The following is a 72,089-nucleotide window of genomic DNA, read 5'->3' as shown; positions in this document are numbered from 1 at the left end:
TTGGTGACTCACTTACAGACACATCAAATATACTCCCTCTCTCTCTCTTTCTCTCCCTCTTTCTCTCCCTCTCTCTCTCTTTCTCTCTCTCTCTCTCTCTCTCTCTCTCTCTCTCTCTCTCTCTCTCTCTCTCTCCCTCTCTCCCTCTCTCTCTCTTTCTCTACCTCTCTCTCTCTCTCTCTCTCCCTTTCTCTCTCTCTCTCTCTCTCTCTCTTTCTCTCTCTCTCTCTCCCCCACTGGCCCTCTCTGTCGCTCTCCGTCTCTGTCTCTCTCATTATAGACAGCCAACATGATTGATTGTAATCAGATCTGAGCTTAGCTGACTGTCTTGTTGCTGTTGTCACTCAGGCAATAAGAACGTGGTGACCAGAGAGCAGCTGGACCGGATGAAGAACGGCTGTATAGTCTGCAACATGGGACATTCCAATACTGAGATTGATGTGGTGAGTGTGTGTGTGTGTGTGTGTGTGTGTGTGTGTGTGTGTGTGTGTGTGTGTGTGTGTGTGTGTGTGTGTGTGTGTGTGTGTGTGTGTGTGTGTGTGTGTGTGTGTGTGTGTGTGTGTGTGTGTGTGTGTGTGTGTGTGTGTGTGTTTCTGCCGTGTCACTAATCCCGCCCCGGTCTCTCTCGCCTCTAGGCCAGCCTGCGGAGCCCGGAGCTTACCTGGGAGAGGGTGCGTTCTCAGGTGGATCATGTGATTTGGCCCGACGGCAAGAGGGTTGTCCTGCTGGCTGAGGTACGCTTAGTGTTTCTGTCCTCTACAACCCCTGTGTCCCTGGCCTGGAACTGAGCATCACTCCCATTCGCCGTTGTTTCACCCTCGTGCATCGTTTCCCAAACTCACCAAGGGGTGCACGTTTACGTTTTTGCCTTGGCACTACACAGCTGATTCAAATAATCAAAGCTTGATGATGTGTTGGTTATTTGAATAAGCTGTGTAGTGACAGGGCACAAAAAAACTAAACATGCTCCCCTTGTGCAATGCAGGACCGCGTTTGGGGAACACTGCTTTAGTGACATGGAGCACTGAGTGAAACAACAGTGAGACAGAATGACCTTTAGCTTGGATCTCAGGGTACTCTATTCCCCCCCCAAACCTTTGTCTGTGATTCAAAGAGCTATAAAAACATTCTAGAGTTACAAAATAGGCAGAGGGATAGGTTTCGCACCATGAGATGTATCCTGAATGACCTTCCTGTCACCTTTGTCTGCTTCCAAACCTGACTCTTATTGAAAACACAACAAAATAGTGACTTGGTTTCCCACTAACATGTAACTAAAGGCTTTGTCTTCTCATCGTTGACCAATGTTGTGTAGTGTGTACTGTGAGGGGATAGTGTGTACTCTACTGTGAGGGGATAGTGTGTACTCTACTGTGAGGGGATAGTGTGTACTGTGAGGGGATAGTGTGTACTGTGAGGGGATAATGTGCACTGTGAGGGGATAGTGTGTACTCTACTGTGAGGGGATAGTGTGTACTGTGAGGGCATAGTGTGTACTGTGAGGGGATAGTGTGTACTGTGAGGGGATAGTGTGTACTGTGAGGGGATAGTGTGTACTGTGAGGGCATAGTGTGTACTGTGAGGGGATAGTGTGTACTGTGAGGTGATAGTGTGTACTGTGAGGGCATAGTGTGTACTGTGAGGGGATAGTGTGTACTGTGAGGGGATAGTGTGTACTGTGAGGGGATAGTGTGTACTGTGAGGTGATAGTGTGTACTGTGAGGGCATAGTGTGTACTCTACTGTGAGGGGATAGTGTGTACTGTGAGGGGATAGTGTGTACTCTACTGTGAGGGGATAGTGTGTACTGTGAGGGGATAGTGTGTACTGAGAGGGGATAGTGTGTACTGTGAGGGGATAGTGTGTACTGTGAGGGGATAGTGTGTACTGAGAGGGGATAGTGTGTACTGTGAGGGCATAGTGTGTACTGAGAGGGGATAGTGTGTACTGTGAGGGGATAGTGTGTACTGTGAGGGGATAGTGTGTACTCTACTGTGAGGGGATAGTGTGTACTCTACTGTGAGGGGATAGTGTGTACTGAGAGGGGATAGTGTGTACTGAGAGGGGATAGTGTGTACTGTGAGGGGATAGTGTGTACTGTGAGGGGATAGTGTGTACTCTACTGTGAGGGGATAGTGTGTACTCTACTGTGAGGGGATAGTGTGTACTGTGAGGGGATAGTGTGTACTGTGAGGGCATAGTGTGTACTGTGAGGGCATAGTGTGTACTGTGAGGGCATAGTGTGTACTGAGAGGGGATAGTGTGTACTGTGAGGGGATAGTGTGTACTGTGAGGGGATAGTGTGTACTCTCCTGTGAGGGGATAGTGTGTACTCTATTGCGAGGGGATAGTGTGTACTGTAAGGACATAGTGTGTACTGTGAGGGCATAGTGTGTACTGTGAGGGTAGAGTGTGTACTGTGAGGGGATATTTATCTATTATAATCTCTGTTTTGATTTGAAAAGTGTTTTCCTGCGAATGGCTATACAACTGACCAGTGTATTGATGTAGCTCGTGTGTGTGTGTGTGTGTGTGTGTGTGTGTGTGTGTGTGTGTGTGTGTGTGTGTGTGTGTGTGTGTGTGTGTGTGTGTGTGTGTGTGTGTGTGTGTGTGTGTGTGTGTGTGTGTGTGTGTGTGTGTGTGTTGTTTCCTATAGGGTCGTCTTTTGAATTTGAGCTGTTCTACTGTGCCTACGTTTGTCCTGTCTATCACAGCCACTACTCAGGTGAGACATATTGACATTGTTTATTTACGTAGAGACCGATCCAATCAGAACATTGACACATGGAAATACAACAGTTAGATGCGTTGTATCATCACAATGTAACTTTCACCGGTTTTCAGTGCTTTTCCACAGATGTACACATACTAGTTTATTTAGAGTCATTCATTGACATTGTGACAGTGTTCTGTACACGGAGATGAACTAAGCACCCTAAATTAAATACTGGGCTGGCGTTACAGACGTTGTACTAGTCCTAGTTTTAGTTGTGACGGTTTGCTGAAGACGAGACTAGAGGAACTCTGTTCTCCTGTGGTTCTGTTGCTGCCTGAGCTTTGTGAGAACGGGATGTTGTCAGTGTTGAGACTCTGTGGTGGTCTGTGTCTCTCTGCAGGCCCTGGCTCTGATTGAGCTGTTCAACGCTCCTGAGGGACGCTACAAACAGGATGTCTATCTGCTGCCTAAGAAGATGGGTAAGACCATGGCATCCTATTCCTTATATAGTGCACTACTTTTGACCATGGCCCATAACATTTGATCTACCGCTTCACAAGCCACCCATGTATTTCAGATGAGTATGTGGCCAGTTTGCATCTGTCCAATTTTGACGCCCACCTGACAGAGTTGTCTGATGAGCAGGCGAAGTACATGGGTCTGAACAAGAACGGCCCCTTCAAACCCAACTACTACAGGTACCGAGAAATGTTGGCGCACACACACCTTACATATATGTGCATGTGTGTTTGTGTAGTCTGAGAGAAGGAATCAGATATGGCCATGGTTTGCAACACTTCTGCTACTTCATAGTGTAATGGCTAGGTTGGGTAAGCCACGACCTTCCAAATGTTTTATTTATCCCTCCCTTTTTCCCACCTAGTCAGCTCGGGGATTCGAACCAGCGACCTTTCAGTTACTTGTCCAACGCTCTTAACTGCTAGGGTACCTGCCGCCTGTTGTAACGTTGGCTGTTGGAAAAATAGCTCTGGGATAGGGTTGGAGTGACTGTCAAAGGCAAAGTAAACCATTAGGCTATGACTACAAACAAAGGAATAGGAACCAATATAAAGGAGCAAGTATTTGGTGAAAAGGAAAGGACAACTCCTATAATCATTGACACATTCAGGGAAATAAGGAATTCAATAGAGAAAGGGTAAAGAACCACAGACTGGCTGACGTACAGAACCCTGTGAAACACAACCGGTTAAGCCACGCAAGAACCAGGTCAGCTTTTTCAACAACGAAACAAAACATTCTCTCAAACATTTCAGATAATGGTTTCCTCTGTATTGCCGCTGACAGGTGAGGCTATTTAATTGGGTGTGGGTAGAATTCCCGCCTTCCTTTCCAGTGTGGTGATTGGCTGTTGGGGAAAGCAGTCAAGTAGAAGGGATCTGGGTTTTTCTTTGTTTCTTTCTTTTGTTGATTGAGTAGTTTTAGGGGGTAGTAGTTTTAGGGGGTAATAGTTTTAGGGGGTAGTAGTTTTAGGGGGTAGTAGTTTTAGGGGGTAGTAGTTTTAGGGGGTAGTAGTTTTAGGGGGTAATAGTTTTAGGGGGTAGTAGTTTTAGGGGGTAGTAGTTTTAGGGGGTAATAGTTTTAGGGGGTAGTAGTTTTAGGGGGTAGTAGTTTTAGGGGGTAGTAGTTTTAGGGGGTAGTAGTTTTAGGGGGTAGTAGTTTTAGGGGGTAATAGTTTTAGGGGGTAGTAGTTTTAGGGGGTAGTAGTTTTAGGGGGTAGTAGTTTTAGGGGGTAGTAGTTTTAGGGGGTAGTAGTTTTAGGGGGTAATAGTTTTAGGGGGTAGTAGTTTTAGGGGGTAGTAGTTTTAGGGGGTAGTAGTTTTAGGGGGTAGTAGTTTTAGGGGGTAGTAGTTTTAGGGGGTAATAGTTTTAGGGGGTAGTAGTTTTAGGGGGTAGTAGTTTTAGGGGGTAGTAGTTTTAGGGGGTAGTAGTTTTAGGGGGTAATAGTTTTAGGGGGTAGTAGTTTTAGGGGGTAGTAGTTTTAGGGGGTAGTAGTTTTAGGGGGTAATAATTTTAGGGGGTAATAATTTTAGGGGTAGTAGTTTAGGGGGTAGTAGTTTAGGGGGTAGTAGTTTAGGGGGTAGTAGTTTTAGGGGGTAGTAATTTAGGGGGTAGTAGTTTTAAGTGTAGTAGTTTTGAGGTAGTAGTTTTAGGGGGTAGTATAGTAGTTTATGGGGTAGTAGTTTAGGGGTTCTGTGAAAGGGACATGAAACATCTTGTGGGATAGCACAAATCATATTATATTTATGGTTCTGTATGGCACGGATATTGGCTTCCTTTTGTGTGTGATTTTTTTTAGTAATAAATCCCACTGTAGTTATATGATTGTTTTTAATGAAATCATATCTATTGTCTATGCTCCAAGGTATTGACAGGAATGGACAATGCAGTGACCTGCAACCCAACATCTGGGGGGAGAAAAAAAACAAGATTATTTCTGTATTTTATTTTCTAAATTGTTACAAAAGGGAAGAAAGAAGAATTGTTTTGCTTTTATGCTGAATCTAAACTGTATTATTAACACTGTCAATAATAATAATAATAATAATAACATATCTAACTTGTCTGTTAGGTATATGAATCAATTCATGCATTTCAATCATATGAAACGAGCCGAAACCAATAGAGTTTGTTCCAAATGGCAATCTATTCCTTATATAGTGCACTACTTTTGACCAGATCCCTATGGACCCCTATTCCTTATATAGTGCACTACTTTAGACCAGAGCCCTATAGGCCGTGGTCAAATGTAGTGCACCAACTAGAGTAAAGGGTTCCATTTGGGACGCAGACCAAGAGAAGTAACCATAAACAAAAAAAAATGTCAGTCATATATTTTAAAATAGTCTGTTTGCATGCTTTTATCTTAAAAAATGATTCATTAATTGTTGCTAATGCTAATTGTTGCTAAATCACAATGTTTATCAGTGGCGGCTGGTGGGAGGAGCTATAGGAGGAGGGGCTCATTGTAATGGCTGGAACGGAATACATGTAACGGTATAAAACACATCAAACAATATGGTAACCACGTTAGACTCCGTTCCATTAATTCCATTCCAGTCATTACAATGATGCCGTCCTCCTATAGCTCCTCCCACCAGCCACCACTGATGTTTATTCATGGTTAATTGTCAATGTACTGTAGTTTTATCTGCTCCTGAAAGTCATATGATGGTGCCACATTATTGGCCGTACTGTTAGAGAGGAGAATGAGAGGGATATGTTTCCACACACACACACACACACACACACACACACACACACACACACACACACACACACACACACACACACACGCGCGCGCACACGCACACGCACACACACACACACACACACACACACACACACACACACACACACACACACACACATTGTCAGCGCACTGACATCTTAAATAAAGTACATTCCATGAGCCAGAATTGGTGTTGTGAGCTCTTTTTATGTCTAATACGGTATTTGACAAGTGTTTCATAACTGAAACAAAGCCATGATGAAACTCGCTGACTCGTATCTGCATTACATACCTGCCATTAATGTCAGAGTGTGAATATGCCTATCAGGTTACCTGCAACATTCAGTTCAACTAATTTGTTAGGAGTTCATATATTTGAAAAATTCCAAGATTTGAGATTATTTTCGAGTTCTAGAAGAGGTATTAGTCTTTTGGCCTACAGTGACCTACTATATATTTATATATATATATATATATATAATCAGGTTTTTTCTGCTTCTGTTCATTGTTAAATAAGTTATATGTCAACATATGATAAGGTACACTTCATATGTTCGCCTTGGACTATTTCTGCTTCCATGTCCTTCTTTTTTGATCACGTAGAGGATCTATATTTCTCTTGTGACTGTTGTATCTATTAGTTATCAGCAATAAACTCTAAATACTAAATAAAAACACAATTTGTTTGAAGACTGATTTGCTGTGTGTGAGTGTGTGAGTGAGTGAGAGAGTGAGCGAGCGAGCGAGTGAGTGAGTGAGTGTGTGTGTGTGTGACGTGAGTGTGTGACGTGAGTGTGTGACGTGAGTGTGTGACGTGAGTGAGTGAGTGAGTGAGTGAGTGAGTGAGTGAGTGAGTGAGTGAGTGAGTGAGTGAATGAGTGAGTGTGAGATCATGAGAGGCCTGAGAAGTCCACCTGACAATAGTTGACATTGTTGTTTTTTACATACAGTGAGCTCCAAAAGTATTGGAACAGTGACCATTTTTTTGTTGTTGTTTTGACTCTGTACATTGTGATTTAGGTTTGAAATGATACAATGACTATGAGGTTAAAGTGCAGACTGTCAGCTTTAATTTGAGGGTATTTCCATCCATATCGGGTGGATACAAAAGTATTGGGACAAATTCACTTACATATGTATTAAAGTAGTCAAAAGTGTAGTATTTTGTCCCTCTACAAACTTGTTGGATGCATTTGCTGTTTATTTTGGTTGTGTTTATAATTTTGTGCCCAATATAAATTAATTGTAAATAATGTATTGTGTCGTATTGGAGTCACTTTTATTGTAAATAAGAATAGAATACTAAACTACTTTAATATACTTATAAGTGAATTTGTCCCAATTCTTTTGTTCCTCTAAAATGGAGGGGACAATGTACAGATAGTGATGTCATTTCTAAATGGTTCAGCCAATATGGATGAACATACCCTCAAATTAAAGCTGACCGTCTGTACTTGAACCTCATCCCCATTGTATCATTTCAAACCCAAAGTGCTGTTCACTGTCCCAAAACTTTTGAAGGGCACTGTACCTTTTTCATGATGCCAGTCAGGCCCTGAGGACCATGTCTAAAACTCATTTCCAAGTCTTGTTTATAATGCTCTTTTGCACACTTTCCTGAACCTGCCTAGTTGTACCGCTTTTTTTCTATTCAAACAGTCCAGCATGTTGACTATCCGCCCAGTGTTCAGGGCTACTGGTTCGGTGTCGGGTTGATGGGGCCTAGAATATTCACCGGCTTTCCTAGAGCGCCCCCTGGGGCCTAGAATATTCACCGGCTTTCGCAGAGCGCCCCCCCTGGGGCCTAGAATATTCACTGGCTTTCCCAGAGCGCCCCCTGGGGCCTAGAATGTTCACCGGCTTTCCCAGAGCGCCCCCTGGGGCCTAGAATATTCACCGGCTTTCCAAGAGCGCCCCCCCTGGGGCCTAGAATATTCACCGGCTTTCCCAGAGCGCCCCCTGGGGCCTAGAATATTCACCGGCTTTCCCAGAGCGCCCACTGAGGCCTAGAATATTCACCGGCTTTCCCAGAGCGCCCACTGAGGCCTAGAATATTCACCGGCTTTCCCAGAGCGCCCACTGAGGCCTAGAATATTCACCGGCTTTCCCAGAGCGCCCCCACTGAGACCTAGAATATTCACCGGCTTTCCCAGAGCGCCCCCTGGGGCCTAGAATATTCACCGGCTTTCCCAGAGCGCCCCCTGGGGCCTAGAATATTCACCGGCTTTCCCAGAGCGCCCCCTGGGGCCTAGAATATTCACCGGCTTTCCCAGAGCGCCCCCTGGGGCCTAGAATATTCACCGGCTTTCCCAGAGCGCCCCCTGGGGCCTAGAATATTCACCGACTTTCCCAGAGCGCCCACTGAGGCCTAGAATATTCACCGGCTTTCCCAGAGCGCCCACTGAGGCCTAGAATATTCACCGGCTTTCCCAGAGCGCCCACTGGGGCCTAGAATATTCACCGGCTTTCCCAGAGCGCCCCCTGGGGCCTAGAATATTCACCTGCTTTCCCAGAGCGCCCCCTGGGGCCTAGAATATTCACCGGCTTTCCCAGAGCGTCCCCTGGGGCCTAGAATATTCACCGGCTTTCCAAGAGTGCCCCCCCTGGGGCCTAGAATATTCACCGGCTTTCCCAGAGCGCCCCCTGGGGCCTAGAATATTCACCGGCTTTCCCAGAGCGCCCACTGAGGCCTAGAATATTCACCGGCTTTCCCAGAGCGACCCATGAGGCCTAGAATATTCACCGGCTTTCCCAGAGCGCCCCCTGGGGCCTAGAATATTCACCGGCTTTCCCAGAGCGCCCACTGAGGCCTAGAATATTCACCGGCTTTCCCAGAGCGCCCACTGAGGCCTAGAATATTCACCGGCTTTCCCAGAGCGCCCATTGAGGCCTAGAATATTCACCGGCTTTCCCAGAGCGCCCCCTGGGGCCTAGAATATTCACCGGCTTTCCCAGAGCGCCCACTGAGGCCTAGAATATTCACCGGCTTTCCCAGAGCGCCCACTAGGGCCTAGAAAATTCACCGTCTTTCCCAGAGCGCCCACTGAGGCCTAGAATATTCACCGGCTTTCCCAGAGCGCCCACTAGCTGCAGTTACTAATATTACTGGCTGTGTCACAAACTGTCACAGAAGATCATTCTAGAAAGGTGCTTTTAGTATATAAAGCCATGGATCTCTCTCAGTTGAGGCATACCTTATGGAGTAACCACACGACTCAGAAGCAAGGCCCAAACAGGGGAAAATACTCAGGACTCATCCGAGTTCCTTCAATATCTCAAGAGAAGAACAAGCTGTCAATCACTGTAAGTAGGGTTATTCTATAACGCTACAGTGTTGATACTGAGGCAGTTTTTAAGATAATACCTAAACAGTTAACTTACATAATACATATTGTTCCTAATCTTACACATGCGGGAACTCAAACAAAAATAAAAAATAAACCAAGATGTCTTCAGCAAAGGGAGTATCCATTGGCATTGACCTGGGCACCACATACTCCTGTGTGGGGGTGTTCCAGCACGGCAAGGTGGAGATCATCGCCAACGACCAGGGAAACATGACCCCCCCCCCGGCGATGTGGCCGTCACCAACACACAGAGACTCATCGGTGACGCAGCAAAGAACCAGGTAGGTCCCACTTCTGTCTGTCTGTTTCTGTTTTAATAAATGCTCCCAAGTAATAGTCTCTGGGATCAAATGTTGATCCAATCGTGTGGATGCATGTATTGTTTTGTTTACCCAAACTAACATTTAATTGTGATTCATTTCAAGCAGGTGGCCATGAACCCCACCATCACTGTGTTTGATGCAAAAACGTCTGATCGGCAGGAAGTTTAACGACCAGATCGTTCAGTCAGACATGAAACTGTGGCCTTTTACATGTATTGTTTATTTATTTACCATTTTTAAGAATAAATTATAAATTAAAGCTGACAGCTCTAATTTATTACAATAAAGCACTAATCCTTCAACAAATAGAAACATCACAAACAAATAACTAAAACACATACAGGGTTAGATACATAGATACATACATACAGGGTTAGATACATACAGGGTTAGATACATACAGGGTTACATACATACATACATACATACAGGGTTACATACATACATACATACAGGGTTAGATACATACAGGGTTACATACATACATACATACAGGGTTAGATACATACAGGGTTACATACATACAGGGTTACATACATACATACATACATACATACATACATACATACATACATACATACATACATACATACATACATACATACAGGGTTAGAGACATACAGGGTTACATACATACATACATACATACATACATACATACATACATACATACATACATACATACATACATACATACATACATACAGGGTTACATACATACAGGGTTACATACATACAGGGTTACATACATACATACAGGGTTACATACATACAGGGTTGCATACATACATACAGGGTTACATACATACATACAGGGTTAGATACATACATACATACATACATACATACATACATACATACATACATACATACATACAGGGTTAGATACATACATACATACATACATACAGGGTTAGATAGATACAGGGTTACATACATAGATACATACATACATACAGGGTTAGATACATAGATACATACATACAGGGTTACATACATACATACATACATACAGGGTTACATACGTACAGGGTTAGATACATACATACATACATACATACATACATACATACATACATACATACATACATACATACATACATACAGGGTTACATACATACAGGGTTAGATACATACATACATACGTACAGGGTTAGATACATACATACATACATACATACATACATACATACATACATACATACATACATACATACATACATACATACATACAGGGTTACATACATACGTACAGGGTTAGATACATACATACATACATACATACATACATACATACATACATACATACATACAGGGTTAGATACATACATACATACATACATACATACATACATACATACATACATACATACATACATACATACATACATACAGGGTTACATACATACATACATACAGGGTTAGATACATACATACATACATACATACATACATACATACATACATACATACATACATACATACATACATACAGGGTTAGATACATACATACATACATACATACATACATACATACATACATACATACATACATACAGGGTTACATACATACAGGGTTAGATACATACATACATACGTACAGGGTTAGATACATACATACATACATACATACATACATACATACATACATACATACATACATACATACATACATACATACATACATACATACAGGGTTAGATACATACATACATACATACATACATACATACATACATACATACATACATACATACATACAGGGTTACATACATACATACATACAGGGTTAGATACTTACAGGGTTACATACATACAGGGTTACATACATACATACATACATACATACATACATACATACATACATACATACATACATACATACATACATACATACATACATACAGGGTTAGATACATACATACATACATACATACAGGGTTACATACATACAGGGTTACATACATACATACATACATACATACATACATACATACATACATACATACATACATACATACATACATACATACATACATACATACATACAGGGTTACATACATACAGGGTTAGATACATACATACATACATACATACATACATACATACATACATACATACATACATACATACATACATACAGGGTTAGATACATACATACATACATACATACATACATACATACATACATACATACATACATACATACATACATACATACATACATACATACAGGGTTACATACATACATACATACAGGGTTAGATACTTACAGGGTTACATATATAAAGGGTTACATACATTTAAAATACATTTGAAAAGTTTGAGTATATCAATAGATGACCTTGTTGTTCTCGCCCTTCTAGGTGATCAACGATGGTGAGAAGCCCAGAGTCCAGGTGGAGTACAAGGGAGAGACCAAGGTTTTCTACCCCGAAGAGATCTCAATGACCCTGGTCAAGATGAAGGAGATTGCTCAGGCCTACCTGGGGCCAGAAGGTGCCCAATGCAGTCATCACAGTCCCAGCCTACTTCAACGACTCCCAGAGGCAGGCTACTAAAGACGCCGGGGTGATCTCTGGTATAACAAGTACCATACTCACATTTATAATCAAAGTTTACAAACAATGTACTGTACAACATTACATAACAGTGGTTCTCTTATCATTTCAATTGCTCACAAGATCATTTCATTTCTGGTATTATATTGACATTGATATTCAAACCAAACTGAATTGTACACGTTTGGATAGATGACTCACTCTATGCCCACAGAACGACTATTGACTCAATTCAAGAAAAATGGATGCGTCCTAAAATGGTAGTGGACTATGTAGGGAGTAGGACGTCATTACTCTTCAAAATGATGGGAACCAATATGACCACTAGATGGCGATCTTAGGTCACCATAGAAACACCTTTTCAAAGTGACAACAAACGCCGTTCCTTTTGAACCTGTTCACCTGTTGGACCCAGACTGTCTTATGAAATATGAATATGCTAATTTTTTCCTAGAATAGCTCTGAACCGAAGTTAACCACTAAGCAGGCTGTCTGAGCTGAATTGAACTGAACTGAATTTGTATTTGCGGTACGTCAATAAAAACATCTTCCTTTTAAGATTCACATTTGAAGAGGATGACACATGAACACATTGACATTATAAGACATGTCTTTCCAAAGTGGTCCTAACGTTATGACACAACAGGTAGTGTTAACCCTTATTCTAACTTTGTGCAATTGTTGGTTATTTTAAACCGGTAACACAAATTGATAATGATTACTTGGTGGTGATGAGTTAAGTAAAACAATAAATAATAATCTGTCTCTTGTAAATGAAGGATGAAAAAAAAAGGTATTATTCAACGAGTATCAGTGAGAGGAAGAGAACATTCTAGAGCAATGAAGAACTGTACAAGCATCGCTTCTGATTGCAAAGGAATCAACATGTTATTGAGAGATGTCTTTATACAAGTGGCCTCAAAGCTCAAATGACTGATTTAAGTGCTTCAGTTAACGCAATTATTCCGGTAGATACAATGATGTGGGGTTAACGTGCTTGGCATGGTCTATAGAACACGAGTGAGTCAGCGTGAGGAATTGGTAACAGACTAAAAGACATATGTTGCCATACAAAGAGCTGTTGTCAAATAAACAATGTTTTTCATGGATCTCCCAATAATGTGACTTTGAATTCATATACATGTGTGTGGGTGTAGGTGTGTCTGTGTGAATTCATTGTTTTAGTTATCCTAATTGAGGATCAATATACACTGCTCAAAAAAATAAAGGGAACACTTAAACAACACAATGTAACTCCAAGTCAATCACACTTCTGTGAAATCAAACTGTCCACTTAGGAAGCAACACTGATTGACAATAAATTTCACATGCTGTTGTGCAAATGGAATAGACAAAAGATGGAAATTATAGGCAATTAGCAAGACACCCCCAATAAAGGAGTGGTTCTGCAGGTGGTGACCACAGACCACTTCTCAGTTCCTATGCTTCTTGGCTGATGTTTTGGTCACTTTTGAATGCTGGCGGTGCTTTCACTCTAGTGGTAGCATGAGACGGAGTCTACAACCCACACAAGTGGCTCAGGTAGTGCAGCTCATCCAGGATGGCACATCAATGCGAGCTGTGGCAAGAAGGTTTGCTGTGTCTGTCAGCGTAGTGTCCAGAGCATGGAGGCGCTACCAGGAAACAGGCCAGTACATCAGGAGACGTGGAGGAGGCCGTAGGAGGGCAACAACCCAGCAGCAGGACCGCTACCTCCGCCTTTGTGCAAGGAGGAACACTGCCAGAGCCCTGCAAAATGACCTCCAGCAGGCCACAAATGTGCATGTGTCAGCATATGGTCTCACAAGGGGTCTGAGTGTTCCCTTTATTTTTTTGAGCAGTGTATTTAACGATGGATACCCTACCTGTCCTCAGCCTACATTGTGGCATACAGATACAGTACCATAATAGATACGCGTGAATCTACAGTCATTTTAAAGCCCCTAATAGTTCTATTCACGTTTTCAAATTATATCAACGGAAATCATGAATATATTTAAAGGAGTGGTACATTATAGAACAGAATAATCTCTCATAAAGGCTAAATTAACCAGACTAGAAAGGGTTAATTTATCGAGGCTGTTGCGAGCCTCAGTCGGCGCTACAGGGTGGGCTGGCTGTGTGTCGTCTGTCTGACTGACTATGGTGTGGCTGATCTAAGGGAGGAGGGAGGATACTTCTGGTTGGAGAAGCAACAGATCCTTAATGTTCCCTAAAAAACAACCTCACATCACATCTCATTCGCCTCGAGGACGACATCATCGCAAATTGATGGAATATTCCAATGCACGCGTCGCGCGCATGTAGTCATTTGGATCATTATTGCGGTCAACTTCCATGTTTAGGAAATGTGTTAGATTTTTTTGTGGGTGTCTGGCGGATTTTGTGAATTTTCGGATAAGGCATAAATCGCAACAATAGGTGAGGACCTTGGGTTATTGCTCCAAAAAATGTAATCTAGAAATAGACTTTCTTTAAATTGGCACATTTTGTAGATTTGATGTAGAATATAACAATATTTCATAGCCTAATCTGAAACTATCGCTGAAGGTCGCCAAGTATCCATGACTGAACTGTTGAATCTTTCAAGCCTATTTTCGGCTACAACTTCTGCTTATTTATAGACTATTCAACAAATATTTTGACCACAAAAGCCTGCCTAGTCTAAATTTATAGAGATGTTTTGAGATTGCAACCTATAGATACGAGTGGTTCGGGGAGTTGTATTGTAGCTTTTATAACAGGTGGTTTTAGTCAAGGCCACTCTCTCTGCCTGCCTGCCGCTCGCATTGGACTTGTTGAAAGCAACAACTGTCCCCGGTACAGTTGTATACACGAGTAGTATCATAACAAGGACTGACATGAGGAAAAACTCAACTGTCACTGTGTGATTCACCGAGATATAATAACGGAACAACAAACTAACGGAATAACAAACCGTCTCTCCATCTAAATCTATGATCAACTCGGTGTGTGTTTCGTCTTACCGAGGACGCAAGTCAGGCAACAAACCTCCGTCCAAGACATGCCTGAAGGAAGAGATGACCAGGGGGGAAGACTCGGAAAAAATAATCATCAATGTTGGTGGCACAAGACACGAAACCTACAAGAGCACAATTAGGACCCTACCGGGGACGCGCCTGGCATTGTTAGCCGACCCGCCAGAGCCGGTGAACAACCCAGACACGGACTCCCTCCCACCGACTCCCTCCCAACCCAGACCCATTTCTCCATATCCAACTACAAACGAGTTATTTTTCGACAGGCACCCTGGCATATTCGCTTATGTGTTGAACTATTATAGGACTGGCAAGCTTCATTGCCCCGCCGATGTCTGCGGGCCTCTTTTTGAAGAGGAGTTGGCGTTTTGGATGATAGATGAGACCGACGTGGAGCCGTGTTGCTGGATGACATACCGGCAGCATCGGGACGCAGAGGAGGCGCTGGACATATTCGAACCACCGGACCCAGATGACACGGACGATGAACTACCCATACGGTTCGGCATTGAGGACTGCCCCGACAGATCGAGGGGATGCTGCGAAGTTTGGCAACCAAAAATATGGGCACTCTTTGAGGACCCCTACTCATCCAGGGCTGCTAGAGTAAGTTTACACTACTTCTTTGCATATGAATACTATTGCTATATATATATATATATATATATATATATATATATATATAGCAATATGCTTCCTGTTCATAAACTCCCACAGTAAGTCATTAGAATCATGCAACGCAATCAACAGGTGTTCTAGAGCGTGTCATTTTCGCGCGCAGTGAGGCGCCGCTGACAACCAACAGGTGTCTGTTCTCTCACTACTGCTGCGCGACAACAAGACAGTAACAGGAACATGTGCTACTGTGGAAATAACATCATGGGATGATGATATTGTCTCATTAAGTTCAAAGCTATATTATTTTACTGAGGGTTCGTTGTTATGCATAATAAGTTATATATCTTACCCACAAAGTTACCATTAATGGAGCTACTTATGACATGAGAAGTCTGTGACCAGAATGCATTATGTTCTATATTATTAAGGGACACTGAGTAAATCATTCAAGTCCAATTCTGACCTTGAAGTCTTAGGCCTGGATATGTTCAAGTTCAAATGTGACTGTCTGGCACCCACATGATATACAGCCAGTGTGACAGCATGACTGGTTGTTATCTCTGTCGTGACTGGTTGTTATCTCTGTCGTGACCGGTTGTTATCTCTGTCGTGACCGGTTGTTATCTCTGACGTGACCGGTTGTTATCTCTGTCGTGACCGGTTGTTATCTCTGTCGCGACCGGTTGTTATCTCTGTCGTGACCGGTTGTTATCTCTGTCGTGACCGGTTGTTATCTCTGTCGTGACCGGTTGTTATCTCTGTCGTGACCGGTTGTTATCTCTGTCGTGACCGGTTGTTATCTCTGTCGTGACCGGTTGTTATCTCTGTCGCGACCGGTTGTTATCTCTGACGTGACCGGTTGTTATCTCTGTCGTGACCGGTTGTTATCTCTGTCGTGGCCGGTTGTTATCTCTGCCGTGACCGGTTGTTATCTCTGCCGTGGCCGGTTGTTATCTCTGCCGTGGCCGGTTGTTATCTCTGTCGTGACCGGTTGTTATCTCTGTCGTGACCGGTTGTTATCTCTGTCGTGACCGGTTGTTATCTCTGTCGTGACCGGTTGTTATCTCTGTCGTGACCCGGTTGTTATCTCTGTCGTGACCGGTTGTTATCTCTGTCGTGACCGGTTGTTATCTCTGTCGTGACCGGTTGTTATCTCTGTCGTGACCGGTTGTTATCTCTGTCGTGACCGGTTGTTATCTCTGTCGTGACCGGTTGTTATCTCTGTCGTGACCGGTTGTTATCTCTGTCGTGACCGGTTGTTGTCTCTGTCGTGACCGGTTGTTATCTCTGACGTGACCGGTTGTTATCTCTGTCGTGACCGGTTGTTATCTCTGTCGTGACCGGTTGTTATCTCTGTCGTGACCGGTTGTTGTCTCTGACGTGACCGGTTGTTGTCTCTGACGTGACCGGTTGTTGTCTCTGTCGTGACCGGTTGTTATCTCTGTCGTGACCGGTTGTTATCTCTGTCGTGACCGGTTGTTGTCTCTGTCGTGACCGGTTGTTATCTCTGTCGTGACCGGTTGTTATCTCTGTCGTGACCGGTTGTTGTCTCTGTCGTGACCGGTTGTTGTCTCTGTCGTGACCGGTTGTTGTCTCTGACGTGACCGGTTGTTATCTCTGTCGTGACCGGTTGTTATCTCTGACGTGACCGGTTGTTATCTCTGTCGTGACCGGTTGTTATCTCTGTCGTGACCGGTTGTTATCTCTGTCGTGACCGGTTGTTGTCTCTGTCGTGACCGGTTGTTATCTCTGACGTGACCGGTTGTTATCTCTGTCGTGACCGGTTGTTGTCTCTGTCGTGACCGGTTGTTATCTCTGTCGTGACCGGTTGTTATCTCTGTCGTGACCGGTTGTTATCTCTGTCGTGACCGGTTGTTGTCTCTGTCGTGACCGGTTGTTATCTCTGACGTGACCGGTTGTTATCTCTGACGTGACCGGTTGTTATCTCTGACGTGACCGGTTGTTATCTCTGTCGTGACCGGTTGTTATCTCTGTCGTGACCGGTTGTTATCTCTGTCGTGACCGGTTGTTGTCTCTGTCGTGACCGGTTGTTATCTCTGACGTGACCGGTTGTTATCTCTGTCGTGACCGGTTGTTATCTCTGTCGTGACCGGTTGTTGTCTCTGTCGTGACCGGTTGTTATCTCTGTCGTGACCGGTTGTTATCTCTGTCGTGACTGGTTGTTATCTCTGTCATGACTGTGTCATAGGCCTATCTGTGATATGCGATAGTTGTAGTCTCATGCCCTCTTATATGTCTCCTATAAGTGATTGATGATAAGTCTTTAAAATGAGAACATCACTTCAGTAACAAAATACCATTTGGTAACCTTATTGGGAAAATTGACCTTTGAACTGTTAAATCTCTTTAATTTCACGACAACATACTATATCACTTATAGCCTATGATATATGATTTGGTAGCCTATATAATTAGGAGAATTGACCTTTGATTAATTATCATATAAATTATGCTATGACCATAAACAGAACCATAAAAGGTGGACCAGATGCTGTTTTGTTCATAATGGTTCATGTTAATCTTTTCCTACCAGTTGAGATGTATGATCTTTGATATCCAGCTACATATTTTCCCCAGAGGGCATTGTCTTATGAGGCAGAGATGTGAGAGTTTAACAGCTAATGGCTAGCATCTAGCAGCTAATGGCTTCTCAACAAAGGCTTAGAGAGACAGAGAGAGAGAGACAGAGAGAGATGGAGAGAGAGAGAGAGAGAGAGAGAGAGATGGATAAAAAGAGAGATAGAGAGAGAGAGAAAGAAAGTTAGAAAGAGAGCGAGAGGGATGGAGAGAAAGAGATAGATTTTCGAGGCAAATGTGAAGGCAGGTACCAAGTACTATTATACACTATACCAGCAGCTGCCTCATAATTGGGAGATGGCACAGCAGTCTTCTCTTCTCAAAATAGAAACAGGATATTTTCCATTCATATATTAAGTCAACATGTTACACTGTTCTGTTCTATCAGACAGCTTAGTTCCTCCTGGCACGTACAGTCTGTCACAGTGCAGAGAGCAGACAGACAGCACGTACCGTCTGTCACAGTGCAGAGAGCAGACAGACAGCACGTACAGTCTGTCACAGTGCAGAGAGCAGACAGACAGCACGTACAGTCTGTCACAGTGCAGAGAGCAGACAGACATCACTAACAGTCTGTCACAGTGCAGAGAGCAGACAGACAGCACGTACAGTCTGTCACAGTGCAGAGAGCAAACAGACAGCACGTACCGTCTGTCACAGTGCAGAGAGCGGACAGACAGCACGTACAGTCTGTCACAGTGCAGAGAACAGACAGACAGCACGTACAGTCTGTCACAGTGCAGAGAGCAGACAGACAGCACGTACAGTCTGTCACAGTGCAGAGAGCAGACAGACATCACTAACAGTCTGTCACAGTGCAGAGAGCAGACCGACATCACGTACAGTCTGTCACAGTGCAGAGGGCAGACAGACAGCACGTACAGTCTGTCACAGTGCAGAGAGCAGACAGACAGCACGTACAGTCTGTCAGAGTGCAGAGAGCAGACAGACATCACTAACAGTCTGTCACAGTGCAGAGAGCAGACAGACATCACTAACAGTCTGTCACAGTGCAGAGAGCAGACAGACAGCACGTACCGTCTGTCACAGTTCAGAGAGCAGACCGACATCACGTACAGTCTGTCACAGTGCAGAGAGCAGACAGACAGCACGTACAGTCTGTCACAGTGCAGAGAGCAGACAGACAGCACGTACCGTCTGTCACAGTGCAGAGAGCAGACAGACAGCACGTACCGTCTGTCACAGTGCAGAGAGCAGACAGACAGCACGTATCGTCTGTCACAGTGCAGAGAGCAGACAGACAGCACGTACCGTCTGTCACAGTGCAGAGAGCAGACAGACAGCACGTACAGTCTGTCACAGTGCAGAGAGCAGACAGACATCACAGTCTGTCACAGTGCAGAGAGCAGACAGACAGCACGTACCGTCTGTCACAGTGCAGAGAGCAGACAGACAGCACGTACAGTCTGTCACAGTGCAGAGAGCAGACAGACAGCACGTACAGTCTGTCACAGTGCAGAGAGCAGACAGACATCACTAACAGTCTGTCACAGTGCAGAGAGCAGACAGACAGCACGTACAGTCTGTCACAGTGCAGAGAGCAGACAGACAGCACGTACCGTCTGTCACAGTGCAGAGAGCAGACAGACAGCACGTATCGTCTGTCACAGTGCAGAGAGCAGACAGACAGCACGTACCGTCTGTCACAGTGCAGAGAGCAGACAGACAGCACGTACAGTCTGTCACAGTGCAGAGAGCAGACAGACATCACAGTCTGTCACAGTGCAGAGAGCAGACAGACAGCACGTACCGTCTGTCACAGTGCAGAGAGCAGACAGACAGCACGTACAGTCTGTCACAGTGCAGAGAGCAGACAGACAGCACGTACAGTCTGTCACAGTGCAGAGAGCAGACAGACATCACTAACAGTCTGTCACAGTGCAGAGAGCAGACAGACAGCACGTACAGTCTGTCACAGTGCAGAGAGCAAACAGACAGCACGTACAGTCTGTCACAGTGCAGAGAGCAGACAGACAGCACGTACAGTCTGTCAGAGTGCAGAGAGCAGACAGACATCACTAACAGTCTGTCACAGTGCAGAGAGCAGACAGACATCACTAACAGTCTGTCACAGTGCAGAGAGCAGACAGACAGCACGTACCGTCTGTCACAGTTCAGAGAGCAGACCGACATCACGTACAGTCTGTCACAGTGCAGAGAGCAGACAGACAGCACGTACAGTCTGTCACAGTGCAGAGAGCAGACAGACAGCACGTACCGTCTGTCACAGTGCAGAGAGCAGACAGACAGCACGTACAGTCTGTCACAGTGCAGAGAGCAGACAGACAGCACGTACCGTCTGTCACAGTGCAGAGAGCAGACAGACAGCACGTATCGTCTGTCACAGTGCAGAGAGCAGACAGACAGCACGTACCGTCTGTCACAGTGCAGAGAGCAGACAGACAGCACGTACAGTCTGTCACAGTGCAGAGAGCAGACAGACAGCACGTACAGTCTGTCACAGTGCAGAGAGCAGACAGACATCACAGTCTGTCACAGTGCAGAGAGCAGACAGACAGCACATACAGTCTGTCACAGTGCAGAGAGCAGACAGACAGCACGTACAGTCTGTCACAGTGCAGAGAGCAGACAGACAGCACATACCGCCTGTCACAGTGCAGAGAGCAGACAGACATCACTAACAGTCTGTCACAGTACAGAGAGCAGACAGACAGCACGTATCGTCTGTCACAGTGCAGAGAGCAGACAGACAGCACGTACCATCTGTCACAGTGCAGAGAGCAGACAGACAGCACGTACAGTCTGTCACAGTGCAGAGAGCAGACAGACATCACGTACAGTCTGTCACAGTGCAGAGAGCAGACAGACAGCACGTACAGTCTGTCACAGTGTAGAGAGCAGACAGACAGCACGTACCGTCTGTCACAGTGCAGAGAGCAGACAGACAGCACGTACCGTCTGTCACAGTGCAGAGAGCAGACAGACATCACTAACAGTCTGTCACAGTGCAGAGAGCAGACAGACAGCATGTATCGTCTGTCACAGTGCAGAGAGCAGACAGACAGCACGTACCGACTGTCACAGTGCAGAGAGCAGACAGACATCATGTACAGTCTGTCACAGTGCAGAGGGCAGACAGACATCACTAACAGTCTGTCACAGTGCAGAGAGCAGACAGACATCACTGTGGTCTGCTCTGCTGTCACAGCCACTGGCATTGTCTGTGTGTGTGTGTACGTGTGTGTGCGTTTCTGTGTGTGTGTGTGTGTACATGTGTGTGCACTGTGTGTGTGTGTGTTTCTGTGTGTGTGTGTGTACATGTGTACATGTGTGTGTGTGTGTGTACATGTGTGTGCACTGTATGTGTGTGTGTGTGTTTCTGTGTGTGTGTGTGTGTGTGTGTGTGTGTGTGTGTGTGTGTGTGTGTGTGTGTGTGTGTGTGTGTGTGTGTGTGTGAGTGAGTTTCTGTGTGTGTCTGTTTGTGTGGGTGAGAGAGAGAGAGAGAGAGAGAGAGACAGAGAGAGACAGAGACAGGGACAGAGACAGAGACAGAGACAGAGACAGAGACAGAGAGAGAGAGAGAGAGAGAGAGAGAGAGAGAGAGAGAGAGAGAGAGAGAGAGAGAGAGCCCACAAAATGAGGTGGAAACTGAGCTGCACTTCCTAACCTCCTGCCCAATGTATGCCCATATTAGAGAGACATATTTCCCTCAGATTACACAGATCCACAAAGAATTCGAAAACAAATCCAATTTTGATAAACTCCCATATCTACTGGGTGAAATTCCACAGTGTGCCATCACAGCAGCAAGATTTGTGACCTGTTGCCACCAGAAAAGGGCAACCAGTGAAGAACAAACACCATTGTAAATACAACCCATATTTATGTTTATTTATTTTAACTTGTGTGCTTTAACCATTTGTACATTGTTACAATACTGCATATATATAATATGACATTTGTAATGTCTTTATTGTTTTGAAACTTCTGTATGTGTAATGTTTACTGTTCATTTTTATTGTTTATTTGACTTTTGTATATTGTCTACCTCACTTGCTTTGGCAATGTTAACACATGTTTCCCATGCCAATAAAGCCCCTTGAATTGAATTGAGAGAGAGAGAAAGAGAGAGAGAGAGAGAGAGAGAGAGAAGGCATGAGGGGAAGTCACCTCAGAGTAAGTGATGAGTATTAGAATGGGGGGGGTCACTCTGATCAGCCTGTTGGGATTATGAATCACTTGTTGTTCAGTATAATGGAGAACATAGTCAAATGGTTATTTTCCTCAACAATGTTTACTCACGGCCTCCGTCCCACTTCTGACACCAATGTAACGATCGGAGGCAGTACAACACCCATTGAGTGTTTTGAATCGTCCAGCCCATTGGCTAATTTAATAACCACTGCTTCAATAGGGTTAACCTGCTTGGGTGAGACTTCCCCCGCAAGGGAGTGGTTACAGTGTTTACGCATGCGAACATGTGTGCATGGATAACATATGTCCACAATATACAGGAGGCCTCCATATTCCCAGAGAGCTCAATGTGATTCTAGCCTGGTCCCAGATCTGTTTCCTATTGTCGTTAATGTGAATTTAAAAATCAGATAGAGGCAAAGCAAATCATATCCACCATCACAGGTCACACAGGATAAATACATTCCATCTACCTCAGTAACAGCTGAGCCTAGGCACAGTAGCATACTGCATAGCATACAATGTTATCTTTACCATCTCTGACTGAGCATAGAGACAGTAACACAGAATATAATAGAATACAAGACCCAAACTGCTATAGACCTATATCTATCCTACCCTGCCTTTCTAAGTTCTTCGAAAGCCAAGTTAGCAAACAGATCACCGACCATTTCGAATCCCACCGTACCTTCACTATGCAATCTGGTTTCAGAGCTGGTCATGGGTGCACCTCAGCCACGCTCAAGGTCCTAAACGATATCATAACCGCCATCGATAAGAGACATTACTGTGCAGCCGTATTCATCGACCTGGCCAAGGCTTTCGACTCTGTCAATCACCACATTCTTATCGGCAGACTCAATAGCCTTGGCTTCTCAAATGACTGCCTCGCCTGGTTCACCAACTACTTCTCTGATAGAGTTCAGTGTGTCAAATCGGAGGGCCTGTTGTCCGGACCTCTGGCAGTCTCTATGGGGGTGCCACAGGGTTCAATTCTCGGGCCGACTCTCTTTTCTGTATACATCAATGATGTCGCTCTTGCTGCTGGTGATTCTCTGATCCACCTCTACACAGACCACACCATTCTGTATACCTCTGTCCCTTCTTTGGACACTGTGTTAACTAACGTCCAGACGAGCTTCAACCCCATACTCTCCTTCCGTGGCCTCCAACTGCTCTTAAATGCAAGTAAAACTAAAGGCATGCTATTCAACTGATCGCTGCCTGCACATATTGGCTTGCAGACCTGCAAACCTAGTGGTGAACAATGGTAATACAGGATATATTGGCTTGCAGACCTGCAAACCTAGTGGTGAACAATGGTAATACAGGATATATTGGCTTGCAGACTTGCAAACCTAGTGGTGAACAATGGTAGTGCAATGCATTTTAGCTTGCAGACCTGCGAACCTAGTGGTGAACAATGGTAATGCAGGGTATATTGGCTGGTAGACCTGCAAAGCTAGTGGTGAACAACAATAATGCAGGATATGTTAGTTGGCAGACCTGCAAACCTAGTGGTGAACAACAATAATGCAGGATATATTGGCTGGCAGACCTGCGAACCTAGTGGTGAATAGTGGTACTGCAGTCTGATAGCATATATTAGCAGACCTGTGAACCTAGTGGTGAATAGTGGTACTGCAGTCTGATAGCATATATTGGCAGACCTGTGAACCTAGTGGTGAATAGTGGTAATGCAGTCTGATCGCATATATTGGTAGACCTGTGCACCTAGTGGTGAATAGTGGTAATGCAATCTGATAGCATATATTGGCAGACCTGTGAACCTAGTGGTGAATAGTGGTAATGCAGTCTGATAGCATATATTGGTAGACCTGTGCACCTAGTGGTGAATAGTGGTAATGCAATCTGATAGCATATATTGGCAGACCTGTGAACCTAGTGGTGATTAGTGGTAATGCAGTCTGATAGCATACGTAGGCAAAAAGCCATGTCCTGCTTTAAAGGCCATAATAAAGTACATACTCTTTTTGACAGCAACTTTAGGTTCAACACTTTCTACTCTACCATCTCTTCTTCTGGGACCACCCAACTAGCAGAGTATTGGAAACTGGGTGAAATAGTTGAGATGAGGAAGCACTCCTATCTCTATAGTTTATCTTTATAGTATAAGAGAGAGGTCCGTAAAACAAACACACATAAAAGTGATTGTATAATCAATGTTTGTCTGATAGACCACCACCAGCGCTAACATTATTTACCTCAGAATAGATAGATATTAATATATGTTTGTATTGAGCCAGACCTTTTTATTTTATTTATATATATATTTTTTTTTTAATGTATTTTATATATATATATATATATATATATATATATATATATATATATATATATATATATATAAAAAGTTATCTTTATTTAACTAGGCAAGTCAGTTAAGAACAAATTCTTCTTTTCAATGATGGCCTTTCGGTTACAAGTCCAACGCACTAACCACTAGGCTACCTGCCGCCCCTACACTCTAACCACTAGGCTACCTGCCGCCCCTACACTCTAACCACTAGACTACCTGCCGCCCCTACACTCTAACCACTAGGCTACCTGCCGCCCCTACACTCTAACCACTAGGCTACCTGCCGCCGCTACACTCGAACCACTAGGCTACCTGCCGCCGCTACATCCTAACCACTAGGCTACCTGCCACCAGGACTCAGAATAGATAGATAGATAATGTATGTTTGTATTGATCCAGGCCTCAGAATAGATACATAATGTATGTTTGTATTGAGCCAGGTCTCAGAATAGATAGATAATGTATGTTTGTATTGAGCCAGGTCTCAGAATAGATAGATAATGTATGTTTGTATTGAGCCAGGTCTCAGAATAGATAGATAATGTATGTTTGTATTGAGCCAGGTCTCAGAATAGATAGATAATGTATGTTTGTATTGAGCCAGGTCTCAGAATAGATAGATAATGTATGTTTGTATTGAGCCAGGTCTCAGAATAGATAGATAATGTATGTTTGTATTGAGCCAGGTCTCAGAATAGATAGATAATGTATGTTTGTATTGAGCCAGGTCTCAGAATAGATAGATAATGTATGTTTGTATTGAGCCAGGTCTCAGAATAGATAGATAATGTATGTTTGTATTGAGCCAGGTCTCAGAATAGATAGATAATGTATGTTTGTATTGAGCCAGGTCTCAGAATAGATAGATAATGTATGTTTGTATTGATCCAGGTCTCAGAATAGATAGATAATGTATGTTTGTATTGATCAAAAATACAATTTGAAGGTTGGACCGTTTGGTCATATTAGAAATTAGATGGTAGCCTTAAATCACATCTTAAATGTTGTTGAGCTAACTATCGGGCTGAGAGGTATAAACAGAGCCATAGATCTGGCTGTGGGAAATAACCTGTTGCTATAGAGACTGGGAGTTTGTTAAGTTCTGCGTTGTTATCTATCCCTGTTTGCACCTGGAATCGAAAAAAATAGGAGAATATTATGATTGTTAGTAGCATCAATATTGTCAGAGTGCAATCTAACTGTCAACAACAAAATATCTGCCATTTAGCACTTATTCTTGAGTGTTCACAAAGTGCAAAGAAGCAGTGGTTTTAAATGAATCGATGATTGAATGCTGGTTGACTGAAGCTCTTCTTATTGGCTTCCATTGTGTTCTAGAATGATCCTTCACACTGATGTGGTGGTTGATTCTTCACACTGATGTGGTGGTTGATCCTTCACACTGATGTGGTGGGTGATCCTTCACACTGATGTGGTGGTTGATCCTTCACACTGATGTGGTGGTTGATCCTTCACACTGATGTGGTGGTTGATCCTTCACACTGATGTGGTGGTTGATCCTTCACACTGATGTGGTGGTTGATTTCCCCTCTGCCTCATATCAGAAATAGCACACACACACACACACACACACACACACACACACACACACACACACACACACACACACACACACACACACACACACACACACACACACACACACACCCTGGCTCTCACAACACCAGACAGACAGACCCCTATCTGAGCCTGGCTCTCACCAGACCAGACAGACAGACAGACCCCTCTCTGAGCCTGGCTCTCACCATACCAGACAGACAGACCCCTCTCTGAGCCTGGCTCTCACCAGACAGACAGACAGACAGACAGACCCCTCTCTGAGCCTGGCTCTCACCATACCAGACAGACAGACCCATCCCTGAGCCTGGCTCTCACCAGACAGACAGACAGACAGACAGACAGACAGACCCCTCTCTGAGCCTGGCTCTCACCAGACAGACAGACAGACAGACAGACCCCTCTCTGAGCCTGGCTCTCACCATACCAGACAGACAGACCCCTCTCCGAGCCTGGCTCTCACCATACCAGACAGACTGACCCCTCCCTGAGCCTGGCTCTCACCAGACAGACAGACAGACAGACAGACCCCTCTCTGAGCCTGGCTCTCACCAGACAGACAGACAGACAGACAGACCCCTCTCTGAGCCTGGCTCTCACCATACCAGACAGACAGACCCCTCTCTGAGCCTGGTTCTCACCATACCAGACAGACAGACCCCTCTCTGAGCCTGGCTCTCACCAGACAGACAGACAAACCCCTCTCTGAGCCTGGCTCTCACCAGACAGACAGACCCCTCTCTGAGCCTGGCTCTCACCAGACAGACAGACAGACAGACAGACAGACAGACTCTCTGAGCCTGGCTCTCACCAGGACAGACAGACAGAACCCTCTCTGAGCCTGGCTCTCACCACACTGTTTGACACTCTTATATACTAATTCTCTGTTCATTTATTTTCATTAATCCATTATCAATCATTTATTAATCTATTTTTTCAAGAATCAATTATCACAATCAAATAAAAAATCATGTTACACAAATATGTGAATGAACAGAATGAGGGACCTGATCTCCATCAATGAACCAAATGAGAGACTGAATCTCTATCAATGAACCAAATGAGAGACTGAATCTCCATCAATGAACCAAATGAGAGACTGAATCTCCATCAATGAACCAAATGAGGGACCTGATCTCTATCAATGAACCAAATGAGAGACCTGATATCTATCAATGAACCAAATGAGGGACTGAATCTCTATCAATGAACCAGATGAGAGACTGAATCTCTATCAATGAACAGAATGAGAGACCTGATCTCCATCAATGAACCAAATGAGAGACTGAATCTCCATCAATGAACCAAATGAGGGACCTGATCTCTATCAATGAACAGAATGAGTGACTGAATCTCTATCAATGAACCAAATGAGAGACCTGATCTCCATCAATGAACCAAATGAGAGACTGAATCTCTATCAATGTCTTTCTCTCATTTCCTCTCCCTGTTATAGTCCCGCAGGTTCCAGATCAGTGCCTCCCCTAGAAAGGGGATTAACATCAGATGTGAGTGATTCTATTTGCTGTTTATTCTACTGTGGTCTAAGCTGTTTGTACACTGTCTGGAAGACAGCAAGGGCCCCTTGCTGTGAAATCATTAGACGCATCAGAGGAGCAGGAAATAATTAAGTCTAATACTGTGTGTGTGTGTGTGTGTGTGTGTGTGTGTGTGTGTGTGTGTGTGTGTGTGTGTGTGTGTGTGTGTGTGTGTGTGTGTGTGTGTGTGTGTGTGTCTGTGTGTGTGTGTGTGTGTGTGTGTGTCTGTGTGTGTCTGTGTGTGTGTGTGTGTGTGTGTGTGTGTGTGTGTGTCTGTGTGTGTCTGTGTGTGTGTGTGTGTGTGTCTGTGTGTGTGTCTGTGTGTGTCTGTGTGTGTCTGTGTGTGTGTGTGTTTTGTAAAACCTGGAAGTCTGGAATCACTCACAGTAAAAGCAAAAACAGCTCTCAGGTAAAACAGCCTTCCGACAGGTAACACCGAGACGTCGGCCTATTTTTGATGTCTCAGAGTTATTTGACTTTAAAAGTCTCACTTCTGAGTCTGTGTTTTAACCCATCTGTGTCCCTGCCACTTGATTTGGTATAAAGCTGAGAGATGGGGCTGGGAAACTGTAACCAATCTCAAATTCACAGACAAATCTATGGAAGCGAAGACTGACAGTCCATGATATCCACATGTCATTATCAGGATCAATGTGTGTAAACTATACTATACTACTAGCTGTAGTATTTGTTTTACAGTCCATGATATTCAAATCAAATCAAACTTTATTAGTCACACATGTTTAGCAGATGTTAATAGCGAGATGTAGCGAGATGCTTGTGTTTCTAGCTCTAATAATATCTAACAATTTACAACAATTCACACACATCTGAAAGTAAAAGAATGGAATGAAGAGATATATAAATATTAGATTGAGCGATGTTGGAGTGGCATTGACTAAAATACAGTAGAATAGAATACAGTATATATATGTGACATAAGTAAAGCACTATGTAACATTATTAAAGTGACTAGTGTTCCATTGTTAAAGTGGCCAGTGATTGAAAGTCTATGTATATAGGGCAGCAGCCTCTAAGGTGCAGGGTTGAGTAACCGGGTGGAAGCCGCCAAGTGATGGTTATTTAACAGTCTGATGGCCTTGAGATAGAAGCTGTTTTTCAGTCTCTCAGTCCCAGTTTTGATGCACCTGTACTGACCTCTTTCTGGATGGTAGCGGGGTGAACAGGCAGTGTCTCGGGTGGTTGATGACCTTGATGATCTTTTTGGCCTTCCTGTGACATGGGGTGGTGTAGGTGTCCTGGAGGGCAGGTAGTTTGCCCCACGGTCTCCTGAGGTAGAAGAGGCGTTGTTGCTCCGTCTTCACCACACTGTCTGTGTGGGTGGATCATTTCAGATCGTCGGTGACGTGTACGCCGAGTAACTTGAAACTTTCCATCTGCTCCACTGCGGTCCCGTCGATGTTGATAAGGGTTTGTGCTTTCTCTGCTGTTTCCTGAAGTCCACGATCAGCTCCTTCGTTTTGTCGACATTGAGGGAGAGGTTATTTTTCTGGCACCACACTCCCAGGGCCCTTACCTCCTCCCTGTAAACCACATGTCATTATCAATATGTGTAAACTATACTGTAGTATTTGTTTACAGTCCACACTGTATATAGATTTTTCTATTGTATTATTGACTGTACATTTGTTTATCCCATGTGTAACTCTGTGTTGTGAACATGGTGTACAGTGGTTATTGTAGTTTCCATAGGCCTCCCCTCCTCAGCTATCTCTGCATGGTGAACATGGTGTACAGTGGTTATTGTAGTTTCCATAGGCCTCCCCTCCCCAGCTATCTCTGCATGGTGTACAGTGGTTATTGTAGTTTCCATAGGCCTCCCCTCCCCAGCTATCTCTGCATGGTGAACAGTAGTTATTGTAGTTTCCATAGGCCTCCCCTCCCCAGCTATCTCTGCATGGTGTACAGTGGTTATTGTAGTTTCCATAGGCCTCCCCTCCCCAGCTATCTCTGCATGGTGTACAGTGGTTATTGTAGTTTCCATAGGCCTCCCCTCCCCAGCTATCTCTGCATGGTGAACAGTGGTTATTGTAGTTTCCATAGGCCTCCCCTCCCCAGCTATCTCTGCATGGTGTACAGTGGTTATTGTAGTTTCCATAGGCCTCCCCTCCCCAGCTATCTCTGCATGGTGAACAGTGGTTATTGTAGTTTCCATAGGCCTCCCCTCCCCAGCTATCTCTGCATGGTGTACAGTGGTTATTGTAGTTTCCATAGGCCTCCCCTCCCCAGCTATCTCTGCATGGTGAACATGGTGTACAGTGGTTATTGTAGTTTCCATAGGCCTCCCCTCCCCAGCTATCTCTGCATGGTGAACAGTGGTTATTGTAGTTTCCATAGGCCTCCCCTCCCCAGCTATCTCTGCATGGTGAACAGTGGTTATTGTAGTTTCCATAGGCCTCCCCTCCCCAGCTATCTCTGCATGGTGTACAGTGGTTATTGTAGTTTCCATAGGCCTCCCCTCCCCAGCTATCTCTGCATGGTGAACAGTGGTTATTGTAGTTTCCATAGGCCTCCCCTCCCCAGCTATCTCTGCATGGTGTACAGTGGTTATTGTAGTTTCCATAGGCCTCCCCTCCCCAGCTATCTCTGCATGGTGTACAGTGGTTATTGTAGTTTCCATAGGCCTCCCCTCCCCAGCTATCTCTGCATGGTGAACAGTGGTTATTGTAGTTTCCATAGGCCTCCCCTCCCCAGCTATCTCTGCATGGTGAACAGTGGTTATTGTAGTTTCCATAGGCCTCCCCTCCCCAGCTATCTCTGCATGGTGTACAGTGGTTATTGTAGTTTCCATAGGCCTCCCCTCCCCAGCTATCTCTGCATGGTGTACAGTGGTTATTGTAGTTTCCATAGGCCTCCCCTCCCCAGCTATCTCTGCATGGTGAACAGTGGTTATTGTAGTTTCCATAGGCCTCCCCTCCCCAGCTATCTCTGCATGGTGAACAGTGGTTATTGTAGTTTCCATAGGCCTCCCCTCCCCAGCTATCTCTGCATGGTGTACAGTGGTTATTGTAGTTTCCATAGGCCTCCCCTCCCCAGCTATCTCTGCATGGTGAACAGTGGTTATTGTAGTTTCCATAGGCCTCCCCTCCCCAGCTATCTCTGCATGGTGTACAGTGGTTATTGTAGTTTCCAAAGGCCTCCTTTCCCCAGCTATCTCTGCATGGTGTACAGTGGTTATTGTAGTTTCCATAGGCCTCCCCTCCCCAGCTATCTCTGCATGGTGTACAGTGGTTATTGTAGTTTCCATAGGCCTCCCCTCCCCAGCTATCTCTGCATGGTGTACAGTGGTTATTGTAGTTTCCATAGGCCTCCCCTCCCCAGCTATCTCTGCATGGTGTACAGTGGTTATTGTAGTTTCCATAGGCCTCCCCTCCCCAGCTATCTCTGCATGGTGTACAGTGGTTATTGTAGTTTCCATAGGCCTCCCCTCCCCAGCTATCTCTGCATGGTGAACAGTGGTTATTGTAGTTTCCATAGGCCTCCCCTCCCCAGCTATCTCTGCATGGTGTACAGTGGTTATTGTAGTTTCCATAGGCCTCCCCTCCCCAGCTATCTCTGCATGGTGAACAGTGGTTATTGTAGTTTCCATAGGCCTCCCCTCCCCAGCTATCTCTGCATGGTGTACAGTGGTTATTGTAGTTTCCATAGGCCTCCCCTCCCCAGCTATCTCTGCATGGTGTACAGTGGTTATTGTAGTTTCCATAGGCCTCCCCTCCCCAGCTATCTCTGCATGGTGAACATGGTGTACAGTGGTTATTGTAGTTTCCATAGGCCTCCCCTCCCCAGCTATCTCTGCATGGTGAACAGTGGTTATTGTAGTTTCCATAGGCCTCCCCTCCCCAGCTATCTCTGCATGGTGAACAGTGGTTATTGTAGTTTCCATAGGCCTCCCCTCCCCAGCTATCTCTGCATGGTGTACAGTGGTTATTGTAGTTTCCATAGGCCTCCCCTCCCCAGCTATCTCTGCATGGTGAACAGTGGTTATTGTAGTTTCCATAGGCCTCCCCTCCCCAGCTATCTCTGCATGGTGTACAGTGGTTATTGTAGTTTCCATAGGCCTCCCCTCCCCAGCTATCTCTGCATGGTGTACAGTGGTTATTGTAGTTTCCATAGGCCTCCCCTCCCCAGCTATCTCTGCATGGTGAACAGTGGTTATTGTAGTTTCCATAGGCCTCCCCTCCCCAGCTATCTCTGCATGGTGTACAGTGGTTATTGTAGTTTCCATAGGCCTCCCCTCCCCAGCTATCTCTGCATGGTGAACAGTGGTTATTGTAGTTTCCATAGGCCTCCCCTCCCCAGCTATCTCTGCATGGTGTACAGTGGTTATTGTAGTTTCCAAAGGCCTCCTTTCCCCAGCTATCTCTGCATGGTGTACAGTGGTTATTGTAGTTTCCATAGGCCTCCCCTCCCCAGCTATCTCTGCATGGTGTACAGTGGTTATTGTAGTTTCCATAGGCCTCCCCTCCCCAGCTATCTCTGCATGGTGTACAGTGGTTATTGTAGTTTCCATAGGCCTCCCCTCCCCAGCTATCTCTGCATGGTGTACAGTGGTTATTGTAGTTTCCATAGGCCTCCCCTCCCCAGCTATCTCTGCATGGTGTACAGTGGTTATTGTAGTTTCCATAGGCCTCCCCTCCCCAGCTATCTCTGCATGGTGAACAGTAGTTATTGTAGTTTCCATAGGCCTCCCCTCCCCAGCTATCTCTGCATGGTGAACATGGTGTACAGTGGTTATTGTAGTTTCCATAGGCCTCCCCTCCTCAGCTATCTCTGCATGGTGAACAGTAGTTATTGTAGTTTCCATAGGCCTCCCCTCCCCAGCTATCTCTGCATGGTGAACATGGTGTACAGTGGTTATTGTAGTTTCCATAGGCCTCCCCTCCCCAGCTATCTCTGCATGGTGAACATGGTGTACAGTGGTTATTGTAGTTTCCATAGGCCTCAACTCCCCAGCTATCTCTGCATGGTGTACAGTGGTTATTGTAGTTTCCATAGGCCTCCCCTCCCCAGCTATCTCTGCATGGTGTACAGTGGTTATTGTAGTTTCCATAGGCCTCCCCTCCCCAGCTATCTCTGCATGGTGTACAGTGGTTTTTGTAGTTTCCATAGGCCTCCCCTCCCCAGCTATCTCTGCATGGTGAACATGGTGTACAGTGGTTATTGTAGTTTCCATAGGCCTCCCCTCCCCAGCTATCTCTGCATGGTGTACAGTGGTTATTGTAGTTTCCATAGGCCTCCCCTCCCCAGCTATCTCTGCATGGTGTACAGTGGTTATTGTAGTTTCCATAGGCCTCCCCTCCCCAGCTATCTCTGCATGGTGTACAGTGGTTATTGTAGTTTCCATAGGCCCCCCTTCCTCAGCTTGTGACCACTTGTTCGTTCTGCTCGTATAATGTTGAGGAATTCTTCGGTCCAACATGGCAACACACCCTGGAAAGATTCTGGGGACACTGGCAACTCTTCAAACATTGTGACAGTGTTTCAATTCTCTGATACTAAATAGACTACGTTAATATCTTGTCCACTACTTTTGACCAGTTTCCTTAGGGCTCTAGAATCAGCATCTACCCTCCCTGTGTACTAGAATCAGCATCTACCCTCCCTGTGTACTAGAATCAGAATCTACCCTCCCTGTGTACTAGAATCAGCATCTACCCTCCCTGTGTACTAGAATCAGCATCTACCCTCCCTGTGTACTAGAATCAGCATCTACCCTCCCTGTGTACTAGAATCAGCATCTACCCTCCCTGTGTACTAGAATCAGCATCTATCTACCCTGTGTACTAGAATCAGCATCTATACCCTGTGTACTAGAATCAGCATCTATCTACCCTGTGTACTAGAATCAGCATCTATCTACCCTGTGTACTAGAATCAGCATCTATCTACCCTGTGTACTAGAATCAGCATCTATCTACCCTGTGTACTAGAATCAGCATCTATCTACCCTGTGTACTAGAATCAGCATCTATCTACCCTGTATAATGGTAGGTTGTTTAATGTTGAATGGTTCATGTTGATGTTCATTTTGCATGTTGAATGTTTCATATTTCATGTTTCATGTTCATAGGTTCTAGTTGTAAGAATCTGCGAGGACTATTCTATCAGTAGATGCTAATGCGTTTGTTCTGTGAGATCTGATACACTTGTTGAGTTTTATCAAGTCTGTTTGGATTCCAATCAACTTATCTCATAAATGTGGAACATTTGTACGTTATCGATGGTTCTCTGTGAGATGTTACTGTGAAAGTGATTCTGACGGCATACCATTTCCTTTCTAAATACTTGTTTTCTATGTGCAGGCACAGATTGTATTTCTCGATAATTGTCTAAATTGAATCAGAGCGGCGATTAAAGCTGTCACTGAGAGACCAATTTGATTTGCCAAGGTGTCAATAGGCTTCCGTAAAGGCAGAACAATACAGACGATCCTATCCATTCTATCCAGACTCATATTCAAGTGGAATTCACCCTTAGCATGTGTCCCAAATGTCACTCTATTTTCTATGTAGTGCCCTACTTTTGTAGGCAGTAGGATGCCATTTTGGACACTGTACTCAGACATCATTACCATGTAAAAAAAAAATATTGCATTCACACATTTGCAGAGCTATGCTTTCCTATACAATTTCACGTTTGGATGCATAGCGTGATTGAGGCGATGACTGAGGCGATGACTGAGGCGATGACTGAGGCGATGACTGAGGCGATGACTGAGGCGATGACTGAGGCGATGACTGAGGCGATGACTGAGGCGATGACTGAGGCGATGACTGAGGCGATGACTGAGGCGATGACTGAGGCGATGACTGAGGCGATGACTGAGGCGATGACTGAGGCGATGACTGAGGCGATGACTGAGGCGATGAGATTACACAACCAGTAAGTCAGAGATCCTAACCAGACTGGTCTTGCTATGCACTCACTTTACTGTTCGTCCCTTTTTGCATAAGTGGCAAATGATTGTTATATTGATCTCATAAATACACTGTGATGGATTGTGCAATAGCAAGTACTCTGGCTTGAAGGACCAATCTGATAGATAAGGGATGGCTTTTTTTTTAGGAATGGCTGTGATAGGAGAATACTGAGGATGGATCAACAACATTGTAGTTACTCCACAATTACTGACCTAACTGACAGAGTGAAAAGAAGGATGTCTGTAAAGAATTCAAAAGGTTCCACAACATGCTGGTTATACGGCACTAAAGGAAAACTGCAAAAAAATGTGGCAAAGAAATTCACTTTATGTCATAGCGCTTGATGCATTTGAAGAAATGTTCAAAGTTCTCGAAATGTTCCGTATTGTTTGACCGTCGTGTCTTCAAGTAATGATGGACTGTCGTTTCTCTTTGCTTATTTGAGCTGTTCTCGCTGTTCTTTGAGCTGTTCACCTCTACCTTGTCACAACACAACTGATTAGCTCAAACGCATTAATAGGAAAGAAATTCCACTATTTAACTTTTAACAAGGCACACCTGTTAATTGAAATGCATTCCAGGGGACTACCTAATGAAGCTGGTTGAGAGAATGCAAAGCGTGTACAAAGCTGTCATCAAGGCAAAGGGTGGCTACTTCGAAATAATCTCAAATTTAAAATATATTTGAATATCTGGTCTCTGGTCTGGTCTGTTCTGGATGTGTCTGGTCTGGTCTGGATGTGTCTGGTCTGGTCTGGATGTGTCTGGTCTGGTCTGGATGTGTCTGGTCTGTTCTGGTCTGGATGTGTCTAGTCTGGTCTGGTCTGGATGTGTCTGGTCTGTTCTGGATGTGTCTGGTCTGTTCTGGATGTGTCTGGTCTGGTCTGGATGTGTCTGGTCGGGATGTGTCTGTTCTGGATGTGTCTGTTCTGGTCTGGATGTGTCTGGTCTGGTCTGGATGTGTCTGGTCTGTTCTGGATGTGTCTGGTCTGGATGTGTCTGGTCTGGATGTGTCTGGTCTAGATGTGTCTGTTCTGGTCTGGATGTGTCTGGTCTGGTCTGGATGTGTCTGGTCTGGATGTGTCTGGTCTGGATGTGTCTGTTCTGGTCTGGATGTGTCTGGTCTGGATGTGTCTGGTCTGGTCTGGATGTGTCTGGTCTGTTCTGGATGTGTCTGGTCTGTTCTGGATGTGTCTGTTCTGGTCTGGATGTGTCTGGTCTGTTCTGGATGTGTCTGGTCTGTTCTGGATGTGTCTGGTCTGTTCGGGATGTGTCTGGTCTGGAAAGTTGTTGATGAGGGGACACAATAGAAACATCTTAATCAGTTCAGTTTGTGAGGTGGTTGGTGTGAACAGACTGGAGAGTATCTCTCAGTACAGTGCAGAAAGTTCTGTGCAAACAATCTGTACAGACCAAGTCACAGTGTTCGGGAAATGATTAGAGCTAGACAATATACTGAAGTGTGCCCTCTGCTTCCCCATTTTAAATCCCAATGTCTCTCTGCAATATTGGATGATTGATTTGACAACGTTGTACTGTTCTGTTTACCACACTGAATTGGCAGAAACCAACTTGATGTCACACATTAAAAAGTCAGAGGAGAGAGAGGAAGTCCCTGCTAACTGGGTTTGTTTCTGCATCCAGGGGTGTCGCTCTTCCAGGGCCAGACACAAGGCAGGCTGAGTAGCTTCAGTAGCTGGCCTTGTACACTGGCTGGCCTTCATGACTCCATAACTCCACAGCTCCCTGCTAACTGGGCTTCTAATTGTCAACCAGGGGGATTGTCTTGTTTCTCCTGAGGCAGGCAGGGAGGGAGGGAGGGAGGCAGGGAGGGAGGCGGGGAGGAAGGGAGGGAGACGGAGGGAGGGAGGCAGGGAGGGAGGTAGACGAAGGGAGGGAGGGAGGCAGGGAGGGAGGGAGGCAGGGAGGTAGACAGAGGAGGAGGGAGGGAGGCAGGGAGGGAGGGAGGGAGGCGGGGAGGGAGGCAGGGAGGGAGGCAGGGAGAGTGGGAGCGAGGGCTTTTTGTCTTTGTCCTCTGGCTCGCTCAACATCTCCACAGTTCAACAGTTCCCTGGAGAAGTGTCTCCATGCCCTTCTGTTGTGCAGGAGAAACCCAAGGGACCTGCACTCTCTGTGGGACAGGAGAGGGCCTTGTGAGACCCCTGGAACCTACTGTACAGACCAGAGACCTGGGACCTACTGTATAGACCAGAGACCTGGGACCTACTGTACAGATGAGACCAGAGACCTGGGACCTACTGTACAGACCAGACCAGAGACCTGGGACCTACTGTACAGACCAGAACAGAGACCTGGGACCTACTCTACAGACCAGACCAGAGACCTGGGACCTACTGTACAGACCAGACCAGAGACCTGGGACCTACTGTACAGACAGACCAGAGACCTGGGACCTACTGTACAGACAGACCAGAGACCTGGGACCTACTGTACAGACCAGAGACCTGGGTCCTACTGTACAGACCAGACCAGAGACCTGGGACCTACTGTACAGACCAGACCAGAGACCTGGGACCTACTGTACAGACCAGACCAGAGACCTGGGACCTACTGTACAGACCAGACCAGAGACCTGGGACCTACTGTACAGACCAGACCAGAGACCTGGGACCTACTATACAGACCAGACCAGAGTCCTGGGACCTACTGTACAGACCAGACCAGAGACCTGGGACCTACTGTACAGACCAGAGACCTGGGACCTACTGTACAGACCAGACCAGAGACCTGGGACCTACTGTACAGACCAGACCAGAGACCTGGGACCTACTGTACAGACCAGACCAGAGACCTGGGACCTACTGTACAGACAGACCAGAGACCTGGGACCTACTGTACAGACCAGACCAGAGACCTGGGACCTACTGTACAGACCAGACCAGAGACCTGGGACCTACTGTACAGACCAGACCAGATACCTGGGACCTACTGTACAGACCAGACCAGATACCTGGGACCTACTATACAGACCAGACCAGAGACCAGACCAGAGACTAGAGGATAGACCAGACCAGAGACCAGACCAGACCAGAGAACAGACTAGAGACCAGACCAGAGACCAGACTAGAGAACAGAGAACAGACCAGAGACCAGACCAGAGAACAGACCAGAGAACAGACTAGAGACCAGAGAACAGACTAGAGACCAGAGACCAGACCAGAGACCAGAGAACAGACTAGAGACCAGAGAACAGACTAGAGACCAGACCAGAGACCAGACTAGAGAACAGAGAACAGACTAGAGACCAGAGAACAGACCAGAGACCAGACCAGAGAACAGACCAGAGAACAGACCAGAGACCAGACCAGAGACTAGAGACCAGAGAACAGACTAGAGACCAGAGACCAGACCAGAGACCAGAGACCAGACCAGAGACCAGACCAGAGAACAGACCAGAGAACAGACCAGAGACTAGAGACCAAAAACCAGACTAGAGACCAGAGAACAGACTAGAGACCAGACTAGAGACCAGAGACCAGACCAGAGACCAGACTAGAGACCAGAGAACAGACTAGAGACCAGACCAGAGACCAGAGAACAGACCAGAGACTAGAGACCAGAGACCAGACCAGAGAACAGACTAGAGACCAGAGACCAGAGACCAGACTAGAGACCAGAGAACAGACCAGAGAACAGACCAGAGACTAGAGACCAGAGAACAGACCAGAGACCAGACTAGAGACCAGAGAACAGACTAGAGAACAGAGACCAGACTAGAGACCAGAGAACAGACTAGAGACCAGAGACCAGACTAGAGACCAGAGAACAGACCAGAGAACAGACCAGAGACTAGAGACCAGAGAACAGACCAGAGACCAGACTAGAGACCAGAGAACAGACTAGAGACCAGAGACCAGACCAGAGACCAGAGACCAGACTAGAGACCAGAGAACAGACTAGAGACCAGAGAACAGACTAGAGACCAGAGACCAGACCAGAGAACAGACTAGAGACCAGAGACCAGACCAGAGACCAGAGAACAGACTAGAGACCAGAGAACAGACCAGAGACCAGACCAGAGAACAGACCAGAGACTAGAGACCAGAGACCAGACCAGAGAACAGACTAGAGACCAGAGACCAGACCAGAGAACAGACTAGAGACCAGAGACCAGACCAGAGAACAGACTAGAGACCAGAGACCAGACCAGAGACCAGAGAACAGACTAGAGACCAGAGAACAGACCAGAGACCAGACCAGAGACTAGACTAGAGACCAGAGAACAGACTAGATACCAGAGAACTGACCAGTGAAGAAGGAGATACACATTTTCTTTGTAGTGAAGGACTCTAGATTTGTCTTTCCATCAAAATGTTTCCTTTCGTCATTAAACGATTGATGGTTCTCACTCTGTCCAAAGAATGTGTGATGTAACTGTTTTCAGTGTGATGTAACTGTCTTCAGTGTGATGTAACTGTCTTCAGTGTGATGTAACTGTCTTCAGTGTGATGTAACTGTCATCAGTGTGATGTAACTGTCTTCAGTGTGATGTAACTGTCATCAGTGTGATGTAACTGTCTTCAGTGTGATGTAACTGTCATCAGTGTGATGTAACTGTCTTCAGTGTGATGTAACTGTCTTCAGTGTGATGTAACTGTCTTCAGTGTGATGTAACTGTCTTCAGTGTGATGTAACTGTCTTCAGTGTGATGTAACTGTCATCAGTGTGATGTAACTGTCTTCAGTGTGATGTAACTGTCTTCAGTGTGATGTAACTGTCATCAGTGTGATGTAACTGTCATCAGTGTGATGTAACTGTCTTCAGTGTGATGTAACTGTCTTCAGTGTGATGTAACTGTCATCAGTGTGATGTAACTGTCATCAGTGTGATGTAACTGTCTTCAGTGTGATGTAACTGTCTTCAGTGTGATGTAACTGTCTTCAGTGTGATGTAACTGTCATCAGTGTGATGTAGCTGTCTTCAGTGTGATGTAACTGTCATCAGTGTGATGTAACTGTCTTCAGTGTGATGTAACTGTCTTCAGTGTGATGTAACTGTCTTCAGTGTGATGTAACTGTCTTCAGTGTGATGTAACTGTCTTCAGTGTGATGTAACTGTCATCAGTGTGGTGTAACTGTCTTCAGTGTGGTGTAACTGTCTTCAGTGTGATGTAACTGTCATCAGTGTGATGTAACTGTCTTCAGTGTGATGTAACTGTCATCAGTGTGATGTAACTGTCATCAGTGTGATGTAACTGTCATCAGTGTGATGTAACTGTCTTCAGTGTGATGTAACTGTCTTCAGTGTGATGTAACTGTCATCAGTGTGATGTAGCTGTCTTCAGTGTGATGTAACTGTCATCAGTGTGATGTAACTGTCATCAGTGTGATGTAACTGTCATCAGTGTGATGTAACTGTCTTCAGTGTGATGTAACTGTCTTCAGTGTGATGTAACTGTCATCAGTGTGATGTAACTGTCATCAGTGTGATGTAACTGTCATCAGTGTGATGTAACTGTCTTCAGTGTGATGTAACTGTCTTCAGTGTGATGTAGCTGTCTTCAGTGTGATGTAACTGTCATCAGTGTGATGTAACTGTCATCAGTGTGATGTAACTGTCTTCAGTGTGATGTAGCTGTCATCAGTGTGATGTAACTGTCTTCAGTGTGATGTAACTGTCATCAGTGTGATGTAACTGTCATCAGTGTGATGTAACTGTCTTCAGTGTGATGTAACTGTCATCAGTGTGATGTAACTGTCATCATCAAGCTGGTTTTGATTAGGATGTGACCAACTGAGTACGGAGGTCGACAAACGTCGCTATCAACAATCAACGCGCCTAAAAAACGTCTCTTTTCATATTCCCTCGTATATTTTGTAATGTATTCCATATGGCGCCCTTTTTCTTCTGTAGTGCACTACTTTGGACAAGGGCCCTGGTCAAAAGGAGTGCACTATGTAGGAAATAGGGCACAATTTGAGTCAGCCCTTTGACTGTGAGAGGACTCTAGGGTTATCAAATCAAATCAAATGTATTTATATAGCCCTTCTTACATCAGCTGATATCTCAAAGTGCTGTACAGAAACCCAGCCTAAAACCCCAAACAACAAGCAATGCAGATGTAAAAGCACGGTGGCTAGGAAAAACTCCCTAGAAAGGCCAAAACCTAGGAGGAAACCTAGAGAGGAACCAGGCTATGAGGGGTGGCCAGTCCTCTTCTGGCTGTGCCGGTTGGAGATTATAACAGAACATGGCCAAGATGTTCAAACGTTCATAGATGACCAGCATGGTCAAATAATAATAATCACAGTAGTTGTCGAGGGTGCAACAAGTCAGCACCTCAGGAGTAAATGTCAGATGGCTTTTCATAGCCGATCATTGAGAGTATCTCTACCGCTCCTGCGGTCTCTAGAGAGTTGAAAACAGCAGGTCTGGGACAAGGTAGCACGTCCGGTGAACAGGTCAGGGTTCCATAGCCACAGGCAGAACATTATTAATTAGCTCTGACTATAGGATCATGGACAGAATGGAAGACATCTGTCGTCCTCTCTCGTCCTCCTGCTCAACTGGATAGCAGCTGGTTAAATATGTACCTTGTCATCAATGCCATTCAGGCACCAGGTACCTGTCATATCTACATTCAGCCATCCCCACACAAATCAATCAGCTGTACAGTACTTTGGATTTATTTACAATGCCAACACAGAACACAATGCTAACCCTGACCCGTACTGAGTTATTGTGGGAGATGAGCAGGAAATGAGGAGAATGCTGAACCAGGGACTCTCAGCAGTGAAACTGAGTTTAAGGTCAGAGGCAGAAACGACACCTGCCACGATTCTCTTCTGTAAACAGTTTAACTAGACCAGTGGAGGCTGCTGAGGGGAGGACGGCTCATAATAATGGCCAGAATGGAGTCAATGGAAATGGTTATCAACTACATGGAAACCACGTGTTTGATGTGTTTTATACCCTTTCCATTGAAAATCCATTCCAGACCTTATTATGAGCCGTCATCCCCTCAGCAGCCTCCACTGAACTGCACGTAGGTGTATTCTCAATCATTTAATAATTCTTTATCATACTTGATTTGATCGACAAGCGATGACAACACATGAAGATAATAGAACACACAGATTTTACATAGACTCAGAAAAGACTGGTAGTTGTCAGGTGAGATCTAATGGAGAGCTGATGTAAACATGTCTCTGTTTCCAAGCCTCTCTGGGCCTCCCTCCTCCATCCCTGATGAGCCTTGTGGCTGATGGCTGGGTAGACGATGGGCCTTGTGGCTGATGGCTGGGTAGACGATGGGCCTTGTGGCTGCGTAGTGGCTGGTGGCTGGGTAGATGATGGGCCTTGTGGCTGCGTAGTGGCTGATGTCTGGGTAGATGATGGGCCTTGTGGCTGCGTAGTGGCTGATGTCTGGGTAGATGATGGACCTTGTGGCTGCGTAGTGGCTGATGGCTGGGTAGATGATGGGCCTTGTGGCTGCGTAGTGGCTGGTGGCTGGGTAGATGATGGGCCTTGTGGCTGCATTGTGGCTGATGGCCTGGTAGACAATGGGCCTTGTGCCTGCGTAGTGGTTGATGGCTGGGTAGACGATGGGCCTTGTGGCTGCGTAGTGGCTGCTGGCTGGGTAGATGGTGGGCCTTGTGGCTGATGGCTGGGTAGATGATGGGCCTTGTGGCTGATGGCTGGGTAGATGGTGGGCCGTGTGGCTGATGGCTGGGTAGATGATGGGCCTTGTGGCTGATGGCTGGGTAGATGATGGGCCTTGTGGCTGATGGCTGGGTAGATGGTGGGCCGTGTGGCTGATGGCTGGGTAGATGGTGGGCCTTGTGGCTGATGGCTGGGTAGATGGTGGGCCTTGTGGCTGATGGCTGGGTAGATGATGGGCCTTGTGGCTGCGTAGTGGCTGCTGGCTGGGTAGATGGTGGGCCTTGTGGCTGATGGCTGGGTAGATGATGGGCCTTGTGGCTGATGGCTGGGTAGATGATGGGCCTTGTGGCTGCGTAGTGGCTGCTGGCTGGGTAGATGGTGGGCCTTGTGGCTGATGGCTGGGTAGATGATGGGCCTTGTGGCTGCGTAGTGGCTGATGGCTGGGTAGATGATGGGCCTTGTGGCTGCGTAGTGGCTGATGTCTGGGTAGATGATGGGCCTTGTGGCTGCGTAGTGGCTGATGTCTGGGTAGATGATGGGCCTTGTGGCTGCGTAGTGGCTGATGTCTGGGTAGATTATGGACCTTGTGGCTGCGTAGTGGCTGATGGCTGGGTAGATGATGGGCCTTGTGGCTGCGTAGTGGCTGGTGGCTGGGTAGATGATGGGCTTTGTGGCTGCATTGTGGCTGATGGCCTGGTAGACAATGGGCCTTGTGCCTGCGTAGTGGTTGATGGCTGGGTAGACGATGGGCCTTGTGGCTGCGTAGTGGCTGCTGGCTGGGTAGATGGTGGGCCTTGTGGCTGATGGCTGGGTAGATGATGGGCCTTGTGGCTGATGGCTGGGTAGATGATGGGCCTTGTGGCTGCGTAGTGGCTGCTGGCTGGGTAGATGGTGGGCCTTGTGGCTGATGGCTGGGTAGATGATGGGCCTTGTGGCTGATGGCTGTGTAGATGATGGGCCTTGTGGCTGATGGCTGGGTAGACAATGGGCTTTGTGGCTGCATAGTGGCTGATGGCTGGTTAGGTGATGGGCCTTATGACTGCTGATGGCTGGAGGCCCTCACAATGCTGCCTGCCCTGTTTTACAGCACTGCCAGATTATAGAGGCTGTTGCTCTGGAATCTGATTTGTTCTCTGATCTGAGTGTGATCTGTTTGTGAATGCTGACCAGAGTCATCCTCTTGCCCTTGTAAACCATCAATTATGTACTAGATTTGTGATAGTTTCTTGAGTTTTGACACAGTTTCCACTCTCTCGCTCTGTTGCTGCATTCTCCTTTATGAGTAAACGCAGATAGCTGTGGTGTGACTGTTCCCTGCTGTTGGTGTGACTGTTCCCTGCTGTTGGTGTGACTGTTCCCTGCTGTTGGTTCTGTGGTGTGACTGTTCCCTGCTGTTGGTTCTGTGGTGGGACTGTTCCCTGCTGTTGGTTCTGTGGTGGGACTGTTCCCTGCTGTCTGCTGTTGGTTCTGTGGTGTGACTGTTACCTGCTGTTGGTTCTGTGGTGGGACTGTTCCCTGCTATCTGCTGTTAATTCTGTGGTGTGACTGTTACCTGCTGTTGGTTCTGTGGTGTGACTGTTCCCTGCTGTTGGTTCTGTGGTGTGACTGTTACCTGCTGTTGGTACTGTGGTGTGACTGTTCCCTGCTGTTGGTTCTGTGGTGTGACTGTTACCTGCTGTTGGTACTGTGGTGTGACTGTTACCTGCTGTCTGCTGTTGGTTCTGTGGTGTGACTGTTACCTGCTGTCTGCTGTTGGTACTGTGGTGTGACTGTTACCTGCTGTCTGCTGTTGGTACTGTGGTGTGACTGTTCCCTGCTGTCTGCTGTTGGTTCTGTGGTGTGACTGTCCTGGACTGGTATTTTTACAGAATAATTGTTATCTTGCTGCTGTGAACAGAAATCAGCCAGTAAAGTTGAAATAAAAGCTGTAGGCGGGTAACTCTGTGTTTTCTCTAACAGTTTAAATGGATCCTCTGTAAGTACAATGGATCATGTCATCTGTATATTTCTCAGTAACACTTTACATTAGTAACAGCATGGAATAAGCAACAGTCCCTACTGTATTTGTGTAATAGCAGAAAATGCTCAGCTCCGTTACTATGCTGGTACAATGCCGTTACTATAGTAACTAGTATGTATCTGTGTCCTGTAGCTATGTCCTGTCCAACATGTTTCCTCTCACTGACTTTGAGTGTTTTGAACTATGAAAGCACTTTCTGACAACTGCTTATGTAAAATGGGCTTTTATATATACATTGAATTGATTTGATTTGTCTCGTGTTTGATTTAATGTGTCAATGTATTGATTAATTGATTGATGGATTGTCTCGTTGCAGGGCATAGCGTTTGCCTCACTGTTCTTCATCTTGGTTTCCATCACTACGTTCTGCCTGGAGACTCACGAGTACTTCAACGACCTGCAGAACCGCACGGAACGCGTGGTGGTGGGGAACCGCACCGAGGTGGTGATCTTGGTGGAGGTGAGAGAGATACTTAGATGTAAATAGGCGTAGTACCTAGTACTACTATATGTACTGTATTGTACTGTATTGGCTATACGTAGTACTACTATATGTACTGTATTGGCTATACCTAGTACTACTATATGTACTGTATTGTACTGTATTGGCTATACGTAGTACTACTATATGTACTGTATTGTACTGTATTGGCTATACGTAGTACTACTATATGTACTGTATTGTACTGTATTGGCTTTACCTAGTACTACTATATGTACTGTATTGGCTATACGTAGTACTACTATATGTACTGTATTGTACTGTATTGGCTATACATAGTACTACTATATGTACTGTATTGTACTGTATTGGCTATACCTAGTACTACTATATGTACTGTATTGTACTGTATTGGCTATACATAGTACTACTATATGTACTGTATTGTACTGTATTGGCTATACCTAGTACTACTATATGTACTGTATTGTACTGTATTGGCTATACGTAGTACTGCTATATGTACTGTATTGTACTGTATTGGCTATACGTAGTACTACTATATGTACAACAGAACGTGTGGTGGTGGGAAACCACACTGAGGTGGTGATCTTGGTGGAGGTGAGAGAGATACTTAGATGTAAATAGGCGTAGTACCTAGTACTACTATATGTACTGTATTGTACTGTATTGGCTATACCTAGTACTACTATATGTACTGTATTGGCTATACGTAGTACTACTATATGTACTGTATTGTACTGTATTGGCTTTACCTAGTACTACTATATGTATTGTATTGTACTGTATTGGCTATACCTAGTACTACTATATGTACTGTATTGTACTGTATTGGCTATACCTAGTACTACTATATGTACTGTATTGTACTGTATTGGCTATACGTAGTACTACTATATGTACTGTACTGTACTGTATTGGCTATACCTAGTACTACTATATGTATTGTATTGTACTGTATTGGCTATACCTAGTACTACTATATGTACTGTATTGTACTGTATTGGCTATACCTAGTACTACTATATATGTACTGTATTGTACTGTATTGGCTATACCTAGTACTACTATATGTACTGTATTATACTGTATTGGCTATACCTAGTACTACTATATGTACTGTATTGTACTGTATTGGCTATACATAGTACTACTATATGTACTCTATTGTACTGTATTGGCTATACCTAGTACTACTATATGTACAACAGAACGCGTGGTGGTGGTGGTGGCGGTGGCGGTGGTGGTGGTGGTGGGTGGTGGGTGGTGGTGGTGGGTGGTGGTGGTGGTGGTGGTGGTGGTGGGTGGTGGTGGGTGGTGGTGGTGGGTGGTGGTGGTGGGTGGTGGTGGTGGTGGTGGTGGTGGTGGTGGTGGTGGTGGTGGTGGGGAACCACACTGAGGAGGTCTCAGTAGAGGTAAGACGATCCTCATTATCAATAGACTATCGATCCTGTCCAGAAAGTACCCAGAGCTGCTACCGCCCTTCGACTCTAGTGGAGATCTGAGAAGATTGGACAGATGAAATGGGGATGTATGGGGACCATTTCATTGTTTCTGGATAGCACCTAAACGTAATGGGGCTTTTTTCAATGCATTTTACTGCACTGTATTGTACTGCATTGTATTGTATTGTACTGTACTGTATTGTATTGTACTGTACTGTATTGTATTGTACTGCATTGTACTGTACTGTATTGTACTGTATTGTATTGTATTGTACTGTACTGTATTGTATTGTACTGTATTGTACTGTACTGTACTGTATTGTACTGTAGTGTACTGTATTGTACTGTACTGTATTGTACTGTACTGTATTGTATTGCACTGTATTGTACTGTACTGTACTGTATTGTATTGTACTGTACTGTATTGTATTGTACTGTATTGTACTGTACTGTACTGTATTGTACTGTATTGCACTGTATTGTACTGTACTGTACTGTATTGTACTGTAATGTACTGTAATGTAATGTATTGTACTGTATTGTACTGTGCTATATTGTACTGTACTGTATTGTACTGTATTGCACTGTATTGTACTGTACTGTACTGTATTGTACTGTAGTGTACTGTACTGTAATGTATTGTACTGTATTGTACTGTACTGTATTGTGTTGTATTGTACTGCATTGTACTGTATTGTATTGTATTGTAATGTAGTGTACTGTATTGTAATGTATTGTGCTGTAATGCACGGTATTGTATTGTACTGTAATGTATTGTATTGTACTGCATTGTACTGCCTTGTACTGTAATGTACTGTATTATACTGTAATGCACTGTATTGTATTGCACTGTAGTGTACTGCATTGTATTGTACTGTAATGCACGGTATTGTATTGTACTGTAATGTATTGTATTGTACTGCATTGTACTGTCTTGTACTGTAATGTACTGTATTTTACTGTAATGTACTGTATAGTATTGTACTGCATTGTATTGTATTGTATTGTATTGTATTGAATTGTCTTGTATTTCTGTATAATGGGAAATGTTTATAAACACATTTTAGGGACCGGATGAATTTCTCCTGATTGGATAATAGTTCATCTAGTAGATAGATATGTTATATACTTTAATGATCCCTGAATTTAAATTCAATAATATAATCTATAATCTGATCTAATGTATAATCGAAGCTAATGCATAATCTAATCGAATGTATAATCTAATCTATAATCTAATGTATAATCGAATATAATGTATAATCTAATGTATAATCGAAGCTAATGTATAATCTAATCTAATGTATAATCTAATCTAATGTATACTCTAATATATAATAATGTATAATCTAATCTAATGTATAATCTAATGTATAATCAAATCTATAATCTAATCGAATGTATAATATAATCTAATGTATAACCTAATGTATAATCTAATCTAATGTATAACCTAATGTATAATCTAATCTAAAGTATAATCTAATGTATAATCTAATCTAATGAATAATCTAATCTAATGTATAATATAATCTAATGTATAATCTAATGTATAATCAAATCTATAATCTAATCTAATGTATAATATAATCTAATGTATAACCTAATGTATAATCTAATCTAATGTATAATCTAATGTATAATCTAATCTAATGTATAATCTAATGTATAATCAAATCTATAATCTAATCTAATGTATAATCTAATCTAATGTATAATCTAATGTATAATCTAATCTAATGTATAATCGAATGTATAATCTAATCTAATGTATACTCTAATATATAATAATGTATAATCTAATCTAATGTATAATCTAATGTATAATCAAATCTATAATCTAATCTAATGTATAATATAATCTAATGTATAACCTAATGTATAATCTAATCTAATGTATAATCTAATGTATAATCTAATCTAATGTATAATCTAATGTATAATCAAATCTATAATCTAATCTAATGTATAATCTAATCTAATGTATAATCTAATGTATAATCTAATCTAATGTATAACCTAATGTATAATCTAATGTATAATCTAATCTAATGTATAATCAAATCTATAATCTAATCTAATGTATAATCTAATGTATAATCTAATCTAATGTATAACCTAATGTATAATCTAATCTAATGTATAATCTAATGTATAATCTAATGTATGATGTGATCTATTCTAGGTGGTGACCAAGCCCATTCTGACCGTGGTGGAAGGCGTTTGTGTGGTCTGGTTTACCTTTGAGTTCTTCGTCCGCATCGTTTGCTGCCCCGACAAGCTGCTCTTCATCAAGAACATGTTAAACGTCATTGACTTCGTGGCCATCCTGCCCTTCTACCTGGAGATGGGCCTCAGCGGCCTGTCCTCCTCTAAAGCAGCCTCCGACATCCTGGGGTTTCTACGGGTCGTCCGCTTCGTCCGGATCCTCCGCATCTTCAAGCTTACCAGGCATTTCGTCGGTCTGAGGGTTCTGGGCCACACGTTGAGAGCCAGCGTCAACGAGTTCTGCCTGCTCATCGTCTTCCTGGCGTTGGGCGTCCTCATCTTCGCCACGATGATCTACTACGCGGAGCGGATAGGGGCCCAACCGGACGACCCGCGCGGCTCCAACCACACCCACTTCAAAAACATCCCCATCTCCTTCTGGTGGGCCGTGGTCACCATGACCACCCTGGGCTACGGGGACATGTACCCCAAGACGTGGCTGGGCATGATAGTGGGCGCGCTGTGCGCCCTGGCGGGGGTGCTGACCATCGCCATGCCCGTGCCTGTTATAGTCAATAACTTTGGGATGTACTACTCCCTGGCCATGGCTAAACAGAAGCTGCCTAAGAAGAAGAAGGCGCACAATCCGAACCGGGACGCTCCCACGGACACGGCCTCGTTCGGGAAGTCTGTCGCTACCTCTCCCAGGGACAGTACTCAGAGTGATACGTGTCCGCTGGCTGCAGAGGATCATATCAACAGGAACCGCTCAGGTCAGACCAATTCAAATTAGATTCTTGAAATACAAAAAAATTCTACCGTACTAATTCATCCCTTTAACACTTTATTTAGACAAAAGTATTTTTTGAAAGCATCGTTATGATACGCCATAGGCCACAGTGATAAGTGGATGTTTAATTTATTCAAACCTTCAACCATTCCAGTCCATTAAAAGTCAGACCTCACTCAACCTTTTCAAACCACAACTCCCCTTACACATCACACTACCACCCCTTTATTCACCCTGAAACATTCATAGACCATTTTCATTGTGCACTTTATCCCTTCACTAAATCCTTTTGGTGCCATAATGGTACAGTAGTAAGTGGATGTATAATTGATTCACCCCATTGACACTCGTAACTCATTCAAGTCATTCAAACCTATTCAACTCACCCTTTTAAAACTCACACATTCAATTTAAACACATTACTAATGAACACATCACCACAGTATTGCAGTTCTTCACGGACATAAGGTATGATATGCTGGTAGTATTTGTGGTGCTCTTTTACAACAGAGTGGCGGGGGGGGAAAAACCCATAATATACCTTTTACTGTAATCATATAGTATCATAGCTTTCCAGGTTTACTGTCCCTAGCCGCAAACACAGTAACACAACTTGATACAATCATGAATATACCCTTCCCAGATAATAAATACATTTGTTAAATTCAGAGTCAGCTTTTTGCTTGCTCCACTATCAAAATACAGTATAATTCATCGGTCTACATCCCAAGGCCCAGTGCAGTCAAAAAATGTGATTTTCCTATATATTTCCACACTATGAGGTTGGAGTAATACTGGGAAGACGTGAACATGATGACAATGCCGTTTTAGTGTAACAGCTGTTTGTAAAGACGGCCTGAAATTTACACCTGTTTTGGTGGGATGGAGTTTTGGCCTTCCATGGTGACATCATCCATCGTGTGGTAAATTAGTTCAAAGCTAATTCCAAACCTCTCAGCCAATAACAGCACATGTTCTGTTTCCCTCTGCCCACTCAGGACACTCCCACACAGTCCTAGCAAAATTCTTGCTTGAAAAATTGCCCTTTTAATTTAAAAACAATCCCAGTAACGTACTTAATTGTTACCCAGAAATCATTTGATATTGAGGAAAAAACATGTCCAATAGTTGATCGTTTGCTCCAGTCTGTCTGGAGCGCCAGATGGGCGGAGTTAGCAGTTTGTTGGAATATTTTATTGGATCCAATCTGCCTGGCATGCTCAATCAAGCCCAGTAATGCTGATCTAGCATCCGTTTTGCCATGTACAGTGCATTCGGAAAGTATTCAGACCCCTTGACCTTTCCCACATTTTGTTACGTTACAGCCTTATTGTAAAATGGATTAAATTTAAAAAAATCCTCATCAATCTACACACAATACCCCATAATGACATCACAATACCCCATAATGACATCACAATACCCCATAATGACATCACAATACCCCATAATGACATCACAATACCCCATAATGACATCACAATACCCCATAATGACAAAGCGAAAACATGTTTTTAGATGTTTTTTGCAAATTTATTAAAAATAAAAAACAGAAATACCTTATTTACTTAAGTATTCAGATCCTTAACTCAGTACTTTGTTGAAGCACCTTTAGCAGTGATTAAAGCCTCAAGTCTTCTTGGGTATGACGCTACAAGCTTGGCACACCTGTATTTAGGGAGTTTCTCCCATTCTTCTCTGCAGATCCTCTTAAGCGCTGTCATGTTGGATGGGGAGTGTCACTACACAGCTATTTTCAGGTCTCTCCAGAGATTTTCGATCGGGTTCGAGTCCGGGCTCTGGCTGGGCCACTCAAGGACATTTAGAGACTTGACCCGAAGCCACTCCTGCGTTGTCTTGGCTGTGTAATTAGGGTCGTTGTCCCATTGGAAGGTGAACCTTCGCCCCAGTCTGAGGTCCTGAGCGATCTGGAGCAGGTTTTCATGAAGGATCTCTCTGTACTTTGCTCCGTTCACCTTTGCCTCGATCCTGACTAGTCTCCCAATCCCTGCCACTGAAAAACATCCCCACAGCATGATGCTGCCACCACCATGCTTCACCGTAGGGATGGTGCCAGGTTTCCTCCAGATGTGACGCTTGGCATTCAGCCCAAAGAGTTCAATCTTGGTTTCATCAGACCAGAGAATCTTGTTTCTCTGGTCTGAGAGTCTTTTACGTGCCTTTTGGCAAACTCAAAGCGGGCTGTCATGTGCCTTTTACTGAGTGGCTTCCGTCTGGCCACTCTACCATAAAGGCCTGATTGGTGGAATGCTGTAGAGATGGTTGTCCTTCTGGATGTTTCTCCCATCTCCACAGAGGAACTCTGGAGCTCTGTCAGAGTGACCATTGGGTTCTTGGTCACCTCCCTGATCAAGGCCCTTCTCCCCCGATTGCTCAGTTTGGCCCGGCGGCCAGCTCTAGGAAGAGTCTTGGGGATTCCAAACTTCTTCCGTTTAAGAATGATGTTGGCCACTGTGTTCTTGGGAACCTTCAATGCTGCAGACATTTTTGGTACCGTTCCCCAGATCTGTGCCTCAACACAATCCTGTCTCGTAGCTCTACGGACAATTCCTTCGACCTCATGGCTTGGTTTTTGCTCTGGCTTGCACTGTCAACTATGGGAGCTTGTATAGACAGGTGTGTGCCTTTCCAAATCATGTTGAATCAGTTGAATTTACCACAGGTGGACTCCAATCAAATTGTAGAAACATCTCAAGGATGATCCCCCTGAAGGTTAGGGTTAGGTAATCTATTGTGTGTAGATTCATGAGGACTTTTTTTTATATTCCATTTTAAAATAAGTCTGTAACGTAACAAAATGTGGAAAAACGTCACGGGGTCTGAATACTTTGTGAATGCACTGTAGACATTGTTCCCCCTGTTGCTATTGGACCAGGTCTCTCTTGGAAAAGAGAGGTTATCTCAATGGAAAAAAACTTGTTAAATAAAAAATACAATAAAAAATATGTAGATATTACCTCAACTAACCTGTATATCCTAATGAAAATATGACATGAACAGGAACCTGATTCTAGATCTTACTCTTTATGAACCAAATCTGTCCTCCTTTCAGACTCCAAGCAGAATGGAGACGCAAACTTGGCTCTGTCGTCGGATGAGGGGTGCAGCCTGACCCAACCGCTGTCACCCAGCGAGAAGTGGAACCTACGGCCAGCCCACGGCGACGGTCGAGAACGCTCCCGGTCGGTCAGGGGGAACAAGACAAGCAAGAAAGAGGCAACCTGCTTCCTGCTCACTTCCGGAGACTTCTCCTGCTCTGGAGGAGAACACGCCATAGTCACTGGTAGGTTGACCTGCATACAGGTACACAGGCACACACATACATACTCGTTCTCTCTTTCTCTGAAACATAGAGCCCACCCTCCGCAACCATAGGTCACATAACACACACAACACATAACTGTGAATACTGGACCGAATACCGGACCATGACAAAGGAGGCTGCAGGCTAGAGATCAATAGGTTGAAACCTAGAAAATCATCATTCAGAACCCTCTTATCCTCCCCATGACAACCATTACACCCATTACACCCATGGCAACCATGACAGCCAGTACACCCATAGCAACCATGGCAACCATTACAACCATGTGAGTGGACATGGTGTCCACAAAGTTACCTAAGAGTGTTTGGATATTTTGGTTCCAGGTTGCTTTCTGGTATTCTTCTGTGCTGTTTTGGGCCCATCTGTATGAATGTGTGATGTTATACAGCTCACTGGGCTGTGAATGTGTGATGTTGTACAGTTTACTGGGCTGTGAATGTCTGATGTTATACAGCTTACTGGGCTGTGAATGTCTGATGTTGTACAGCTTACTGGGCTGTGAATGTGTGATGTTATACAGCTTACTGGGCTGTGAATGTCTGATGTTATACAGCTTACTGGGCTGTGGATGTCTGATGTTATACAGCTTACTGGGCTGTGAATGTCTGATGTTATACAGCTTACTGGGCTGTGAATGTCTGATGTTATACAGCTTACTGGGCTGTGAATGTCTGATGTTATACAGCTTACTGGGCTGTGAATGTCTGATGTTATACAGCTTACTGGGCTGTGAATGTCTGATGTTATACAGCTTACTGGGCTGTGAATGTCTGATGTTATACAGCTTACTGGGCTGTGAATGTCTGATGTTATACAGCTTACTGGGCTGTGAATGTGTGGTTGTTTCCATGTCTGTTCTTTTGAGGAACAAGGTCATTTGGCTGTGATCAGACAGAGGTGTTAGTGGCTTGACGATGAATGAGCTGAGAGAGAAAGGGTCAATGTATGTGATCATATAGTTTACTGTGCTGTGGCCAAGAGGTGAATCTCCCCAATTAGTCCCCCCGTAACCTACCGTTGACAAAGTACAGACCCAGGCTTCTACAGAGCTGCAACAGATCCCTTCCGTTGTTGTTGACGGTGCTGTCACTGTTGTTTCTATGTGGGAGATTAAGACAGTTAGAAACAGTATGGCCTGTAATAAAGCTGTCCCCTCGTGTGCTCGTTAGATCAGGTAGTGTTCCTGTGTGCTCGTTAGATCAGGTCGTTTTCCTGTGTGCTCGTTAGATCAGGTAGTGTTCCTGTGTGCTCGTTAGATCAGGTAGTGTTCCTGTGTGCTCGTTAGATCAGGTAGTGTTCCTGTGTGCTCGTTAGATCAGGTCGTTTTCCTGTGTGCTCGTTAGATCAGGTAGTGTTCCTGTGTGCTCGTTAGATCAGGTAGTGTTCCTGTGTGCTCGTTAGATCAGGTAGTGTTCCTGTGTGCTCGTTAGATCAGGTAGTGTTCCTGTGTGCTCGTTAGATCAGGTAGTGTTCATGTGTGCTCGTTAGATCAGGTAGTGTTCCTGTGTGCTCGTTAGATCAGGTAGTGTTCCTGTGTGCTCGTTAGATCAGGTAGTGTTCCTGTGTGCTCGTTAGATCAGGTCGTGTTCCTGTGTGCTCGTTAGATCAGGTAGTGTTCCTGTGTGCTCGTTAGATCAGGTAGTGTTCCTGTGTGCTCGTTAGATCAGGTAGTGTTCCTGTGTGCTCGTTAGATCAGGTAGTGTTCCTGTGTGCTCGTTAGATCAGGTAGTGTTCCTGTGTGCTCGTTAGATCAGGTCGTTTTCCTGTGTGCTCGTTAGATCAGGTAGTGTTCCTGTGTGCTCGTTAGATCAGGTAGTGTTCCTGTGTGCTCGTTAGATCAGGTAGTGTTCCTGTGTGCTCGTTAGATCAGGTAGTGTTCCTGTGTGCTCGTTAGATCAGGTAGTGTTCCTGTGTGCTCGTTAGATCAGGTAGTGTTCCTGTGTGCGCATTTGTGTCCCCACAGATGAGCACATTTCCCTGGGCCTGGAAATGGCACGTCTCTTCCTCAAGGGTGGGGAAGATCTCCTCTGAGTAATATGGGGATTCTGAGGGGGATATACTGTATATTGCGCATATTAACCAAATGTGATATTTACCCATTTTGAGGGGTTCAAATACATTTTGTAGTTTGGATTTGTACCAAATTATCAATCCTCCAGAGTCTCTGTCTCTCTCTCTTCCTCCACTCTCTCTCTTCCTCCACGTCTACAGAGTTTCTCTCTCTCTTCCTTCACGTCTACAGAGTTTCTCTCTTTTCCTCCACGTCTTCAGAGTTTCTCTCTCTCTTCCTCCACGTCTACAGAGTTTCTCTCTCCCTTCCTCCACGTCTACAGAGTTTCTCTCTCTCTTCCTCCACGTCTACAGAGTTTCTCTCTCTCTTCCTCCACGTCTAAAGAGTTTCTCTCTTCCTCCACGTCTACAGAGTTTCTCTCTCTCTTCCTCCACGTCTACAGAGTTTCTCTCTCTCTTCCTTCACGTCTACAGAGTTTCTCTCTTCCTCCACGCCTTCAGAGTTTCTCTCTCTCTTCCTCCACCTCTACAGAGTTTCTCTCTCTTCCTCCACGTCTACAGAGTTTCTCTCTCTTCCTCCACGTCTACAGAGTTTCTCTCTCTCTTCCTCCACGTCTACAGAGTTTCTCTCTTCCTCCACGTCTACAGAGTTTCTCTCTCTCTCTCTCTCTTCCTTCACGTCTACAGAGTTTCTCTCTCTCTTCCTTCACGTCTACAGAGTTTCTCTCTCTCTTCCTTCACGTCTACAGAGTTTCTCTCTCTCTTCCTTCACGTCTACAGTTTCTCTCTCTCTTCCTCCACGTCTACAGAGTTTCTCTCTCTCTTCCTCCACGTCTACAGAGTTTCTCTCTCTCTTCCTCCACGTCTACAGAGTTTCTCTCTCTCTTCCTCCACGTCTACAGAGTTTCTCTCTCTCTTCCTCCACATCTACAGAGTTTCTCTCTTCCTCCACGTCTTCAGAGTTTCTCTCTCTCTTCCTCCACATCTAGAGTTTCTCTCTCTCTTCCTTCACGTCTACAGAGTTTCTCTCTCTCTTCCTTCATGTCTACAGAGTTTCTCTCTCTCTTCCTTCACGTCTACAGAGTTTCTCTCTCTCTTCCTCCACATCTAGAGTTTCTCTCTCTCTTCCTCCACGTCTTCAGAGTTTCTCTCTCTTCCTTCACGTCTTCAGAGTTTCTCTCTCTCTTCCTCCACGTATACAGAGTTTCTCTGTCTCTTCCTCCACGTCTACAGAGTTTCTCTCTCTCTTCCTCCACGTCTACAGAGTTTCTCTCTCTCTTCCTTCACGTCTACAGAGTTTCTCTCTCTCTTCCTCCACGTCTACAGAGTTTCTCTCTCTCTTCCTCCACTCTCTCTCTTCCTTCACGTCTACAGAGTTTCTCTCTCTCTTCCTTCACGTCTACAGAGTTTCTCTCTCTTCGTCCACGTCTACAGAGTTTCTCTCTCTTCCTTCACGTCTTCAGAGTTTCTCTCTCTCTTCCTTCACGTCTACAGAGTTTCTCTCTCTTCCTTCACGTCTTCAGAGTTTCTCTCTCTCTTCCTCCACGTCTACAGAGTTTCTCTGTCTCTTCCTCCACGTCTACAGAGTTTCTCTCTCTCTTCCTCCACGTCTACAGAGTTTCTCTCTCTCTTCCTTCACGTCTACAGAGTTTCTCTCTCTCTTCCTCCACGTCTACAGAGTTTCTCTCTCTCTTCCTCCACTCTCTCTCTTCCTTCACGTCTACAGAGTTTCTCTCTCTCTTCCTTCACGTCTACAGAGTTTCTCTCTCTTCCTCCACGTCTACAGAGTTTCTCTCTCTCTTCCTCCACTCTCTCTCTTCCTTCACGTCTACAGAGTTTCTCTCTCTCTTCCTCCACGTCTACAGAGTTTCTCTCTCTCTTCCTCCACGTCTACAGAGTTTCTCTCTTCCTCCACGTCTACAGGGTTTCTCTCTCTCTCCCCCCATGCCCCCTTTCTCCCCCCCACACTCCCCTCTATTTTTCTTTCTCTCTTTCTCTCTCCTCCCCACGTCCCCTTTCTCTCCCCCCATGCCCCCCCCCCTCTCTCTCTTTCTCGCCACCCACTTCCCTTGGAGACCTAGAGGCTTTGGGGCCTGGAGGATTGGAGCCCTGGAGGCTTGGAGGCTTGGGGGCCTGGAGGCCTGGAGGCTTGGGGGCTTGGGGGCTTGGAGGCCTGTGGGCTTGGAGGCCTGTGGGCTTGGAGGCTTGGGGGCTTGGAGGCCTGGGGGCCTGGAGGCTTGGAGGCCTGGAGACCTGGAGGCTTGGAGGCTTGGAGGCCTGGAGGCTTGGAGGCTTGGAGGCCTGGAGGCTTGGAGGCCTGGAGGCTTGGAGGCCTGAAGGCTTGGAGGCTTGGAGGGCTGGAGGCTTGGAGGCCTGGAGGCTTGGAGGCCTGGAGGGCTGGAGGCCTGGAGGGCTGGAGGCTTGGAGGCTTGGAGACTTTGAATGAGACACAACATATGTCAGAATAGATTTACTAGTGTTTGTATTGTGATGGTATACCTTCTCAGGTGAATAGTGACAACACAGCACAATGCTGTTTATGTTGTGGGTGTATGATTGTTTTTTTATCATTTAAATCAACAGTTTATTTGAAACAGGAGGCTTGGAGGCATTGGACCAGACAGACAAAGAGACAGAATAATTCCCTTCATTTCCAGCTGGCTGTCAGACTGGCAGCACTCATTCTCTGCTTGAATAGGCCTGCTGCTGCCTGAAACACACACGCACACACACACAAACACGCACGCACGCACGCACACACACACACACACACACACACACACACACACACACACACACACACACACACACACACACACACACACACACACACACACACTGTGTAACGCATCTCACAACATCACAGCTCCCCAAAGTCCCCAGAGTCTGGAGTGACAACCAGACTCTATATTTGGACATAATGGATTCATTTCTCACATCCTGAACAAACATTTACCACCCCTTAGCATGCTGAATCGTATCAAGAGATGGTGTGTATCTGTGTATCTGTGTGTGTTGTTTGTTTGTGTGCGTGTGCGTGTGTGTGTTTGCGTGTGCGTGTGCGTGTGTGTGTGTGTTTGCGTGTATCGTTTGTGTGTGTATTGTGTGTGTGTGTGTATGTGTGTGTGTGTGTGTGTGTGTGTGTTTGTGTGTATGTGTGTGTGTGTGTGTGTGTGTGTGTGTGTGTGTGTGTGTGTGTGTGTGTGTGTGTGTGTGTGTGTGTGTGTGTGTGTGTGTGTGTGTGTGTGTGTGTGGTGTGGTGTGGTGTGGTGTGGTGTTTGTTCTGAGCTGTATACCTATGATATTGTCTTGAGACCTCTGCCAAAACGTATTAGTACAGATGAGTCACTTAGGTAATGGTTTTTCAACCCTTTTTTTCCCACACACACCCTTATCAAATGAAATTAGATTTCAGTGTTTTGTTTATAGCCTGGCCAAGCATGGTGGAAGATGTTAAGGGGTGGAACTTCAAAGTGTTCCATTGTTTTTGGTTGATGTAATCCACAATCATTCTAGGACTATAATCAAGAGGGGGAGAGGGAATGTGTTGTTCATGTGTGTGGACCTGCTGTGACAGACACATTGGATTTTCTTTATTTTATCTTCCTTTAAGGTCTTAACTTTGGCCTTATGATTGGATAGAATTTGTGGTAGAGCTGCCCTCAGAACAAGATTGAATAAGGAAAACTAGACTGAGCCTTTTCCTCTGAGTGAGAAGCCTTGTTATTCTTCTTGTCCCCTACCTGTCTGATGTGCCAGAGCCAAAGAGAGAGAGAGAGAGAGGCAGAGACAGAGAGAGACAGAGCAGAGACAGACAGAGAGAGAGAGATAATGAGAAAGAGAGAGAGAGACAGCAGAGGCAGAGAGAGACAGAGCAGAGACAGACAGACAGAGAGAGATAATGAGAAAGAGAGAGAGGGAGACAGAGCAGAGACAGACAGAGAGAGAGTTAATGAGAAAGAGAGAGACAGAGCAGAGACAGAGACAGACAGAGGTAGACAGACAGAGAGATAATGAGAAAGAGAGAGAGAGCAGAGACAGAGACAGACAGAGAGACAGAGCAGAGACAGACAGACAGACAGATCCATGGAGAGGAATGAGGAGATCAATACAGGGAGGAAAGTCTTGACTGGGATCTGGACGTCTCTCTATCAACATAACACTACAGAGGCTGCTCTGTAATCTAAACACAACCCAATGCCCCAAGCATTACTCGGTCGCAGGGCCGATCCTAGCCTTTTGGGCCCCCCCCCCCCCCCCCAAAATAAAACCTTACAGTAAAACATTTTAGTTAAACCCTCTTGACAGAGGGGAGAAAAATGTTTGGTTTAAAATAAAATTTCCATGCAATTCTACAAATTTTGCAATGGGGCAGAGAGAAAAAAGTTGCAGTTTTACAGTGAAATATTTTTTTTGCAGTTTTAAAGCTAATTTCTACACAATTTGGCAAATCAATGGGGGATCCCTGGAGGCCAGGGCCCCTGGGCACATACCCTGCGTTCTCGGTCGGTATTTGACCATGATTACTACAATTTTAAATAGCTGGCTAGACTAACTACCAATCTAAAAAATAAATAAGCTGACATAGCTAATTTAGACATGTGTCACGTTCCTGACCTGTTTTCTGTTGTTTTGTATGTGTTTAGTTGGTCAGGACGTGAGCTGGGTGGGAATTCTATGTTGTGTGTCTAGTTTGTCTGTTTCTATGTCAGCCTAGTGTGGGTTCTCAATCAGAGACAGATGCTAGTCGTTGTCTCTGATTGAGACTCATATATAGGAGGCTTGTTTTGTGTTGGGATTTTGTGGGTGTTTGTTACCTGTCTCTGTGTTTGTGTTCTGCACCAGATAGGTCTGTATCGGTTTTGCACATTTGTTATTTTGTATGTTGTTTGTAGTGTTTCACGTGTTCTTAATTAAACATGTTTAACACTAGCCACGCTGCACTTTGGTCCTCTCCTTCACCCCTGGAAGAAAACCTTTACAGAAACACCCACCAAACCCGGACCAAGCAGCGTGGCAACGGGCAGCAGCAACAGCAGCAAGGAGGAATGGACATGGGAGGAGATTCTGGACGGAGAAGGACCCTGGGCAGAGCCAGAGGAGTGTCGTCGTCCCAAAGCAGAGCTGGAGGCATCAAAAGCAGAGAGGCGGCATTATGAGGCGCTTGCAAGGCAGAGTGGCTGGAGACCTGAGAGGCTCACCCAAAAATGTATTGGAGGGGGGGGGTGGCTAAAGGGGAGTGTGGCGAAGCCGGGTTGGATACCTGAGCCAATTCCCCGGGCTTACCGTGGAGTGAGAGGGCGTCGTACTGGTCAGACACCGTGTTATGCGGTAAAGCGCACGGTGTCCCCAGTACGCGTGCTTAGCCCAGTGCGGGCTATTCCACCTTGCCGCACTGGTAGGGCTAGGTTGGGCATCGAGCCGGGTGCCATGAAGCCGGCCCAACATATCTGGCCTCCAGTACGTCTCCTCGGGCCGGCGTACATGGCACCAGCCTTACAGGTGGTGGTCCCGGTTCGCCTGCATAGCCCAGTGCGGGCTATTCCACCTCGCCGCATTGGCAGGGCTACGGGGACCATTCAACCTGGTAAGGTTGGAGAGGCTCGGTGCTCAAGAGCGCGTGTCCTCCTTCGCGGTCCGGTATATCCGGCGCCACCTTCCCGCCCCAGCCCAGTACCACCAGTGCCTACACCACGCACCAGGCTTCCAGTGCATCTCCAGAGCCCTGTTCCTCCTCCCCGCACTCGCCCTGAGGTGCGTGCCCTCAGCCCGGTACCTCCAGTTCCGGCACCACGCATCAGGCCTATAGTGCGTGTCAGCCGGCCAGAGTCTGCCGTCTGCCCAGCGGTGCCTGAACTGCCCGTCTGCCCAGCGCCTTCTGAGCCATCCGTCTGCCCAGCGCCTTCTGAGCCATCCGTCTGCCCAGCGCCTTCTGAGCCATCCGTCTGCCACGAGCCATTAGAGCCGCCCGTCTGTCTCGAGCCATTAGAGCCGTCCGTCAGTCAGGAGCCGCTAGAGCCGTCCGTCAGTCAGGAGCTGCCAGAGCCGCCAGCCAGTCAGGAGCTGCCAGAGCCGCCAGCCAGTCAGGAGCCGCCAGAGCCGCCAGCCAGTCAGGAGCCGCCAGAGCCGCCAGCCAGTCAGGAGCCGCCAGAGCCGCCAGCCAGTCAGGAGCCGCCAGAGCCGCCAGCCAGTCAGGAGCCACCAGAGCCGCCAGCCAGTCAGGAGCCGCCAGAGCCGCCAGCCAGTCAGGAGCCGCCAGAGCCGCCAGACAGTCAGGAGCTGCCAGAGCCACCACTCAGTCAGGAGCTGCCAGAGCCACCACTCAGTCCGGAGCTGCCAGCCAATCAAGAGCTGCCAGAGCCGCCAGCCAGTCAGGAGCCGCCAGAGCCGCCAGCCAGTCAGGAGCCGCCAGAGCCGCCAGCCAGTCAGGAGCCGCCAGAGCCGCCAGCCAGTCAGGAGCCGCCAGAGCCGCCAGCCAGTCCGGAGCTGCCACTCAGTCCGGAGCTGCCACTCAGTCCGGAGCTGCCACTAGTCCTGAGCTACCTCTCTGTCCTGGGCTACCTCTCTGTCCTGAGCTACCTCTTTGTCCTGAACTACCTCTCTGTCCTGAGTTGTCTCCTCTATTGTAGAGGGGAGTTGGTGAAGGTTCCTGGACCATGGTCGGGGGCGAGGGTCGCCACTCAAGGGACGCTAAGGAGGTGGACAAAGACAATGGTGGAGTGGTGCCCTCGTCCACCGCCGGAGCCGCCACCGCGGACAGATGCCCACCCAGACCCTCCCCTTGAGTTTTAGGGGTGTGCCCGGAGTTCGCACCTTGAGGGGGGGATTCTGTCACGTTCCTGACCTGTTTTCTGTTGTTTTGTATGTGTTTAGTTGGTCAGGACGTGAGCTGGGTGGGAATTCTATGTTGTGTGTCTAGTTTGTCTGTTTCTACATCAGCCTAGTGTGGGTTCTCAATCAAAGACAGATGGTAGTCGTTGTCTCTGATTGAGACTCATATATAGGAGGCTTGTTTTGTGTTGGGATTTTGTGGGTGTTTGTTACCTGTCTCTGTGTTTGTGTTCTGCACCAGATAGGTCTGTATCGGTTTTGCATATTTGTTATTTTGTATGTTGTTTGTAGTGTTTCACGTGTTCTTAATTAAACATGTTTAACACTAGCCACGCTGCACTTTGGTCCTCTCCTTCACCCCTGGAAGAAAACCTTTACAACATGACTAAAATGATGAATTACACCTTGTGTATTATTACTATTGTTACTTTCAATAGTTGAGACACTGACTGAGTTTTTATAATAACTGGTTGGGGGCCTGTCAGGGCAAATAGGGTCCTCCCTGCCAAAAAGTGTCGTTGCTATATCAACAGCATGATGAACTAATGCGTAGAATTTTGGAGATCATTACAGCCAAAATTACATTATTTTCATCCCAGCTATGTAAACAAAGTTTTTTTTTTCTTTTGTTTTTCTTCATTACAGACAGGCAGAATTTGGCATGTTCTAGCAACGGCCCTAGCAACGAACGCTAGTAGCTTCTCAAATCCCATTGTGACGCAGAGGGGACACTATTTGGCACGGGGGACACTATTTGGCACGGGGGACACTATTTGGCAGGGGGACACTATTTGGCAGGGGTGGACACTATTTGGCGGATGGACACTATTTGGCAGGGGGACACTATTTGGAAAGGGGGACACTATTTGGAAAGCTGAGTAAAGACAGGAGCCCACTGAAACAATCTTGGCTCTACCACCATCTCAGAGGGAAAGAGAGAGAAAGAGAGAGGAGAGAGAGCGAGAGGAAAGAGAGAGAGAGAGAGACGGAGAAAGACAGAGAGAGAGAGACGGAGAAGGAGAGAGAGAGAGAGAGAGACGGAGAAGGAGCGAGAGAGAGAGATGGAGAAGGAGAGAGAGAGAGACGGAGAAGGAGAGAGAGAGAGACGGAGAAGGAGAGAGAGACGGAGAAGGAGAGAGAGAGAGAGAGAGAGAGACGGAGAAGGAGCGAGAGAGAGAAAAAGAAAGCAAGAGGGGGAGAGGCTAGAAGGAGAGCGGTAATTCAATACCTCAACTCTGTATCTGGTGAGTATGAGAGTAATGACATCCCAGCCTATTAAAGGGGAATATCAGACATGTGCTTTCACATTTTAGTGTACATTAGCTGCAGGGAGACAGGGGCTCCAGGTAATGAGGGCCATTTGGGATCCAGCTCGGAGGTCTGGGATATGCCCTGCAGCATTACAATACTATTATAAATCAATTCATTAGATCAGAATTCACTGTTTGCTACCAAAATAGTCACATGTATTATACAGAAGTGGCTGTCTACGTGAATGTATCAGTTTTACAACTGAACGCTCCCTAACCGCTTCTGCTCACAAAACCTGGGTTCAAACACTATTCAAAATAATTCAAAATAATTCAGCTTTGGCTTGATTGAGTTTGCCTGGCGAAGTGAAGCCAATAGATGGATGCCTAATCTCCGCACATCTGGGATTCCTGGCAGGCTTAAAGCAAACGCTGAACGAATGTGAAAGATTTCAAAGTATTCAGTATTTGAAGCCAGGTCTTGTCTGCTCTGCTCTCAGGGTTGCGTTATGGCCATAGTGTAAAGAGCCAGGCTAATGCCTCTTATGTCTGTCTCAAGCAGACAGGGAACAGGGTCTGGGTAATATGTCAGGGGAGGGGGCATTATGGCAGGAAGCTGTTAAATGTCAGAGAGAAACACAAGGGCAGAAGAACAACGTCTAGATGGATATTAAGACGGGCAAAGCACCTCTTGCTCTTTAGGCACCACTGAAACACTGAAATCAAAAATGTCCCCAATATAATATCACACTTCAAACATTTGGCAAATGCTCTAAGCATCCGGAAAAGCGCTATATATAAATCCTATCAATTATTCTTAATATCATTAAAGCTAGAATCCTTAATTGAAACAATAACAAAGCAGATACCTCTCCTCTGTTTTGGTTAAAAGCTGAAGGATGGACCTGGAGAAATACAACCACTCAGATTAATAGATAGAGCTATGGATGCAGGGACTGACCATCCATGATATCAACATTATAGTTTTAACCATGTTATGAGGCTATACAGGACTGACCATCCATGATATCAACATTATAGTTATAACCATGTTATGAGGCTATACAGGACTGACCATCCATGATATCAACATTATAGTTTTAACCATGTTATGAGGCTATACAGGACTGACCATCCATGATATCAACATTATAGTTATAACCATGTTATGAGGCTATACAGGACTGACCATCCATGATATCAACATTATAGTTTTAACCATGTTATGAGGCTATACAGGATTGACCATCCATGATATCAACATTATAGTTATAACCATGTTATGAGGCTATACAGGACTGACCATCCATGATATCAACATTATAGTTATAACCATGTTATGAGGCTATACAGGACTGACCATCCATGATATCAACATTATAGTTTTAACCATGTTATGAGGCTATACAGGATTGACCATCCATGATATCAACATTATAGTTATAACCATGTTATGAGGCTATACAGGACTGACCATCCATGATATCAACATTATAGTTATAACCATGTTATGAGGCTATACAGGACTGACCATCCATGATATCAACATTATAGTTTTAACCATGTTATGAGGTTATACAGGACTGACCATCCATGATATCAACATGATAGTTTTAACCATGTTATGAGGTTATACAGTGTTTGTTTACATTTATGTTGTTTTACAAACATTGGAGCAAAACAAGCTTATATTTTGGGTTCTGATGGGGTACAACAGCTGAACTAAGCTCATGAGGCATTTATAAATAATATTCTTCAAGAATGAATGGGTACGTATCATTAATGAATGAATTCCTCCAACCCCATTAAAACCTCATTGGCTCAAAGATCTGACAACCACCTGCTAATTTCCTCATGTCCATGACATGACTCTCTAAAGATGTGACAGACCATTCAACGGCCACTAAGCTGTTCACAGGAAGCAATAGCGTCAGCCACAAAGAATGTTTTTGACATATTACGATGTGTTATTACCTCGGAGAATGGCTTTATAGCGGGCGATGATATACCTTTTAGCCGTAGAGATCCATGTGCTTTTCCCCTTAAACCAATCCATAGGAACTTAGGATGTGCTCTATCGTTCACAGAGTCTGACTGTTCATCTTGATAGTCACCAAATAGGAATAATGGTCAAGACCATTATAGCCTGAGGCTTCTGCTTCCACTGGACTCTCTCTCTCTCTCTCTCTCTCTCTCTCTGGTCCAGGTTATGATCTGCAGACAGTAACGCTTGAATTGGCCTGAGGGCTTCCTTTCAATATATGGCTAAATTCAGTGGAGGCTGCTGAGGGGAGGACGGCTCATAATAATGGCCAGAATGGAGTCAATGGAAATGGTTATCAACTACATGGAAACCACGTGTTTGATGTGTTTTATACCCTTTCCATTGAAAATCCATTCCAGACTTTATTATGAGCCGTCCTCCCCTCAGCAGCCTCCACTGGCTAAATTAGAGTCAGTGTGTAGTCTAGTCCTCATGAATCCAAGTGACTTGTATGTATTCATGCCTTTTCGCTAAGGATTCATCAGGATTTCATAGCTGATTTTGAAAAGGCTTTTGATAAAGTACGACTGGAGTTTATATATAAATGCCTAGAATATTTCAATTTTGGGGAATCTCTTATAAAATGGGTAAAAATTATGTATAGTAACCCTAGGTGTAAAATAGTAAATAATGGCTACATCTCAGAAAGTTTTAAACTATCTAGAGGAGTAAAACAAGGTTGTCCACTATCGGCATATCTATTTATTATTGCCATCGAAATGTTAGCTGTTAAAATTAGATCAAACATTAATATTAAGGGATTAGAAATCCAGGGCCTAAAAACTAAGGTGTCATTGTACGCTGATGATTCATGTTTTCTTTTAAAACCACAACTAGAAACTCTCCACGGCCTCTTAGAGGATCTAGATACATTTGCTATCCTCTCTGGATTAAAACCAAATTTTACGTATTGGATCACTAAAAAATACACATTTTACATTGCCATGTAGTTTACCAATTAAATGGTCTGACGGTGATGTGGACATACTCGGTATACAAATCCCAAAAGAAAGAAATGATCTCACTCCAATAAATTTTTATAGAAAGTTAGCAAAAATAGATAAGATCTTGCTACCATGGAAAGGAAAATACCTGTCTATTTGTGGGAAAATCACCCTGATTAACTCTTTAATCATATCACAGTTTACCTATTTGCTTATGGTTTTGCCTACACCTAGTGACCTGCTTTTTAAATTATATGAACAAAAAATATTCAATTTTATTTGGAACGGCAAGCCAGATAAAATTAAAAGGGCCTATTTATATAACGAATATGAATTCGGAGGGCAGAAATTATTACATATTAAAGCATTAGACCTCTCACTAAAGGCATCAGTCATACAAAAGTTATACTTAAATCCAAACTGGTTCTCTAGTAGATTGGTACGAATGTCTCATCCTATGTTCAAGAAGGGCCTTTTTCCCTTTATTCCGATTACACCTGCTCACTTTCGGTTGCTTGAAAAGGAAATAATTTCCAAAATATCTTTATTTTTTAAACAAGCCTTAGAAAGTTGGTTGCAATTTCAGTTTAATCCACCTGAAATGACGGAACAAATAGTACAACAAATCTTGTGGTTAAATTCAAATATAGTAATTGATAAAAAAAACTGTATTTATCGAAGAAATGTTTAAAAAAGGTATAGTTTTTGTGAATGATATCATAAATAGGACTGGTGGAGTAATGTCACACATGCAGCTAACACAGACATATGGAAATGTCTGCTCTACCCAAAATTACAACCAATTAATTGCGGCATTACCACAAAAATGGAAGAGGCAGGTGGAAGGGGATAAAAGTAAGGAACTTGTATGTCGGCCTTATATTAAAGAACATAAATGGTTAAAGAAAAGTGTGATAAATAAAAACATATACCAATTTCATTTAAGGACCAAAAAACATACAGCTGTGCCATATAAATCGCAAAATAGTTGGGAAGAGATTTTCGATGTACCCATTCCATGGCACATGGTTTATGAATTGATACGCAAAACAACGCCGGATTCAAAACTTCAAATTTTTCAATTTAAATTATTGTACAAAATTCTTGCAACTAATAGAATGTTATATATATGGGGGATACAATCTTCCCAGCTCTGTAGATTTTGCTGTGAGGAGGCAGAGTCATTAGACCATTTATTTTGGTATTGTCCGCATGTAGCTCGTTTTTGGTCACAGGTCCAGGAATGGTTGAAGAATTGCAACATTTGCGTAGAACTAACGCTACAGATAGCAATACTGGGGGATTTGAAAAGCCATAGTCAATCAATCAATAATATAATAATTATTTTAGCAAAAATGTTTATTTTTAATTTACAATCCGTGGAAGCTATGAGAATAGGAAGATTCAAATCTTTTGTGAAGCATCACAGCACAGTTGAAAAATATATGGCAAATAAAAATCCGAAATGGATGATGTTGGAAGATAGATGGGAAAGGTTGAGTGGAGCTGAAGGGTGGGACTAATAACAAGATAAACAATGTAGGGCATACGGGATCTGTGAAATGGGTATAGGTGCGGAGCTATTGTGAAATAGCACAGTTACAAGTGGAAATCAAACTGGATGGACAACAGAAATAGAGGAAGGACTAAGAACAAACACGAGAGAAGTATTGTAAAGTAGACTGTGTCTGTAAAATGTGTATAAGATGTATAAATTGAAGGTAAAAACAGAAATGTTTATCAGTTTACTCCAATTGGGGGATCGGTGGTAGGGTTTGCGGGGAATAATAATAAAGGTATACTCTTTAAAAAAGTATGTATGTCTATGTAGGTATGTGTATGTATATATGTGTATATGTATGCATACGTGAATGGATATATATATTTACCCCAAAAAATATGGGTGATTGGAAATGATGCAGACAATTACATTGGAAGCAACATTCTTTCCGCAATATTAAGCTGATCCACCCTCCCCCCCCCCCCCCCCCCCCCAAAAAAAGAGAAAAATAAAATAAAATAAAAAAATATATATGGCTAAATTCAGTGGAGGCTGCTGAGGGGAGGACGGCTCATAATAATGGCCAGAATGGAGTCAATGGAAATGGTTATCAACTACATGGAAACCACGTGTTTGATGTGTTTTATACCCTTTCCATTGAAAATCCATTCCAGACCTTATTATGAGCCGTCATCCCCTCAGCAGCCTCCACTGGCTAAATTAGAGTCAGTGTGTAGTCTAGTCCTCATGAATCCAAGTGACTTGTATGTATTCATGCCTTTTCGCTAAGGATTTCTGGTCCTATAGAATATAGGATATTTGTCTCAAAAGACCCAATATTGAATGAACGTTATATCATCCCACAGCCCACAACTCTTCCATCATTGTCATACCACGTATACAAACAGAGAACATTGGTTTGACTGTCCTGTCTCTAATGTTTGTTTCTCTGTTACAGAGAGCTGTACAGACATCCTGGCAGCTACAGGGATCTACGCCCATCCAGAAATCACCACTCTGACCTGAAGAAGCCCATTTGGATTGATAAAGAACAAGTGGTCGTGAACCAGGGGACATGGGGCGGAGCTTCAGATTTAGGCCCCTCCCTCCTCCTCTAACTAACGTGAAGGTTCCCGGAAGGTTCCAGAAGAAGAACCCTTGTCTTTCTGTCGAGTACAAAGTAACCAAACTCCGCGGGTAGAATCCTTCTATCTGATGCTTTAGAAGATATAGTTATGTACGTACACACATCTGTCTGTTTCCAAGCATTTAGCATGTATTGTATTGCATGATCTAGCTCTATATAATGTACCTTGAGGAAATTAACATCAAGTGAGCTTAATGTTAAGGGACACATCTAAAGTTGAGGAGGGTTTTGAATATCTCCTCTGATGTTAATAGTCTTGAGTTTCAATCAAACATCAATATTTCCAAATGGTGTTTTCAAGAAATTGCTACTATGGCATTTGGTGATTCTGTTTTAAAAGTGTACAATAGACCACATGATCAGTTCATAGTCCTCGTGAAGAATCCTGAGACCAGAAACCATATGATGTTTCAGAAGAAAAAAAAATTGCAGTCTTTCATCAATGAAGCATAATTGGTAAATATTGACTAACTAAAATACAACAACAATGTGTGTGGAGTTTTAAAAAAGTGACTGTGAACAAATTACAGTAGGATTAGAACTACGAGTCGTTGTTCCAAGCCGACTGACTCCCAACAAAAATATAGTCCAGCTTTGTTTTGATTTAAACATGACGGTAAATGGCTTCCTGAGTGGCGCAGCGGTCTAAGGCACTGCATCACAGTGTTGCAACATCACTACAGCCTGGGGTTCGCTTTAGTTGACTCATCGCGCTCTAGCGACTCCTTGTGGCGGGTCGGGCGCCTGCAGGCTGACTTCGGTCTTCAGTAGAACTGTTTTTCCTCCGACACATTGGTGCGAGCGGGTGTTAAGGAGCGTGGCGGGTGTTAAGAAGCACGGCTTGGCGGGTCATGTTTCAGAGGATGCATGGACTCGACCTTCGCCTCTCCCGAGCCCGTCTGGGAGTTGCAGCAAGGAGTCAAGATTATAATCACCAAATTGGGGAGAAAAAGGGGGTAGAAAATACAACAACAAAAATGACAATAATAAAAAACATAACGGTAAAACAGGTTGGTCTATGCCTGATGTCAATCCAGTCAACAGACAGGCCATAGTCAGTGGCATGTGACTATAAAAGCTCACATAACTTTCCTTTCACAAAGTATCATGCAATTCCTATAGAAAGAATAAAAAACAAAACGGCTGAAAAATATAAATCATGTATATCTATTACAGTACAGTACATGAACAGTTCTGTTTCAGGAAGAAGAGAGTCAACATGCAGACAGTAGTAGCAATAGCAGCATGTGACTATTAAAGTTGTTCACAAACAAAGTGTCTTTAAATCCTTATACAACAAAAAAAGGAGAAAAACTCATGTCAAAATGCCTTGAGAGACCAGATGCAGTCAGAAAGTAGTCAAGAGGGTAGCATGTGACTGAAGAAGCTCATACTACTTCTCTTTTTACAAACAAAGTGTCTTGGAAATCCTTGTATAAATGATATATAAATGCTATTGTATTTCCATTAGCTGTGTTCCATCAGTACATTCGCTGGTTGAAAGGGGACCAAACTTTGGGCGGCCATATTAGTTAAAAATAGATTATATCAACGTCATCATTAGTAAATGTATCATCAACATCGTTAGTAAATGCAATGTTAAGAAGCATATCAACACATACTGTGGCATCATCCGTACATTCTAGTCGTGCCTAATGACAAAGTGATGGAGCTTAATGTGTTATGGAGTAACTTGATGAGGTTTAGATTTGTTCCTAAAACGGATTATCTTGGTTCTTTTAAGATCTTGGTTATTTTAAGAGCTTCATTTTTGAAGATCTTGGTTGTTGAAGATCTTGCTTGTTTATACATGTTGCCAAGGGGGGGGGGGGGGGGGGGGGGTGGCTGCATCTCAAATGAAATGTCAGCATCTCAAGTGGTGCCCTATTCCCTATGTAGGTTCTGGTCAAAGATAGTGCACTACATAAGGGATAGGGAGCCTATTTTTGGACTGAGACAAATAGAGTATGGTTTCTTTCACATGATGTCTTAATATATTTCTTATGGTCGACCGTAGTTGCCTTATGTTTATTATAAAACAGTTACGTTTTATTTAAATGTATTTTTATTTATATCTCAACCCTATTCTAACTCCTCTGACACAAAAGGCTGTATCTTAAGCATAGTTGTATGTAGCACAGTATAGGCTTAGTGACTCATTATCCTATAGAAAACCCCTCTAGAAATGGATTAGCTGCACGAGTTACTATTAATACACTCAATTATTATTTGTTTATTAAAAAAAGAATATGATTTTATTTGGATAATTTAACTGTTTACCTATACAGCCTCCTTTTCCCCTGTTACTGTTGTGTTTTAGCTGGGATGAAACGCAGATATAGGAATCTGAGCTGGTTTCTCCATACAATTACAATGATTCTCTGGTTTTCAGTCTAATTCTCTGTGTTTCTTTCTGCGGTGCCGTTTGGAAAGTTGAAGAGTCATGTTGGCAGTGAAACACAGTGAAAGATGTCAGATGTTGTGTGTGTAAAGCAATGCAAAGTTGATATATTGTATCATGTAGGCATGTGTTTCTATACAGCAATACAAATAAAATACATTTCCCTATAATAAAAGATAAAACTGTCTCTCTTGTCCGTCTGTCCGTCCGTCTACCTACCTACTGTCATGACGTGCCCTTGGGGGGAGGAACATAGCCCCCACACCCCCCACTCTCCACTCTCTCTCTCTCTCTCTCTCTCTCTCTCTCTCTCTCTCTCTCTCTCTCTCTCTCTCTCTCTCTCTCTCTCTCTCTCTCTCTCTCTCTCCTCTCTCTCTCTACCTCTCTCTCTCTGTCTCTCTCTCTCCCCTCTCTCTCTCTCTACCCCCCTCTCTCTCTCTCTCTCTCTCTCTCTCTCTCCTCTCTCTCTCCTCTCTCTCTCTCTCTCTCTCTCCTCTCTCTCTCTCTCTCTACCCCCCTCTCTCTCTCTCTCTCTCTCTCTCTCTCTCCTCTCTCTCTCTCCACAGTTTTATGACGTTGTAAATACTCTGCTTCTGGGGCTGTAGTATTGGGATTGGAATGTGTGACTGTGGGACACAGAGAGAGACTTGGCCAAACTTTAACATCAAAAAAGGTTGAATGATGAAACAGTATTTCTGTAAATCCGGACAGTTGAAATGGTCGGTGGGAAATCGAGGAACGACCATGTCGAATTTGTTTCATTTTGTCACATCATGAAAGACAGTAGAACCACATGACAGTGTCTTTGTTTGTCAACACTTCTCAATTATGGGGTTTGACTCTGAAAGTTGTATAAAATAAATGATTAAGTAAAAATAATACCCTGTCTATATGTTCTATAGTCTATAGACCCTGTCTATATGTTCTATAGTCTATAGACCCTGTCTATATATTCTATAGTCTATAGACCCTGTCTATATATTCTATAGTCTATAGACCCTGTTTATATATTCTATAGTCTATAGACCCTGTCTATATATTCTATAGTCTATAGACTCTGTCTATATGTTTGTATAGTCTATAGACCCTGTCTATATATTCT

At 44.5% G+C, this 72,089-nt stretch overlaps 2 protein-coding genes across 2 annotated transcripts in view; both read left to right on the top strand.

Moving 5' to 3' along the window:
* ahcyl1 (adenosylhomocysteinase-like 1) overlaps window positions 1–6,645 on the top strand; it is a 58,882-nt gene extending 52,237 nt beyond the window's left edge. Inside the window, exons 12-17 of the mRNA XM_055891222.1 lie at window positions 349–443; window positions 636–734; window positions 2,656–2,724; window positions 3,116–3,194; window positions 3,293–3,413; window positions 5,099–6,645. Coding sequence (XP_055747197.1) covers window positions 349–443; window positions 636–734; window positions 2,656–2,724; window positions 3,116–3,194; window positions 3,293–3,413; window positions 5,099–5,105 — 470 coding nt within the window. The 3' untranslated portion in view covers window positions 5,106–6,645. The remainder of the gene's footprint in view (window positions 1–348; window positions 444–635; window positions 735–2,655; window positions 2,725–3,115; window positions 3,195–3,292; window positions 3,414–5,098) is intronic.
* A 7,669-nt stretch (window positions 6,646–14,314) lies between these two features.
* Window positions 14,315–70,417, top strand: LOC129829504 (potassium voltage-gated channel subfamily C member 1-like). Its single transcript, XM_055891220.1, has 5 exons — window positions 14,315–15,801; window positions 44,924–45,067; window positions 48,701–49,496; window positions 52,587–52,817; window positions 68,398–70,417. The coding sequence occupies exons 1-5, from the start codon at window positions 15,154–15,156 to the stop codon at window positions 68,463–68,465; spliced, it is 1,887 nt and encodes a 628-aa protein (XP_055747195.1). The 5' UTR covers window positions 14,315–15,153; the 3' UTR covers window positions 68,466–70,417.
* The last annotated feature ends 1,672 nt before the right edge of the window (window positions 70,418–72,089 follow it).

Source organism: Salvelinus fontinalis, chromosome 31 (assembly GCF_029448725.1).
Source record: "Salvelinus fontinalis isolate EN_2023a chromosome 31, ASM2944872v1, whole genome shotgun sequence".
Classification (NCBI taxonomy): Eukaryota; Metazoa; Chordata; class Actinopteri; order Salmoniformes; family Salmonidae; genus Salvelinus; species Salvelinus fontinalis.
Note: the sequence above shows the minus strand (reverse complement) of the source record. Positions and strands in the feature narration are given on the sequence as shown.

Bases quoted from the DNA above. Each gene is read 5' to 3' on its own strand.
- LOC129829504 (XM_055891220.1), top strand. From the start codon at position 15,154: ATGATCAACTCGGTGTGTGTTTCGTCTTACCGAGGACGCAAGTCAGGC. The intron at 45,068-48,700 runs GTGAGAGAGATA...GATCTATTCTAG, and splicing joins AGGTGGTGATCTTGGTGGAG to GTGGTGACCAAGCCCATTCT. The intron at 52,818-68,397 runs GTAGGTTGACCT...TCTCTGTTACAG, and splicing joins AGAACACGCCATAGTCACTG to AGAGCTGTACAGACATCCTG.